A 72089-nucleotide genomic window follows, 5' to 3' on the forward strand; every position below is an offset into this window, starting at 1 on the left:
GAAACTGAAATAGCTGGACTATAGCGTTCCGTGTTAAGAAAAAGATGCGGATAACAAAAGAAGGTATCCAAACCAAACCAATTTTATGTACCAATAAAAAATTGACCATAATTAATAATTGTTTAAGATATAACATCCAAATTTCCTTAATTTCTATAAGAGGTCAACAAAATTTTTCCTGTGGGATTTTGAACAATTTAGTGTTATATTATAAGTATGTAAAAAAAATTGGGTGGTAGAAGGGAGTAAAAAAAGCACTATTTCCAAATAAATCGAGGGTACAGCGTGTTTTGTTTGGGAGCTACCCTCAAAAAAGTGGTGAAATTTACATTTCTTCTTTAATTTTTTTCTCAGCAACTGTAGGAGTTACTAGACTGATGACACGTTTTTGAATAGGTTTTGGGGTATGCCCATTCCAATTTTTTAAAAAATTTCCTACCACGAAAGTCGCACCCCTAAATAGCGAAACGAAAAGAAGTTCTGATGTCCACGAAATTTAGTATCTGGGGGTTTTTGAACTTGAAAAACACTAATCTGAAATTAGTTTTTAAACATTCAAAAAAAAATTTCCTGCAATTCTTGGCCGGACAAACGAAAATTTGTTAGGTACATACCACGATCAGCTGATACGTTGCGCCCTTCTCTTTCACAGGGAATAATAATACGCAGATTTCTCTCTTCTCGCGCGCTTCTTAGAATTGCGACAGCTGTACCGTTCCGTGTGAAGAAAATGTGTACGCATCGATGTAAGAGAGTGCTCTCTCCATGTGATAGAAGAAGACAGAAATATGAATGACATTTTTAATAAGAGTAGTCCTGATTTTTTTAGGCAACCCATTTGCAATGTGTTTGTTTGCATACTAAGGTTGTTAAGCATTTATAAGGTTTTAGAAGGAGTTGTAATTCCCAAACCCCCCTTTCCATGAATACGCCCCAGATATTTTAAACATCTAATTTTGTTTTGTTTTTTTTAATTCATCACCGACCACTTGATTATAATATAAAAACCGTTGATATAACTGGTATATTTTTAAACTTATGATACTCTCGTTGAAAAGAGGATTAAAAGATGTATTAAGTAGTTTAAAAATCCAATATGGCGCCTATTTAACTTTATCAAGTTGATAAAGGTTCCTCAAAAGTAGCCATCTTGAATTTTTTTTACATCAATTCTAAATTAAGCGTAACAAAGACAGTACCTAACTTTTATATAAAACTTTTTTTTATATCTCTTATACTTTCGATGATGTAAAGACATTCAAAGAAATGACCAATTTGAGTTTTTTTGAATTTACGTTGAACCTATTCGACATTTTGATCTTCCACCGGCAAATTTGAAATAAACATCTAAAATTGCAAAACATTTACCATTTAACCAATATTCTGTCTTTAATAATAAGAAAGTTACCCATGCAATCTCACGGGATTTGGGATATATGCGAATTGGAATATCTCGGATATTCTGAGAATAAACTTGAAAGTATATTCTCCATTTATTCTGAATATTCTTAGAACATGATGCATATATACCACTCGGGATATCCTGAGAATAAACTGAGAATATTCTCAGTTTATTCTGAATATTCTTTGTATATGTATATAATATAAGGTATGTATAGGTATGTTATTTCGGATATTCTGAACATAAACTTGGAAGAACGGTGTTCTTGGAACATGCTCTACACTTGACCCATATAACTACTCCACATATGCAATTCGGAAATATGAATATTCATACCCACATAGCATTCGATATCTTATGTATATACCTTTTAAATCCAAAATGTACTGGGATGGGAATATCTTGTGCATCTTATATACTATGTACATTCATTATGAACATATGTATTTTATGTCCAGTATGGATATTCTATAAATATACATTTGGGATGTACCTAATATGGATGTTTAGGCACACAAAACATAAAATATATGTATCTTAAATCTAAAATATACCAAGAGTATGACACACATGTATGTATCTTTTGTGTATATTAAAAGCACACCTGATCATATACATCGCCCTGATATTCTATGTATGTGCATGGAATGTGCAGTATGTATATACGTTTTGGATTAGATACACGCGTTTTCTGTATTACCGTTACAGTGGTCACATCTAAATAAAGATCTCCGAAGATGAGATCTGTAAACTGCATATAAAGGGAGTTTTTTACATTACAAGTGCATTTGACGACCTATAATAAAAATAATTTTTATTTCAAAATAAGTGTCTAACGAACTAGTCACCTAAAAGAGACATTTTCGAATTGTAATTAAGGTTTGAGATTGATACGTGATTGTGACAAAACGATATTCCTCGTACATCCATGGAATTTTGTAATAGTACGTCGGGTATATGGCTAGAATGGGGAAAGTACTGCACTTTTTTATTGGAATATGCCACTTTCTGTGGTAATAGTTAATACCAAAAGGCAACTTTTGAGATTGGGAGCCACTCGAAAATCCGTGCAGGAAACCAAAATGCTGGCCGTCAAAATGGCGCCATTAGCCGCAATACATTTTTTTGTATCTCTGCTCCTAATAGTCCAATTTTAATTTTCTTTTTTTTTATTGAAAGCTCTTGTGAGGAGGAAACTTTTTTGCTATATAACATTTATCTCTAAAACTTAAGGATTTAGCACAATTTTAAAAAAGTGTTTTTTTTGCGAATTTGAGTCACATATTCCAATCAAAAAGTTCAGTTTTTTTGGCGTACCCAACGTACTATAACAGAATATTCATTGCGGAATATCCTAGTAATATGCCATCAGCCGAACGTATATATTCATAGAACATTCTATGGATATTTGGAATATTGACATACTTTCTAGCATTTTAAAAGAATATTCTAAGAATATCCGTTGTTATCTGGAAACGTCCAAGGAGCAATGTATCTGGGTGAGAATTATCTGGGCGCGGAGTTTCCGAATGCGAATAGTCGAGGTACTAATCTCAGTCTTCGTGTAGGTTACTTGAAAATGTGAGCAAATAGGAACTGTTTATAAGTAATTTATGGTTAATTACTGGCAATTACCTTCAGGTAAATTACTCACCACAGTTTTATTGTTTTAAACGCGTTACTAATGACCTAACAATCAGATACCATCCACTCAGTTCTGATGATCTATGTACCTATCCGTTTTTGGCAATATCAAGATTTATTAACGAATGAGTTTATGATTTTGGACTTTCTGTCCGTCCGTCTGTGGACACGATAACTCACTAACGGTTTCGAATTTTCTAATTCTGTTTTTAGCAATAGGTTGACAATGGCCAAGGGACTAGTTGATTGAATGTTGGTCAATATTTGTCAACCGGAAGTAACTTTGTCGCTCGTTGTCTAATGTCTATATTGGTGCAGTTTTTTTATAGCTGAAGATACATAATATTTCTATGGTGAAGTTAAAGGAGTATTATTAACTTGCAATGGTAATAATCCAAAAATTCACCACAGTAGTGAAGTGCTCAAGTTCCCTCAATCTGTTGCTCAAAGTAAGAAGAAATCTTCATTATATTTAGTTAGTATTGGACTCCCTTGGGTAATTAATCAATAAAACGGACTGAATGAACCGGTTACATTTTTATAACGACAAAAATGTTTCGTGTAATTTAATTTCTAATTAACATTTGAATTCGGAAAAGTGTAATTTCCACCATCGTAACGAACTTAAATCCTTTCCACTTAAAAAATAACGAAATAATTGATATCACAATTGAAATTGAACATTTCTTAGTTTCTGAAATGTCTCATTATCCAACTTCGAAATTTGGGCGTTAAATAATTAATACGACACAGCGAAAGTACAACAACTGACGCATCAGACAATAATAAAAAATTCACCGGGCGGCATTAATATTTTAAAATGCTACATTCAGCGTAGATTACTAATAATAAGGGGGTGACCCCAGCACTAGATTCAAACTTGTTGCATTGTCGCGAGGGGTGAGTTCAGCTGTGCAATGGGCACCTGGTGAATCAACAGCTGACCGGACATCTGTGTGGATTACAGACCGCAATATCAAAACATCGAGCTTGCAGTACTTTTTTTTTCCACAAACTCGTCCGTTCGGTAGTGCGCGCACTTTACCAATTTCGCAATTAAAACGCGTCTGCTCTGCGTACATGCATTAACGAACTAACTGCACGCACACGATTTGTATAAATGTTAATTCAGATTCGTAAAGCACACAGCCACCGAAGCGGTTCTTTCAAAAGCTGCTTGATTATTTAATTCGCCATCTGCTCGTTACACACCCCGGTAACAACAGCTGTCTAACACACTCATGTATATCACACACCTCCGGTGCGGTACTAATGCGAAGGGTATTTTTCATAATTCAACATATTTTAATGATGGGACAAAGTATTCTTTTCGGCTTCGTTCAGACCCAACCCAAATATGGATTTCGTACCTCCTTCGTAAAATATGCATATCGGATGGGGTTCTGCTTTACCGTTTCGCTAGAGTTGTTCTCTACCCACGCTTGACCGCGTATGACATTTGCAACAAGTAGAGAGTATTGACGTAACCTTGTAACCTACCTGCTTTGCCCTACTTCGTTTTCATGATTTTTTCAATGAATAACTTCCTTGGGCGGCTCAGTTTGGAGGTAACCGAGATTTGTGCTGCCCAAGCCTTTGTTTATCCTTTGCTTGCGTGAGCAAATTCCTGTTCTGTCCACTTCGGGTTATGAAATTATTCAGTGTCAGCTTATTGCATTGGGGTGCCCAAGCTCATGATGTTTTTAATAATACTAAAAACCATTCTTTCAAATATTGTATTTGAGCATAATCTTGCCACTTGAAGGAATTTTGTTTACTAGATCTCCCTGAAAAAGGGTTGGATCTGTGCAATGACAACAAAATTTTACATGTTTCATTGTTTGTCAGGAGCCCATTTTGAAAAGATGTGTTTAACATTTTTAGTTGAAGAGTTCCATCAGTACAAAGCTCACTAAGATTTCTTTTGCAAAACAGTTCAAAACGCTATGATCATTCAGAAAGCGTTCATACGATTTCATAGGGAATACATAAGGAGTGTCACAATGTAGTAGGTAGTTTTTGGCCTACTTTTCCAAGAAACTCCCACTGATCCTGACATGAGAATCTTTTTTGTTCTTATTTGTTCAATTTGAAAAAGCAAAACCTCGAACCTCGAACTGTGGAATACGAGTATATGAATAATCGAAGTCAGCACTAATGTAAGATTAGTCTACAAATAACTTCGATACATTAAAAAAATGAGAAAACGCATTTGCAACCACCAATTTTTTAAAAAACGGCCTTATTATTTCAGGGTCTCACCTAATTTTAACGATGTCTAAATACGCTCAAGGAATACCCCCTAACTTGATACTGTACTGCTTTTTTCAATTTTTCCTATATTGCACGGTTTTTGAGTTGTATTTTTTAAACTTGACACTATAAGTGGCTTTTATGTAGGAGTTTTTATCTCAGTGGCACTAAAAAATACATAAGGAGAGATCGCAAAACGTTTCAGTAGGTTATACGTTATTATTTTTCGCATTAAATAAATAGAAAAAATTATTGCGATTAAATTAAAACGGAACTATTCTGAACGTAGAAGTAAACTGTTACCCCAAACAACTTGCCCCTCACCACCCCAGCACGAAATTTGAAATTCATTGGAAAGCTCCTAAAAGTTTTTTAATTAGTACCAATATCATAATTTGAAAAAAACAGATATAGCTTATTTAACAAAAAAGTGTAGATACTTTATTATATTAGGATCAACTCCTTACATTGGTTCCTTTGATAATATTGTTTTATACAAACGTTTTTTAATTTAAATTGTTGAATAATGTGCCCTTTTCAGAATAACTATACTGAGTCAGGTAAAAAAGTGATTTGGCGCAGTTTTTTAAATAGAGAATGCACTGTAAATTTTAATCTACAAGGATAGCATATTACATTCTCTTTTCAAAAACATAACACAAAAAATTAAAACAAGATTCAAAAAGATTAAAAAAATTTTAAAATTTAAACAATTTTTTGAATTTTTTTTATTCACAAGAATTTTTTTACTTTTTTAATTTTTTTTAACTTTTTTTGATTTGGTTTGAATCATCTGAATTCTTTTTAATATCATCCATGCGGTACGTTATCTGTATGAAGTTTCAGAAAATAAATTACCTTCGGTGTCGCATTTTTATTAGTTGACAGTTTTTCTCGTGTAATTGCTAGGCAACAGATTTTCATTACCTTTATTTATTAGTTGTTATTTATTATTTATTATTATCCCTCTCTTGTTTTGGACCCTCAACAGGCATGCGCCCAATTACAGAGTGACCCGCATAATGCTTTTTAGCGCATTTCCACAAAAATAAAAAAAAATGCGCTATTGTGGCCACTTTGTCCGTCCGTCCGTCCGTCCGTCCGTCCGTCCGCGACGCTACTAGTTCTTTATCTTAAGAGCTATTGTTCTACTTTTTTCGCTATTTGGTTCGTTATGGTGTCGAGTCTTGTACCAAGGAAGGAATTTTTTCTGTACCGCTTACAAAAAAAGTTATTGTAAAAAAAACAAAAAACCGTTTTTTACATGTTCCATAATTTTACACTTTTGCCGTTTATTAACGATCCTAGAGATCGTTTATATAATTTTGCATTGCTATCTGTCGCCTGCCGGTTGGTCTCTCCGTCTGTTCCTTTGTCTGTCTGTCCATCTATCTGTCCGTGTGAACGATAACTTTGTTTAGAAATGTTCGATCGCTTTTACATCTCCGTTAGTTATGAACTGAATTGCATGAAATTCAATATGGGCATAGATTTAGCCATATAATACGCAATGCCAAAAGTTGAATCGAATCGATTCAAAATTCACAGTGCCCTTTTCGCATCTCGACCATTTATAAACCGAATTGCAAACTTTTTTACTTATAAAAGTATTTGAATGAAATTTGATACATAGGCACTTGGAATAAAGGAAAATCAAACGCCAATTTCAAAATTTGGTTTTGCGCATGCGCAGTGCCAACTTTTTTATTTATGGAAGAATTTAAACGAAATTTGATACATAGGCACTTGGGATAAAGGAAAATCAAACGCCAATTTCAAAATTTGGTTTTGCGCATGCGCAGTGCCAACTTTTTTATTTATGGAAGAATTTAAACGAAATTTGATACATAGGCACTTGGGATAAAGGAAAATCAAACGCCAATTTCAAAATTTGGTTTTGCGCATGCGCAGTGCCAACTTTTTTATTTATGGAAGAATTTAAACGAAATTTGATACATAGGCACTTGGGATAAAGGAAAATCAAACGCCAATTTCAAAATTTGGTTTTGCGCATGCGCAGTGCCAACTTTTTTATTTATGGAAGAATTTAAATGAAATGTGATACATAGGCACTTGGAATAAAGGAAAATCTAGCGCCAGTTTCAAAATTTTATTTTGCGCATGCGCCGTGCCAACTTTTTTATCTATGGAACTATTTAAGTGAAATTTGATACTTAGGCGCTTGGAACAAAGGAAAATCTTAGTTTATTAGTTAGTTATAGTAAATTAGTTTTAAAATTTAGGTTTGCGCATGCGCAGTTCCAACTTTCTTATTTAGAAAAGCATTGAAATGAAATTCTTCTCATAAACTGAAATTGAAGTAGCACGTCAACAATGGATTGCCCATGTGCAACGCTATCTTTCATATTTGTGGCCGGATTTTTACGATTTTAACAGAAGTTGCATCTTACAAATGGGAAATGAATGCAAGTGGAAATGCGCTTTATGTAAATCGTTTACGATTACTTTTTAACTTGTTCAGTGTGCATCTTCTTGTTGGTTTTTTGATATATTTAATCAAAAAGCTACATCAAAATTCCACATTAAAATGAAGTTACGTGTTAAATTTTAAAAGAAAATGATCGTGATTAGCGCGTTTTCACTTTTCTTTTGTGGTTACTGATTCCTAACTTCTATCGCCTGACTTTAAACAAAACGGGAGTTATAACAACCCCTTTTTTATAAATTCACTTGAACCGTTGAGTGAGAAATAGTAAAGAGGCGCAAATATAATAATATAATGACCATAAATATTCCCCATCTCATTCATCGAAGCTTCCTGCACTCTCTCGTCCACAGTAGAAGGGATTCACACCCCTTCTAGGGTGGTAGACGTGTGACTATGACAAATAAAACCTCGATTGGTACCGAAAACACTGTTTGTGTTTGGAGAAAAAAGCGGCCAGTTTTTCGTCAAAAACACGACAAATATCGTTCCACAACCACCGTATTCGCCTGATTTAGTTCCGTGCGACTTCTGGCTATTTGCTAAGCTCAAAAGACAGCTTTGGGGACGTTTTGAGTCAATTGATGGTACCTCAACAGTCGAACAGAAGACCATTTCGGAAGATGACTATTTGAGATGCTTCGAGAACTGGAAAAAAACGCTGGCGTAAGTGCATTGCATTGGAGGGGGAGTACTTTAAAGGCAATGAAATATATTTAGAAGAATAAATAGAGGTTTTTCATTTTTATAAGGCAATTTCGGGTAGTTTTTGGACACAGTAGTAGGTACATTTTCTGTATCCCGCCTGAAAATAAGGGGAAGTCCCTTTGGCTCAAGAATCTACATTAGTCCGGTACTGAACATACGTTCAAGTACTTAGAGCTGAGACTGACTGGTGTGTAACTAGACGATTGGTATGACTTTTTCCCATTTTTCAAGATAGGGACGACTATGGATTGTTTCCAAGTTGCCGGATGTTCTCCATTAAGCCAAGTATAGAGTTGAATGCATCAAGAAGCTCCGATTTGTATGACTCTATTGGATACCCACAGATGGAATCGAAGAAGATCCCATTATAATTCTCATATTTTAATTGTATCCTACAGTCTTTTGTATCTAGAAGATGTAATTGATTTGAGTCGATAATGTCTTCAATGGTTTTTCTAAATGGGTTAGTTAGCATTGAATTCTCCATTACCATAAGTGGGGAGAGTAAGTGGTCTATTATCCCCTGCACATCATATAAGGCAAATAAGTGCATATCAGCGTTTAGAGAAAGTTCATCAAATTGAACATCATTCCTAACGATTATGGCAGCTCTCCAGGATAGAATATCAAATCAATCCGGTTATCGTACTGGGCACAGTACGGCCACTGCGTTGGCCAATGTAACAGATACTGCAAAACGTTGACGATGGGGATCTCTCGGTCCTTATTTTGATCGATTTCTCGATCATAAATTTCTATTGGCCAAGCTAAGAGCAGTATAACCTTTTTTCACGAATAAATGACTTGTCGAAAGCAAAGGCGGTAACTGTTCAAGGTTATCTATTCGATTCATTGGTTTTAGAACGCGGGGTTCCACGGGGCTCTATTTTGGGGCCATTACTGTACCTAATTTATACCGCAGATTAGTACATTGTCTAAGAACTGGTGTTCCCCATTCGTATGCTTAATTGCTTATATGACATACAAATTTTGTATAGACTCATCTTATCAGAAATACCGGTAGCAGAAAAAAAAATAAATTCTGGTCTTAAGAACTTTGTAGTAATGATATTACAGCAACAATTATTGAGTATATTTGTAGTGTGGTACGGTATACAATTACACTACGGCGCGAATAGGTTAATTAATAATGCTCATTTAGTATTTATTATTTTACTTATTTTATATTTAGGCCAGTCAAAATCGACACAAAAAATCGCTAAATTCGCAAAACATGATGTATCTCTGATTTTTTGGTATGTTGTTTGGACCCATTAGAGTAGTGTATACTGAAGTTTGCAACTCTCTAAAAGTTGTGGAAAAAGTGTAGTATACGAAAAACCGCGAAATTTTCGGAATTTTTGGAGTGTTTGCGTTATATTTCCTTAACTATGCATTTTTCGACTTTAGTCAATGTATACGTTTTTGAAGAGTATTAAATGTGTAACAATTTGCGCCCAACCCGAGCTCTGTAAGTCAATTAGTTACCGAATTACGGCACTTTGAAGATAGTCATTTTTTTCCAAAAAGTGAACATTTGAGTTTTACATCTTCTTTAGATCGAAATTGCGGCTAAACTATTGATCCTACGAGTAGAAATTATAAAATAGACGTTGTAGATAATTTAATTAGCTTTAAGTTAAGCGTAAAGTGGGGTCTGCAGGTCTCGTAGTTCTCTCTAAATCTCAAAAAAACCGATATAAGGTAAACTTGTATTTTTCCAGAAATGTTCCACAAACTTTTTATCTTTTGTTTTTTTGGTGTGGAAATAAAAAAGCGATGTGTCAAATCACTTTTTTTGCTGCATAGAGTCAATTTTAAATATCCAACAATTTCATAGATTTAATTTAAGGCACAAATCAAAGTTGAGTAAGTCGTAGGAAGGTGCCGCAATAATAGCATTGTACATACCTAATACGAGCCCTAACACAAAAATGTTCGGACACTCAAAATATTGTAACTTAAAATCATTGTATGTTATTTTATTATTTTTTTCTTACTATAGTTATAAATTAAACATATCTAGTAACTGCTACAAATGTCAAATAACACAAAACACCATAAAATTAGAATTTAAAGTGACACAAAAATGTTCGGACACCATTCCTTAATAATGAGTTACATCCCCTTTGGCTTTAATAACAACCTGGATTCGTGCAGGCATGGTCGTCACAAGAGCTTTACATTACGATGCCAAAGGTACCCCAAATCTCTTGTAACTTTTCACTCAAAGAAGCAATATTGCGTTGCGGATGAATACACAAACGTTGCTTCATTTTATGTCACACTGTCTCAATGACATTGAAATCTGGACTGCATGAGGGCACCTCTAAAACACTATTATTATGGTCTTGTAACCATTTCTTAGTCGTTTTTTGCTGTGACATGATGCTCCGTCTTGTTAAAAAAGAAAGTCTGTATCAGGTGAAAATGTCGCAAGTGAAGGCCATCAACTTTGTTCTGAAATTGCTTGATAGTTCTGAGCATAAACATTACCATTTGTAAAGTGCGATTGTCCCAGCCCATTTGCAGACATACCTACTACCCCACACCGTTACACCACTGGGGAATTTTACAGACCACTTTAAGCAATCTTTGTGATATGCTTTGTTTTCCGTTCTGATGACTCTTTCTCGATTATCGCCTACACTGATATCAAATCGAGATTCATCACTAAAAATGACTTTTTTCGAGTCTTGGTAAGACCACGCATAATTTATGACAGCTTCGCGACAAGTATGCTAACAATAACATAAGGATCATCTTTATGAGCCAAAAACATGCTCACTAACAGGGCTGTTTATTACTCAGTTAAGATACCTATACCTATATATAGATTAAAATTAGTGAGCCTTAAAAATACTTTTTTAAAGAGGCGAAAGAAAAACATCTTTAAAACAGAAAAACAATAAAGAAGAGGTTGGCTGGGGCTCGGGAACGTTATTACACCGCGCGCGCTAAAGTATTTACAGATTTTCAGACTTCATGATGAATTGTTAATGCCATGTTTCGTATCGTTAATCGTATATGAAACCCTCTCTCGTTCCCTCGCTTTCTTAGTTTCTTCCTGAGCACACAGTATTTGTTCCTCCGTTGTGAGTAATTCGTGTTTCAATTTGTACGTTTTTGGAACACCAAGTATCGTGTTGTGAATAGGTTCCAACAATGCCAGTACCTCCCGGCTCTTGTTTTATATGTCGATATCCACTTGAGGACGAATCAGTGATAGTTGTTCAAAAACGTGGTATCCACTCACTCGTTGCCATCAGTGTAAAACGTGGTCTCCAGGACAATGCTCAGGCCACCGAATGGGGTTGGGAATTGAACTCGGCTGGACTCATTCCCATTACCAGACGGTAACCCCCTGCCCTCCCAGACCTCCTGAAACTGCTTTCTTGCAAATGCAAAAAGGGATGCAGAGGTGGCTGCACTTGCCTGAAAGCAGGTATGGAATGCGATTTTACCTTATATCGGTTTTTTTGAGATTTAGAGAGAACTACGAGACCTGCAGACCCCACTTTACGCTTAACTTAAAGCTAATTAAATTATCTACAACTGTCTATTTTATAAGTTCTACTCGTAGGATCAATAGTTTAGCCGCAATTTCGATCTAAAGAAGGTGTAAAACTCAAATGTTCACTTTTTGGAAAAAAATGACTATCTTCAAAGTGCCGTAATTCGGTAACTAATTGACCTACAGAGCTCGGGTTAGGCGCAAATTATTATACATTTAATACTCTTCAAAAACGTATATAGTGACTTTCGTCGAAAAATGTATAGTTAAGGAAATATAACGCAAACACGGCAAAAAGTCCTAAAATGTCGCGGTTTTTCGTATACTACACTTTTTCCACAACTTTTAGAGAGTTGCAAACTTGAGTATACACTACTCTAATGGATCCAAACAACATACCAAAAAATCAGAGATACATCATGTTTTGTTGATTTATTGTCGATTTTGACTGGCCTATACATATATTTTGAAATATAAATGAAATAAGTAGTCACTAAGTTACAATAAACTAAACAAATATAGAAAAAGAGTTCCTGAGTATGGCTGTAGCATGTGCAAAACCCAATTTTAAACATGATATTAGATTTGCTTTTATTTAAAGTGTATATGTATGAAATTTCATTTAATTGCTTCCATAAATAAGAAAGTTGACACTGCACATCCTACACAAAACCAAGTTTGGAAAATGGTGCTACATTTTTGCTTTTATTCCAAGTGGCTATGTATCAAATTTCATTTAAATATCTTCATAAATAAAAAAAGTTTGCAATTCGGTTTATAAATGGTCGAGATGCGAAAAGGGCACTGTGAATGTTGATAGATTAGGCTCAATTTTTGGAATTGCGTTTTATATGGCTAAAGCTATACGCATATTGAATTTCATGCAATTCGGTTCATAACTCACGGAGATGTCAAAAGGGTCTTCCTTATTTTTTGGGCTTTATTGCCAATTCACGAACTCCGATCTACTAATTTGATAAAGAATCCATCTACTAAATTTTATCGTAATCGGTCCATTCCTTATCGAGATATCGTGTTAACGGATGAACAGACGGACAGACACCGCAAAATTAAAACTCGCTAGGAGCTCGTTAATAATGTACCTAAATGTACTTAACAGTACAGTAATAAACAGCGTAAAGCAGATCTAAAATAGCAGGCAGCAGCAGAGCGCCGTGACCCTACGGGGTCATTTATAATAATCTTGTTTTATGTGGCATCTGTGCAAAGTGGGAACCGAATCGGCCCAAGCGTTTGGCAGTTAGCGTGGTCACGGACGGACAGATGAACACCTTCGACTCCACTGTAAAGCTTCCATCGCTTTGCTCTGCCGCTTAATAAGTCAATAATTTAACGAATGCTTTCACTCCTTCGGGGTGTAAGGTTCAGGTTCTAGTACAGTACTGTACCTGCTATAGTTCCCGAGGAATAATATTAAAGTAGAATCGATACTTTTGGGACTGTAGCTACTAAAAGATATATTTTGGTCCGTCGGCTTATTTGAATAACGCTTGTTTTATTACCATCTACCTTCCATTTTTTTGCTTACTTATTTGGTACACCATATATTTATTTTTAAGGAAGAGGGAACGTTAGAGCACGTGGCATGCTGAGTAAAATCATACACCAACATTTTATTTAGAAACGACTGTATAGCATATTTTTTTCCAAAACACATAGATACTTCGAAAACCACTTCTGAAAATCTGTCACTAACTCCTGGTTTTTTTTAAACTGCATAATCTTAATTTCAATAAATCTAAATTTTGTTTCTGAAACGGGGAAAAAAAATGAACAAGAAGTCAAGAACTATACTTTGATGCCCTTTCCAGTTTAATCCCTTTTTGGGTAATTTGCTGAAGATGCTAATTTACGAATTAAAAATTCGCCATCGTTCATCTTGTTAATCTCCGACGCGCCAGCGGCATTAAAAAATAACTTTAGTTTCTACTAATACTGTTTTGTCCGCCTATTGGGATGCTGGAAGACAAACACAGCACTATCTCTTTAGCACGCTCTTGTCTTCAAACTCCTGCGTGCTTCAGGAGCTTAAAATATTAAATGTTGAATGCTGCTGGACAGTTCGGGAAATTAACGGTATCATGTTTCGGCAAACTAGGTTACTATGTAATTGAAGACTTAATAAGTGCAAAAATGATATTTAATTATAAAGTACCGGTTAAAACAAAAGCGAGATTACAGTTCCATTGAATCTCAATCCTCATTACCAAAGGGAGAATAATTTCTTACACTGACTAGCCCGGTTATACGTACGAAATTGATTTTTAATAAAACCAAGTGATCTGGCAAGAGACCTTATTGACCTACTAAGCAGCGCGTGTTCAGAAACTAAGGGACGAGATTTCACCTACCTTTACGCTTCTCCATTAATTAGCGACTTTTCCTCTCGTCGAAGGGTGGCGTCGTAGATGTAAAAGAAAAGAACATATAATATGAGAGATTTTCTAATGCTATTTATTATGAAAATATAATACAAAACTTACTATGTATAATATTACATAATAATAATCGGAATAATAATAATAATTGTGGTCAGTTACTGGACTGCAAATAGTGTACAGGTTTTGCAAGCTTTGCGCTTTCCAAAGTTCTGAGTTTTTACAACTGTCGGATATAAATATCTCCAAAGCTTTGGCAAGGCTGCTACTCGAAGCGTGCTATCACGCTAGAGCGCTATTTCGTTGAATTTATGTTAAGTTCGTCTAAATTCCTCTATCTAGCACTAGATAAATAGAGTATATTACGGTATTGCTTTGATTATATTTATTATAAATAGATGTATAACTATTGCTGTCGCTATTGCTATCATAATAAGTAATAGGCAGGCATTCTATGTATAGTACTATACAAGGGGACGGCGTTTGTGTTTCGTTTAATTTTCTTTTATTGACTTATCCTTTAATTGAATTCGTTTCGCGTATATTTTTTTCAAATCAAACGCCATCTCCGTTGCGCTCTCCGATCGATGTCTCTAGATCTTACAGGCTATTTATTATTACTTAAATATTCGTTTATCTATATTGCTATAGTTCCTCGGGTGAAGGGTTTATCCCTTGACCCGCTACTGTGCTTATTGCTTTTGAATACCCGGCATCCTGAGAGCAAAGCTCGCGGTGCCGCAGAAACCTACACCCTTTTTGAATCGCGCCTACAACCTGCTGCGGCATTCGCGCGCTCGCCCCCGGAAAAATTGCCAGAAATATTAATATAAACTATTATGTATATGAAATAAATAACCCCTACTCCTAACTTGTTCTCATCCCTACCGTGCAGCTATTCTATGCTACATTTGTGGCATTCAACAAGAGTTCGAGGTCGTTCGATGTACTTATAATTCGTTGTATTCTTTTGCCGATAGTCGTTGCAAATTGACTAAGGCACCCGGCAAACTCTTGTTAGATCGGTGGCATCTAAGCTAAAATATTGGCTAATGACTAGATGCACACTCGCCTATTTCAACGCTCGAGCCTATTGCACATGCCCCATCTATAAATTTATCTATAAAAACTCCGTCAAAAGTTCGATTAACTCTAGAATTCTCATGCATTTCTAATTTGTATATTATTTTATAATTTTTGTGTATATTTGCAAAAATACTGTCGAAACTATACTTTGTATTCCATTTCTTTTTAATTACACTATACAATTTTGAATATAGTGTCTAAGCATACACCTAACCTACTAAAAATTTTCAACAACCAAAAAATAATTGACTATATAAAGAGACTAGGACGTCTGCGTGACCGGGACTAGAAAAAATCTTGACTAGACTAAAATGCGTTAGTACCTCATCGGCCTTACTCTAAAGTTAACACTAGTGGAATTATTTGCATAACTTCGTTGTTTGTGAAACGTTGCTTTGTTCGCAATGAACATTTGGAATGTCGCGTTTTTAATTAACTTAAAAGAAGACTAGAAAGAGAGAGTGCCGATTAAATCTGGCCGGCGGCGTTACGATATTTACAATGGTTAGTTAGTTTCCCGTGTGGTGTTCTAAAGGTAGCGTTTCTTACAACTATGGCCTAATTTAATGGACGTGTTGCGATGTGTTATCTTACTAGGAGGGATATTTACAAGGGGTTCCAGTTCGCGCAGAATAAATCATAGCTAATCTAGGCGGCGTGACGAGGTTTGGAACGTTGCCGGGACGTGCCACGGCTGCCAACTACAAGACTGACTAGGAGGAAATGAAACGCTCAACCGGCGTGTACTCTTATCGGAAGAGGACCTTCGACTACCCTAGAACCACCACCCTCATCGTGCTCGTTGCCAGATTCGTCTTTGAGACACGCGGATTCCAAATGCTTATTGAGGTACGATTTTAATGCGAACGACTTGTGGCAACGCGGACATTCGAAATTCTTATCGGCCGAATGCGTCTGCATGTGAGCTCGCAAATTTGAACGGTCGGCGAAGGCCTTACCGCAATGGGCGCATCCGTAGGGTTTCTCGCCGGTATGAGAACGCAAATGTCCTTGCAACAGCCACGGCCTGGAAAACTGTTTACCGCACACACCACATTTATGCTGCAATTTATGGGTGAGGACGTGCATCGCCAAAGCGGGCATGCTTACGTACGCCTTCCCGCAGGTTATGCACTTTTTGGCCGCCTGCGAATCGAGACTTCTGTGCGTCTGTTTGTGACGCGATAAATTGCTCGAGGTGGCGTACTGCTTACCGCATTCGCAACAAGTGTACTTTTGCTTGTCGGAATTCACGATCGGTTTACTAAGTCCGACCGGGTCCTCTATGCCGATGCGTTTCTTCGAGCGTCCGTCGCTCACGAAGAACGCCTCGTAGGTGTAGGCGACCGTTTTGTTCGTTTGAAAGTCCATCTTTGTCGGCGATGGGGTCGAACGCATCTCGCTGGAGACTTGGACGTCCATTCGTTCTGCGAGCGGGTGCTCGACGATTTGCATGGGCTGTGGTGGAGGCGGTAGAAATACCGTGGTCGATGCACTTAGGTCGAGTATGGCGTGGGCGGCGTGCAGGTCCTCTTCGGCGGGCACACGCGGCGGCGGTGGCCTGTCGTCTAACGAATAAGGCCGGTAGATGTCTTTTTTCTTGGGTGGAAGCGAAAGGGCGGCCCCCGTACTTGTGAAACACATCGCGAGCGATTTTCGGCCACGCGGTGGAATTGGCGAAATGTTATATTCGGCACGTAGATCTTGGCTTTCGGTTACCGTTCTTAACGTTGCGTATGATGGCTGGTGAGTTTGTACGTTAATTGGATGATCGTTGCGTTGTATAAACGTAGTTGTGTAGCTTGTAGGAGAGAGTTCCTGAAGATAGCCTGAAAAAGACCACCCGCTTACTATTAAAGCAGAACTAAATTGACTTAGATTAAAATCTGATATGCCAGAAGCGCAACAAGCTGGCGATCACAACGCTTGTTGAATATTTAGGATAGATTTTTTGCGCGGACTACACAAACTCAACAAGTATCTAAAGCTGCATCTCAAAATAAGCGGAAATTTAGAACTGAATATTTAATCAACGCGAAAAGGAAACCGCCGTAACCTTTTGTGGGTTACTAATTCGATCGGTGCACTTTGGCGAAAGGTCACAACATTTCGAGCGCCTTTGTAATTTTTGAATCGAAATTGGAAGTAAATTTCTAATGAACTAACTCGCAAATATTCCGGCCTTCTAAGAATAACCACTCGACTACGAGTTGCCCTAAGTAGCAACTGCTGCAAACAATATTCATCCCCCTTTTATTGTATCTAGTGGCTATTATTCGCAAATGTGTGACTGAAATAAATTCGGAAGCGCTTAAAATGGTATTCGGTAGAGCTTAAAGTTCGAAAATCAAGGTATTAAGACAGATAATATGCATAGCGGTGGAAGTGTAGCAGCTGCAGGATCCCTTTTAATTAAATCGTCTACGTTTCGCCATCTGACGCAGGAGACGTCACGTTTGAAACTCTTAAGCGGTAATCGTCGCCCGAAATTTGATTAAGTTTTAGCCGATACGTTATAAGTAAGCGATTTTGTATCCTCACCGTTATAAAGAAGAGTGGTACCGTGCGGCGAAGTGGGTGGCGGGCTCGGTGCTGTTGCTCCGGCCGTAGGACTCGAAGGTCCCCAGCATGAGCCGGCGGAAGAATCGCCAACTACGTCGATTTCCTCTTCCTCTTCTTCCGGCGGATCGGACCGGTCTGGCCACGGATAGGCCTTCCACTTCTTAGCCATAAGGCAGCGTGGCATGGTGCTATCGCGACCCACAACCACGTCGGCGACACCTTGGCGGTCTCCAAAAATCAAACTCCACAATCATCCGGAGCGTTACAACATTCACAGTAAAGCCCGCATCCCACTACCGCACGTGCACTCGAAGAACAAGAAGGACGAGCAGTAAGAAGACAGGACAGGAGAAGACAGGCACCGAAAGAGCGAAATCAACAAACTAAACTAAACGGACCCCTCGTGGCTTTAAAGACCACCCTTACCCTCGCGACGCTTTTATATTCCGTCGACTGTGGTGGGGGCGAAAGCTTTGGGGCTGCTGAAACCCTTCTACCCCCGCCGTAACATGCGCGCCCCTCGGGCCGCGCATCGATTGCAGCCTGCAGAACACCACGATGCGACTGAAGGGGTAGAAAACTAGGCCTCACCCTGCGCTCCAACACGTGGCCTACCATTAGGACGCGTGCCGCGAGATCATTACCCGTACTCAAACACCGAACTTGAAGGGGGGCCACGTGCGCTACCTGGCCGTCGACCACCTGATAGCGCCCGCAGCTGGCCCGCCGTCACCACACAAGGAAATCCACTTCCCCGTGTCGGGTTGCAGCTTCCGTTTCTACCGAATGTATCCTCCAGAAAGTAATTTATATGCAACTGCTACTATAGGGTGGCCACACGCCGCAATCTTACATTCATTTGTTGTCATTGTCGTGCTATTTACATAAAAGCTCCCCGTTATATCTATATTATCCGCGTTTAAAATAAAAAATTCACCCAATCGTGGAAACCGTACTCTTAGTGGCGTAAACCACGCACAAGCCATGTATACCTATGACATAAATTATGCTTCTAATTGCCGCAATTATTCCCATTACGTGTACTTAGATTGTTTTTAGCTGTCCCAATAATCGATAGGTTACCAAACTTCAACTCATGTATTTAATTACTTATAACGTTAGACGAGAGTACTTTTATGAGTTGTGTGTCTGAATTATGTAGTTCGTTTACCTACGCAGCTGTTACGTGTTTTAGGCGTTTTCGAATGAAATTTGTGTGAGTAAATACAAAAACTTTTAATTTAGCATAATTCATTTCTTGCCTTCTGCTCCCCAGTTTTAAACAATGGCATAAATAATATAATACAATTTTGTCTCGGTTTTTTCCGTGTAACTACCCCAATTTTTTCACCTCATTATTTTTATTTGAAATAAGTTACCAACTAAAGTTGTTGAATGGAAATTGTATGTGTAGTGCAAAAAAACAGGGGTGGAAAATGCTTTACTTAATATTTTATTGACATCGATACCTTATACTAGTTATTGTTGTAATTATACATATTAATAAGTAACACCTGATTGCACGATTTTTCACTGTATTTGTTGAAAGTGAAAAGGTTACACAAAAAACAGCTAACGAATGCAGATTCAAATAAACCGATACAACGAAATATCGAAGGATCCTCAGTATTACAATCACTTTTAACGACAATTTATTTTAATCTTACAAAATACATTTTATAGTTAACAAAAATGCATCAAATTCATGTCTTGGGCTTTGAGATAATGCTCTTGGTTTTTTTCCCAACGATCTTGGTGCATAAATAACGATTTTGACATGTTTTGATCAAAATCCATGTGGTCCATAAAAATAGATCAAATTCATGTTTAGATCATTGAGATAATGCTCTTGATCTTTTTCCCAACGATCTTGGTGCATAAATAACGATTTTGACATGTTTTGATCAAAATCCACGTTTTCGCCAAAAATTCATCAAATTCATGTCTTGGGCATTGAGATAATGCGCCTAGTCTTTTTCCCAATGATCTTGGTGCATAAATAACGATTTTGACATGTTTTGATCAAAATCCACGTGGTCGCCAAAAATGCATAAAATTCATGTCTTGGGACATTGAGATAATGCGCTTAGTCTTTTTCCCAACGCTCTTGGTGCATAAATAACGATTTTGACATGTTTTGATCAAAATCCACGTGGTCGCCAAAAATGCATCAAATTCATGTCTTGGGCATTGAGATAATGCGCGTAGTCTTTTTCCCAACGATCTTGGTGCATAATTAACGATTTTGACATATTTTGATCAAAATCCATGTGGCCTCAGAAAAATAATTTAACATTTTTGAATCACACACATGCGGTTATCAAACGTGCACGTTATCAACTCTTTCAGCATCAAGATAATGCGTTTGAAAGCTTTTACAAATTCATGTGTAAAGAATAATTTTGGGTACATTTTGCTCTAAAACTTTTGACCGAGACCACAGAGAAGAGTTATATTGAATTGTTACACATCTAAGAGTCATAGGGAATAATCTAGCGCAGGTTCGAACTCGATACATGACCTAGGGAATGAAATATGTTAATTTTTATTATATTGAGTTCGCAGTTTTTCCTGTTCCCGATTCACTCGAAGTCGTGTAACTTTTGTTCCTGTTGAACCAGCTTCCTGAAAATCAATAGCGTCCGTTCTTAATGTCCAACGTACCCGGATACCAAATTTCAACACAATCGGCCACTTTTAAAAAGAGTTAGAGCGCACACGGACGGACGGACGGACGGACGGACGACAATACAAAACTATAAAGGATCTGAGGATCCTTAATAATAATATTATACATAAATTGAAACATTGTATTTTATAATTTGTAACGTGGTTAAGGACATCAAATAAATCAAAAGAGACAAAACAAACCAAAAAAAGGAAACTAATAGCCCTAACCACGGCGGCGGCTGCTCACGGAGAGACTAGGTATGTTTGTGTGAGATTATCTTTCAGGCGCTACTAGTTTTGAAAATCAAAGGGTACATTATACCTCTAACAAATTATGCTCAAAATTGAGAGAATAATTGAAATATCGAATAATATACAAGGTGTTCCATTTAAAAAATGCAATATTGGTGTGCCACGCCTTGATGACCAACCCTGTATAATTAAAATTACTACTGCATAGTAAAGAACCTCAAATCTTCTGTATAACACTTTTTTTGATACATTGTATATTTTCCCCGATAAACCACCGTTTCCAGAGTTATCAGCGACCCTGTATGTAATCAGTAATAATGACACTGAATTGTACATGATTCAAATAGGATTGTGCTGGTAAAATTTCGAAAATAGACGTGGGGAACACGATATAGTACCTGCACTCTAACCTAGGGAACTAACTTGAATCCTACCCCCACGTTAAAATTTTTACAGTTATGGAATAAACAATAATGACAATCATTATTTATTGCACTTGGTGCGTATTGGATTGTGCCGTTCAAATTTTCCAGGTTAGTCTTACGGTATCCCATACCTCCTGCACTCGAACGTCGGTGGTCACCTTGACTCTCAACCTCCACGTTTTATAAATCACTTTTCTATGGTCGCCTTCTTGTTTGTTTGTGTGTGCGCGTGTGCGTGTCAGTCACTCATATTGTGCTCGCTCAAGATAGCTCGGGAACACTCGTAGATTCATCCTCCTGTAGCATCTACAGCCACGAACGAGAAATAAAATGGATATATTTTGTTATCAAATCCTTTTTGCAATTTTAGTGACAGAATGTAAAATACTAAACTGGCAAAAATAAAAAAATTTAAAAAAACTTAAAAAAACACTATTCTTGAACAGAACACAATCTGAACTTAAAAGCCAAAAATAAAATTTTCGTTGAAAAAGTGTTGCGATCTTTCAATATTAATATTGTACTTTTTTAACGATAATTTTATTTTTGACTTTTTCGTTCAGATTTTGTATTTTGTTGACAAATTATGTTTTAGCGTTTTTAATTTTTTACAGTAATAATGGTAATACATTGTGTTGGATGCTTATTGAATTTGTTCCTTTCCTCTTTCAATATTGTTAATTTGTTTTGGCGCCTCTATTCTTTCTTTAAATATTCCAGCTATCATAGTATAAACTATATCATTGTCGTCAAACAAACTATTATAAACTAGTGCATCTACTCACAGAGCAATTTACCCTGCAATTTACAGACCAATCAGTAAGTAGAAACTTTTCAAAAGGGTAAAAAACTCGGTAAAAAGCGTCAATCGTAGGGTTTTAAAACTTCGCGTAAAGTTTATATTTGGTTTTATAACTAGGAACTTTCTTGAGGCCTTTGTTTGTTGTATTTATGGTTTATGGTTGTATTTATACCAGTGGCGTACTCTTTTGAATTATTCTATTATTTTTTTAAATAAATAATTTCAAAATTTTCTATTTTTCTTATATAATTTTTTCGTTTCCATCCTTTATTCGTATTTCTTTTCTTCCTCTTATCCTTTGCCTACCCTACAAATTAATACACACGCACCCCGCTTTCTGTGTTGCATCTTTGGTTGTCTTTGTATCTCTATCGTTTGTTTTACTGATTTTGCGGCCTGTCTTTTTTTTATTTCCGTTTCCGTTACTTTTTGATTTTTCCCCAAACTTGGTCCTTGATTACGTTTTTTTTTTATTTTCTGGAAGTCATTCGATTATCGCCCAACGTGCGTGCATGAGGTGCGGAATAGTTATTTACCTAAGAAGTTTGGTAAGATAATTTTCCCGCATGAGTACTTTGTTTTAGTGCGAATGCGGAAATGTTTTTTCCAAATGAGTTAGGTACACTATTTTTTGTAGCGAATTACGTAGAAAAGGTCAAAATTAATAAAATATTGTATATTATATGTATATGTAATTACAGACTACTATACCACTACTGTATAATCGCACTGGACACATTCAAAACTTGGGAAATCTGGTTAATAAGTTTGTTGTGAATTAATGAGCGCAACTTCTGGTCGCCTAATTGCCCCGTTCGCACTTAATACCCTTAGAAGTTTGAAAAGAGTGATTTTATTGGTCGCGTAATTGAACAGATTGTATTTAATATCCCCAAGAAGACGTGTGTGAACAGACATGATCTCAAATTTGCGTAAGGACACTCGTTACATTTTAAATCCTTCGAAGATTTATGTCTTTAACAGGTGCTTTCTGAAAGTGGATATACCTATGCGATTCCTTGCATAATAGCGTTGGTCACATTTTAAGACTTTTTAACCATAAATTGTACTTTTTCCTGAGCTTCCACTTCTGAAAAATTATTTGATTACTTATGTTATAAGTGCTTGTTTATATATTTACTTCTAACTTAGGTACGCTTGTTTCCGTTTAATCTCATTGCATACCCTCAACGGTTTAATTGATTTTACAGCAATTGTTGGCTGACCACGACATGACATACGACGTTCGTATTAATCGGAACTCAATAGGTACCACCAACTGAAGAACGCACATAACCTCTTCTCTACAGCGGAAATTAATAAACACCGCAGTGCGGGAATATCGTTTTTCCGTCCATCGAGGATACTTGGGAACATTATCTTTCCATACAATGAGTACAAAAAAGTTTTACTAATTTTCCATTCAACTCATTTGGGATTCAGCCCGCTTTCGGGATGAATAAAGCGCCAACAGATAATTCTTTTGTTAGTTGATTAATGCCGGAAGGGCCTCGCTCTAGTTGCAATCTGCTTTTATACCTGATGGTAAGGTACTTAATTGGCCAACCCCTTCACAAGGAAGCGGTGGTGTCCAATAACATTCGCGTTTCTAACTCGATGATAACTTAAGTGAGATGGCAAAGATGCTGACTAGGTACTAATGTTCCCAAATTACTTAATTGTAGTAGCATATAACAGTGAAAGGGAAAAATACTTATCAACTAAGACGCTAAAGAGTTGCGAAGTTGTCTCTTATGAGGATCGATCCTTGGTATTCGATCTCCTTCATGAGCCGGTGACCAATTTCACAGCATGTTCGCTTGTTATCAGCAGATGGAAAGATCAGTCAAAGGCGTCGTCAACCACGATGGTGAGCTTAACCCAAGGTTACGAAACTTGTATTTCGAACAGAATCGTATGTAATGTAAAACGTATGCGGAACGTAAGCTGGAACTAAAACCCTAAAAGAAATCAAAGGTAACTCCCCTTCGTTAATGACATAAAAATAAGAGGGATAATCCAGCAACAATTGTCATTAGAAATTGCATAAACGCACTAAATGCACATGGCTGTACTTACCTACGATAAGAAGGAAGGTATATCCTCGAGTATTATAGGTAAATCCCGTCAAAACTAATTACTAATTACTTATTATGAATCCAATCGCCAAAGATCCATATATGCGGAAGATTGCAATTCGAATTCCATGCGTTCTACCTTACGCTTTCAGCTGCTTACGGTTTAAGAAGGAAAAGAAATGGACACCCACCACTCAAAACAAGAAAATGCGCCCACATATTGCTTTTTCAACAATCGATGGAGCCATCGTTTTCAAAAGTTACGGAGATTTTTCAACAAGTAACAAACCGTACACAATAATAATGCTTTGTAATGGAGAAAATAAACCGTTATATTTTCTAGAATATGTATTGACGTGTAATTTACCTAATCGCTGACCGAACTCTTCTTTAAACCTCCATCACCCAGAAGGTATGTTTTGTCTCGTTTCGTATTATATGTGTTCATCTTCCTTTCAGGGCCTTATTTTTTGTGTTTTTTGGTGTATTGGTGACCATCGACTCGTGTTGTAGTTTCTGGACCACCACCAGCTTCAAGGAGAAGAAATCGAAACCAATCGAGTCATCGTTTTCGTTCCCCCTTTTAATTGGTCCTTTCGATACGTGTTACCTATTGTCCTTACCTTTTTGTACTCATTTCTTCCATCCTTTCTACCTTTATTTTTACCTCCTACCCCAGCAATAAGCTGGAAGTACTGATAGTATAGTGTAACGAACATTCCGGAAATCTCGATATACATCGAGGCGCCATGAAAAATTAGTTATCGACGATAAAGAACAAAGGCGGATGTGACGTAATCTTTCCGAGAAATATGAAGTATTTGTTCGTTAACATTATAGAAAAACAAATCGAATTTTCTGCCTCTGTCATGGAAACTAAAATTTCCTGACATAAAGTAGGCATGAAGATGAAGGTTTCATGACGATTTTGGGTAAAAGAGCATGTGTACGTAATGGTAGAAATGAACTGTTACATTCTTTATGCCAGACGCCTTTATTTTTACAAGAATATAAATTTCAATTGCATATGCAGATATGCAGATAGGTATCCCAGAAAAATACGATCAACTATCATCAATTATTGTTTTTAACTTTGAATGGACTGTTTAGTAATTCTAAACTTTAGTTTCTCCCTGCATGGAAGTGCACAATACATCCTGAGGGGATCGAGTTATTTCCCATTCGTAATTAAAGTTTATTTACAAACTTCTACTTATCCGATAGTCGTCACTAATTGCCGAAATTGGCTCGATGCCTTTCGACAGATCTACCCGTTTCAAGTAATAGTCCCATTTCTCTCATCGTAAATAAAATACCATATTTGCGAGAAAAAAGTCTGTCGCAATTGTAAGGTAAATCCGAATTAAATTCAAATTATGCTCGGATAGTAATTATTTTTTAATTTAAATATAATACTAAAACAATCATTTTATAAAATTTCATCTGAATAATGAAAACAAATTATTTTCAGGAATATCGACGAGGGTAAACAATAATATCATTCCTACGTAAACAATTAACAAACTTGTTTGTTTTTTCATTGGTTGAATTCAGATGGTTCGGCGGGCTGCCGTTATTGAAATTTTAATGAAGCCATAGGTTTTCATTTGCTTGTATATCTCGGTTTGGTGTAAATACTGAGCTTACTTATTTTTCTAAGGGGGCATAATATTATGTATGGATGCTTGCTTGTTGAATGGCCGTGTTCAGTTCTATTCTGTAATAACAGAAAGTTTCTTCGACTGTCACACTCTCTTCGGAAATATACTAATACTTTTCTTTGGTGAGACCGACGAAATTGTTGGTGGAATAAAAGTCGATCAAAATCTATTTTTATTGTACTCAGTTTGGCGTAGCGGTTTAAGGCACGGACTCTAATCTCACCGGTCGTGAGTTCGAACCCCACAACTAATTGCCAGTTTTTAGTTGTACAGAACATCTCCTGACTACCATGCTTTCTTTGAAAGGCATGTAAAGCTGGCGATCCTGGTAGTTATACCACGACGGTCTACGGATATAACTAGGTAACGGTTGGATGAATGAATTTTTTTACATATTAATTATAGGTACTGCCAATGACTTGACGGTGTCTCATTTTAAATTTTTTTCTCTAATTATAAGATTATATTATTATCTTATTTAAGATTTCTTATAATTAGAGAAAAAAATTAAAAAAGAACCAATGTCCTAGTGATTGGCAATACCTATCATTAGTCTGTAAAAAAATCAGCGGGGGCAAATCTAGTAGTATAATAAATTCTAATTTAAAAAAATTTTTTTTGGTTCAATGCATACAGTGGTTATTAGAGATGGAACGGAAGCTCTCACTCTCAAACCGTTTGAGATAAAGACATGACAATTAAAACGCTTCCATTTGAAATTATTTCACATATTTTGAAGTTTAAAAAGAATGTTTTTTATACAGGGTGTTTGAGTGCGACCGCCATCTTGAATTTTTTTAAATGGCAACATAGGTCAACCAATTTTTTCTCTTTCTTACTACCTTAACCATGTTTGGTGTTAAATTCTAGGTTATAGTGACCTTTCGCAGTGCTACAAGACTTCGATTACAATAATGTGTAACAGAAACTGCGGGAAGTTTAATTTTTTATGATGGTGTCTCTTTCATTAGAGAAATCGAAAGATGAAAGTTACATCGGTTTGAACCCCTAACGTAAATCTAACGTTACAGTTTAAATATTAAACCTATTTCCGCAAAGCAGATGACACAAAGGTAGATACCGTTCCTTTACCTGGATTAAATATCGGTATATAGCACGTGCGCTACGGTGAATGAAAAAAAAGCGCTCGCAGCTGTACAAGGTGAAAGTAACTGTAAGCAAACAACCCTAAAGGAACCCATCGTTTGTACTTGTTGATTTAACTGCGTTAAATATATCAATAGCGTTCCCTGGCAGACATTATATTAATGAGCCACGCTGTTATGTGATATACGTGCTAAAAGTGTGCAAAAGTTGAAAGGTAAAGCGAAATAGCTTTGAATAATAGGCACGCGCTGGTACCTGTTAATAAGAAAAGTTTTAACATCATTACCGACGATTTAGGGTGTAATAAAGTATGGTTGCGTATTCGAGTTTTAAAAGAAAAATATCGATTTGAAATTTTATTAGTGCTGACGGGAAATAATTGCAAACCTGTCTATAAACAATTCATTTTTTACGGCGGTATTCCATAACATCTTTTTTATTATATCTGAATCACAATCTCCGTTTTAAACACTCAAATACGTGCGAAAATAGTATATAAAGAAACAAGTTTTATAAGTGGCGCGTTTAACGCACGAGTTCAAGTTTAGAAAACGAGCCGCTTGCGGCGAGTTTTCTAATGAACGAGTGCGATGGGGCGTCTCATGAACCAAGTTTCTTATACTATTTTTTCTATTGAGAAGATATTTTCGAGAAATTTTTATCAAAATGATGTTATAGTAACTTTTTGTAACTAGGGAATTTTGATATAGAAGTTGTATTAGTGCAGGTTGTATTAAGTTGGCAGTACGACGTCCCAAAAATTTTCTTATTTAGATACAATCTCATCAATTTTGTTTTAATTAATAAACTTCAGAAATTAGTACATTAACAGCTGTGGAACAATTCATAAAGGCAAAATACAGTCCTTCGTCCTTTTATATAAGTTATGTGAAATTCAGTCGTGTCACTGTCGATTAACGACAAAGCTAACAGCTAACAGATTTCGCCCGTATGACACTACTTCTATTTATATTGGCGACTGACATAAAAAGAAAAACAAAGGTTTCTTTTCGCGATTTGCCATTAACGGTCACTAACGGATGGGTACTTAGTGGGTTGTTGTTACGTGATAGGTGTCACTCATTAGGACGGGTTCGGCTTCGGATTGTCACTTCCTCTTAGGAGCATAACGATACTACATAAATCAGGCTCACGATGTTAATAACGCAGAACGAGTGCTAAAAGCAATAAGCTGCTTCTTTAAAATATTGTTTAATGTGTTCCGAAGGTATCCTCGTTGTCATCCTTTCCCCATTCGAAATCTCCTTTATCACCTGCAGGTCTTTTTTGGAAGATAGGTACACTATTCGTACTAGTAATCATTGGTCACAGATTGCACGTAGATGTTGAATGTGCTACAAAAAGAGACATTAATCATTAATGTCAAAATGTACCTGAAAGCCCCACATTTTTGATATCTCGGCTACATACCGTAATATTTAATTCCCTTTTGAGTTTTGAGAGAAAGTAATTAAGTGGTTTTTTCATATTGTTCTTCTTGTAATTTGATTAACACTTTATCAGCCTTACATGTCTCGCTTTTAATCAAATAGAAAGGGAATCTTGTCTTTCTGTATATCAAAACATAACCCTAATTTGTAAATAAATACAATCGAATGTCAAATAGGGTAGTGAATTTAGGTTTTCCTCTTTAATACCAACTTAAAAGCGGTGCGTTAATAGGTCTCATTAACGCACTGTTTTGAGCGGAAAACAGTGCGTTAATGAGAACATTTAAAAATGAAATAGCTTTAAAGTTGCTAAGTAATGATACTTCAAGTATGACTTTTGAAACAGTCATCTGGGTGAAATAAAAAATCCTCTTAGGTCGCCTTCTGTAAATGCAGAACGTTTCTTTGGCTTGTACCTATCCTTTGGTTGAAGCTTTCACTAACGCGCGTAATTTAGGTTATGCTTCCAAATCTGTTCCACCTTTTAATCGCAACATTGTTTGAAGTTTTGAATGAATGCACTAAAAGATAGAAAATTTAAATACCTTTGACATTTCCTTCATATATGCCAGCATTATCGATGCATTTAAGACTTTATTCGTAAGTAACTTCCTATTCATCCATGGAAACAACTTTTCATATTATTTATAATAGGCTTTACTGGATTTGGATTTTACACCTACCAAGTTTTCTTTAGATTTTACAACAAGCGATTTAATGGACGGAGTATTATCTTTTTCATGAAGTCAATTTCGGTTGTTATTTTTGCTTGTAGGTGGAACTGAACCTTCCAATGGCATGCTTTGGGTACAGTCAGTTTAATCCATTTTGTTATTGTTTAGTATAATTGGAAAAAAATACTAAGTAAGCACATGCACCAAAAGAAAATTTCAAAGACGTCTCTCACAGTGAGACCGATTTAATTTAATAAAGTTTATCATTGAAAATATCGACAGTTTTAGTTACAATTTCGCCACTTGATTCGGGATTACTAAATCCCGCATGATTTTAATACTGACGATAAAACTGCAAATCGAAATATTTCTTTAACGCGGAAAACGTTATGTCTAGGCTTAGGCGACAAATTAGCAGACGCATCTGAAACTACAGGGATCGAATTATAAACATTCTGCGGGGTCTTAAAAATATTATTCAGAAATTCGCTCTTTGGACATGCATTGTCTAGAGTACATGAAACGAAATCCTCTCCATTGTAAGAACTATACGGGGTACTCCAACTGCACTACTTCCTACCAAACCATGATTTTATAAAAAGAAGCTTACACCATTTAATCGAAAATTACATTTGCGCTGATTGTTGAAATAAATGCCAAATCAGTGTGAACTATTCTGGGATAATTTAAAATTTAGCCAAAATCTTCCTGTAACCTTCAGCTTCATGCCTACTTTCTGTCAGGAAATTGTTTCCATGACAGAGGCAGAGCAGACTATGTTTCCTTCCGCTTGTTTCTTTACCGGCCGCACTTCTGACATTGCTAACTGTCTATAATGAGTCATGTCATCACTGATAGATTGACATTAATCAAAAGTTCAATATAAAAATTGAAATTTTATATTAAAATGCGATTTCGGGAAAAATTTAATACAAAACTCATCAGTAAAATGACATTACCTAACTTGGAAATTAAAGTACTCGGTCCCAAAGGGGCCTCGCACTTGCTAGTATGTGTCATTTTCTTGACTTTTATGTAAATAACTATTACACAATGAATAATGGGAAACAAGCGATAGTTTGGTGAAAACTGACAGAAAATAACACCTGTTTGAATGAAAATTGCTAAGAAAATTGCGTTTGAACTAACGATTAAATATATGTACCAGAAATGTCAAGTTTTCTCTGACATTTGTCAATTCTTTTAATAAAGGAGTGCGCCTCCCTAAGATGTTATGGGAAATATGGCACATGCACAAATATATTTGACTATGGGATAACACCAGTTTGCCAAAACTAACGCATTGATATAATTAGTGCTGAATGATTGCATTATATACCCCTATTTTCACTTCGATCAGTGGCGTAACTTTTTTAGAGGCCCTTTGTCAAAAATATTTGGGGGCTTTTTCCTTATATCAGCAATTTTTAAATGATATTAATCTGTATGTAGAAATTAGTGCATTTTGCAATTCATTGGTTCACAGGTCCATTGTAAAATTTAGCGCCACTGTGTTCAGTCAAAATCCAGTTAATTTTGTTCGAAATTTAATTATTAAGGTTTGTGTAATATTTGTGCCACAACAAAAGGTAATAATGTCCTTAATTTTAATTGTAACTCTTCGTTCTATTGACTTGAATCACACTTCAGCTATTTGTAACTAGGGGTAGGTAACCCTTGAATTTGTTTTATATCTAATTGTTTCACTTTAAATATTATTCATATTGACATTTGTTTAATATTGGTCAGTTCCTTCGATGTTTAAGCTCGTTTAGTTTGATTAGCGACTTCAATTCTTTGTGTATGAGTTTGCCTTTTTTTAATGTCTTTAATTGTATCGTCCGTGCAGAGCTAAATGCTGGAGCGGCATTAATCGCGAAATACAACTTCAGCTTAAGGTTACCGTATCCAGGACCTCCAGATACCTTCTGGATTGGAGAAGGTCCCGCTAATTAACAAATTATTTCATTTATTACGTAAAAGATTTCGGAATGTTATTTTTCACAAATTGGAACGGAGTAGAGTTGCTTTTAAATCTATTTGAGTTGGCGACTTTGGAGCATATCAAATTTTGTGTTAGATTAAGGCCAGATTTAAATTATTCAAATTCAAGGGTTACTTCCTCGGATTGTTAATTTTTGTAGATATTGCTCCAGATTTTTTACTTATATTTACCCTCCGTGAACAATGATTCAGAATTTTCTTCGGACTGTAATTGTAAACTGTAAAAAAAGCAGGTGCATGGACCTTCGTAAATAAAACATTAGCCAGCATTACGCTTTTTTACGTTTTATCTTTTCTATTAGAATCGGAAAATTTGTAAAGAATTAATAGAAGCATACGATTGAAGGAATTTTTTTCACAATGTTGTATAAACGAATTACGTACCTTTGAGGCATTGTAGTTACGCCACTGACTTCAATGCAAAATACCCAATTGTGCGCAGGCATTTAATTTGAGCTTTTATAGTTATAGTGATCGGAGTCATGATAGAAGTGATAATGATTAATGAAACAATCATTAGTATAAAAGTTTACAATTAAGTTCAAAACACTTGATGCATTTCGACAACCTGTTATTATAATCCCATTGTGTTTGAATAAATTACTCTTCGGTCAATTGTTTCAACATTGAACGTAAAGTAAAGTTTTAATTGAAGTATTAATAATTGGAAATATCTAATTATGTGTCGAGCGAAGTATGCATTATACATCGGGTCATCGAATAATGAGAGAGAAATTTTAGGAAGGCATTAATTAAGAGTATGCGTCTTCTAGTGGTCCCAGGAATACATAATAAAAGCCACGTTAAAGTTAGGAAACTTTTAAAATGGTCAAAGTTAGAGAAAGATTTTCTAAATTATGATAGCGGTATATCTTATGAAATAAGGGACGTGACACCGATAGGAAGCTCGACGTCCATCGTCTCTGCAGGGTGTTAGGACGCAATCCAGCTAATGTACCCTATCGGGCGTCAGTCGCCATACACACGGATAGATAACGTTTATCTGTAACCCCTCTACAACGACCTCGCACATATCAACCGATCGAAACCACAACGTAAACTACCACCGCCACCACCGCCGCCTTCAACTACTGCATGCGCTATCTGCAATATGAACTGATTTTGCATACAAATTGATTCAATTCTTGTTGCGGTTTTGACTTTTAGGAATACTTACATACATCAACAGCTAGCTTGTTGAATTTCAAATTGGAGTACGTACCTTACCTATCGAACGCGCGACTTCCTTTATTATTTACTAACGTAAGTCCTTTTTCAATCTCGCTGAACAAATATTAAAAATTGATTTTTATGTAGGGCCATTTTCTCGCACTTTATTGTGCATTAAATTTATTTTTTATAACACTCAATAAAAGTTACTACCATATCTGAATCGATACCCAATGTATACCACCTATACGGTGGCGTTTCGAAACGATCGCACGCGATTTTTATTGCTATCGTAGGCTGTTTGCAGAAAGGGACGCAGGCGGCATTTCTGCGTTGACAATAATTAACCATTTTCACGGGTTTTTCTCAACAAAAGGTACGAGGAGCAATTTGGCGCGCAATTAAATTTCGGATCTTGGAAAGGAAGGCATGGACACTCCGTTACATTTCAAGTGGTCTTCCGATAGTCTCAAAATATTTTTTTTCTATTTCGGTGTCACAATGATGATTTTGTACAACTGTTTTCGGCCGAAAACAGTTGTACAAAGACAGTGATTATAGTCGTTTTTTTTTGGTAACTCATCTCTTAAGTTGGCAGTTACTAGTTAGTTCAAGTAGGTACTTCGTTGGGTACTTCCATGTTTGAACTTCAAAATGTCAGTCTTACTACGCTGCCAACCTAAAACTTAACGGCATAAAAAGTGTTCCCAACATAAAACATGTTAGTTCTAATGTTCCCTATACTTTCTGATAATGATTTTTTTAAATTAAATTAAAGCACCGAAATAGAAAAAATAGTATGAAAAACGCGTGTTACAATGCGTTATTGTAATACTCCTACCTTGCGGGCACTCGTGGCTACGCTTCGTGTCGCCACTCGTGCCACAAGATAGTCGTATTACAATAGGTCGCATTGTAACACTTGTCTTTCAATATACTATTTTATTGCCTTTATACTCGTAACGTGTTCTAAATAAACTATATTTGTATTGTTTAAACGTTGGAATTATACAACTTACCATGGCGCAGGCGGTAGTGTAATGAGTTACTTTTTAAAATAAATTGAGGGTACGTGATGCTTAGGGAATGCAATACCGGGATTACGGGATCCCGAAATACCGGGATCCCGCAGCATTTTTGCGAGATTAATCCCGCACATAAATGGAGCGGGATCCCGCGGGATTTGTGAGACTGAGGAATTTGTCGACCAAGGGGACGACAATTTTTTTGAGGGCCTCAAAAAAAGGCAGTGTATAACCTTCCTTTTTTACCAAAAATCGACTGTACCTAAATTTCTCGGGAAAACACTATTTCTTATTAATTTTGGTGCGTAGAATTCAAAACAATTCGTACTTTTTCGATCAGACTTCTCAATCAAAAGTTATAGACTAGAAACCAATTTCGAAAGAAAATTCAAAGGGCTGTAACTTTTGAACTAGTAGCCCAATCTTGGAACTGTTTGAAATTATGGATTCTACAGGCCACATTCTATAAGAAAATTTTTTTTCCGGGTCGATCTGAGACAATTTTTTTTCGGGCCTCAAAAAAAGGCAGTGTATAACCTTCCTTTTTTACCAAAAATCGACTGCACCAAAATTTCTCGGGAAAACACTTTTTCTTATTAATTTTGGTGCGTAGAATCCAAAACAATTCGTACTTTTTCGATCAGACTTCTCAATCAAAAGTTATAGACTAGAAACCAATTTCGAAAGAAAATTCAAAGGGCTGTAACTTTTGAACTAGTAGCCCAATCTTGGAACTGTTTGAAATTATGGATTCTACAGGCCACATTCTATAAGAAAATTTTTTTCCGGGTCGATCTGAGACAATTTTTTTTCGGGGCTCAAAAAAAGGCAGTGTATAACCTTCCTTTTTTACCAAAAATCGACTGCACCAAAATTTCTCGGGAAAACACTTTTTCTTATTAATTTTGGTGCGTAGAATCCAAAACAATTCGTACTTTTTCGATCAGACTTCTCAATCAAAAGTTATAGACTAGAAATGCAATACCGGGATCCCGAAATACCGGGAGCATTTTTGCGAGATTAATCCCGCACATAAATGGAGCGGGATCCCGCGGGATTTGCGGGACTGAGGAATTTGTCGACCAAGGGGACGACTCTGTTTACTTTGTTAATGAAACTGATAACGGCGAATTATTTTTTAAATAATTGTTAAACTTTTTTCGTTAAAAATGTACTATGATTTTTGAGGCACTTTAGAAGACTTTTTGTGCTTTACAGGTAAGGTTTTTTTGAGTTCTAAGTTAGGCCGAAGGTACTTTTTTGTTAAATATTGTGATAATTAGCGATTTATTTTAATACAGAAGTTAAACGCACAGAATTGCTTCTTTGCCAATTTATTTAAAGTTTTGCGAGATCCTGCAAATACCGGGATCCCGCGGGATTAACATCTAACAATCCCGCAAATACCGGGATTGAGATTTTGCTGCGGGATTGCATTCCCTAGTGATGCTAATAAGCGGTACGATCATAAAATTGATAGAAATGGATAGAGGGCACCTTAATAATACGTTTTCAATTAAAAAATTTGCGAAAGAAGCCCTAAATTTTCCACAATCTTAATTAAAAGTTCACTTCATTTTCTGAAAATCTGGTGTTATTTTACGTATATTTCACGTCATTCTTTTAAGTTGGCGAAACTGAAAAATTTTGTGTGACCGCTTTCTTTTTTCTTTGCCTTTTTCATTTATAAACTAAGGGGAAAGCTAATTTTTGTAGGAGTTTTATGTTAATTTCTTCGTCTACTAAATTGAAATATGCTGAGTGTATATTAACAGATTGTAATAAAAGTAGTATAACGGGTATAATATACAATACAATTTTAGGTTTTGTTGGACTTAAACACCAAATAAGCGACACTTCCATGGCACTTGTGGATACACCACTTTTTGAAGCGTACCCCTTGAATGTATTAGGGAAGAAGAATGTCGTAGAGAAGGTTACATTACTGCATCTGGCAAAGATCGACTTCTCTATATTGATCACCGAGAGGGGAAACCCGGGCACTTCCTGCATGTTTCATATACCAATTCGTTCGTATCGACTGCCGATTAACTTTGAACGCCTTTTCTGTATAAATCGCTGCTTAGCATCCGCCCCCTTATACACGGTCGAGAGGGGAAGGAATATCCCTCGCACCTTCCATGGACCGCCTTTGTGTTACCGATCACCGATTAACTTGGAACGCCTTTTCCTCATGAATCGCTGCTTAACATCCACCGCCTTGTACAGTCGAGAGGAATATCTCATGTGGAGAACTACTTACTGCTATTATGGTATAATTAAAAACAGATATATCATGGAATCATGGAAAAATAATATAACCTCTTCAGAAATTGGCACTCAAGAATGTTAAGAACACCACTACCAACTGAAAAACAATCATGAAATTTGGAGTAATATAATCTCACTTTCGACGAAATGAATAGAACTTTAATTAAGATTATGAAAAATTTAGGGCTTCTTCCGCAGATTTTTTTATTGAACACGCTTAGTTAAAGTGTCCTCTATCCATTTTTATTAATTTCATGATCTTAACTGGGGGGCTTATTAGCGTCACGTAGCCCAGTACGCACTTCCCTACAGAAAAACATCTACAAATAAACCATCTCCTCATCATAAATCTTCAAGCAACTGTCTCGACTGTGATCAGTACCATCCAAGACAACTTGGAGATTGCTCAGCTAAACACTTTCCCTGTAAGTACAGCAGTAAAGTTTGACACTTTATAAATCTCTCTTTCTCTGATAAAAATACGAACTCAAAACCAGTTGACAGTATTTTTGTCCATTTTAACGCTTTTAACTCAGAAACCCTTGGTCCAATAATGGTGGAAGTTAAAATCGGTAAAAAAAATCATAGGAAGTTTACCGCCCAGCCTGACACGGCGGTACAGGAAACGGACGGACGGACGCACTCGAGGCCCACCAGACGAAAATCTCGCACCTGGACGAGGTCGGCGGTAGCTACGTGTCGGTCTCGGCAGCCTCGCAGGTAGTCTCAATCAGAGATGTTAATTCCAGGAATTATGTGGACAGGTCCGGCAAATGGCGGCGGTCACTTCGGTAACCCTAAAACAAAATTACAGCCCTACCGGCAAATTTCCTTGAGAAATTAATGCAGCTGTAGAAAACAAATTGAAATGAAAAAAATGACGTTAAAAATTCGAAAGCAAAACAGCAAACTAAACGGAAAAAGATTTGATACGGTAGGGTTGCATAAGATCCCCACAAAATCAACCGTTTACATTATGAAGAAATCCGAATTTTGTGGAGATGGAACATGGAAAATCCAACTCGTCGCGTATTCAATGCGAAATCGAGACGAATCAATTCGATTTTTAATTAATTACTCCTGTTCATTCTAAAATTCCCGAACATATGGCAATCGCTTCGTTAATTAAGCGCGAACAATTTGACACCAAGATCGGCGCTCTTTGGTAACTGACTTAATTAGTGAATGTTAATTATACATACTCAAAAGGTTGCATTGGCGCTCATGAGCTCATTACATTAATTAACTTTATGTTAATTGCAAGTTTTAGGATCCAGAGCCGGCTAGCGCTTATCTAATTTTTGCAGTCACGCTGCGCCACCAACTGATATCGATCAAAACGGCTCTGAAACGAAAAAATATTAATTGTCCCTCATCAAAAAAATTGTGGAAGCCTGTAATCAATGCGCAGAATTGGCAACATATCCAATGTTCGTGAGCCGCTTTGCCAAGAAATAATCCCCACTAGATGTTTCAAAATAACCAGTGCAGATATGTTTAGCATATGTTCTAAATCGTTCATGGTGTACGCCGATCGAATTCTTCTCCCGAACTGCTATACCAATAAAACTTCGAACTGACAACGATCCTATATATCGTTCTCGAAAATTTCAATCTTTCCTATTGGATCGCGGAGTAACTTGGACTCCATCATCATAGTATTACGCTCAATCTAATGGTCACGCCGAGTGCAACGTTAAGATAATCAAAAATTTATTACTGAAATGCCCAAATCAAAACACTTGCAGCAAAAAATCCCTTGACGGCCTTCTCGAACTTCGAAATACACCAAGAGCGAATGGGCAGTCACCAGCGCAGTGGCTTTTCAGCAAGCGAATGAGGGGTATGGTTCCTACTCACCTTATGGCGTTTAAACAACTATTTGAGTCGAGAAAAGCACTCGAAACTCTTCCGTCGTATAGAAACTATGCAAAACATGCTTACAACCGATCTGCTCGTCTTTTACCTCCTCTCAGCCCAGGCGATACTGTTCGTGTCCAAGACCATATTACCAAAGGCTGGATTAAAAAAGCTACAGCCCAACAGAAAGATCCTATATTCTTAAATGACCTTCAGGAAAATAAAAAAAGAAGAAACCGGATAGAGGCCACCGGTGAAACGAGAGAACAACGTGACTTGAGAGTTGTCAGATAAATAATTAATTGCATCGTGTTGTAAATAAACTATATTTGTATTGTTTAAACGTTGGATTTCTGCCTTAAAGTGTTTGATGTCGAATTGCTCGCAGACAACGTTTTTAGGGTCTTTAAGTATCACCTAAAGGGAGTTTTTCCACTATCAAATAGCCAATATTACATCTGTAATTACAACGAACCCAATGTCATCTAAATCAAAGACGTAAATTTCATGAAGTAACATCAGTTGGATACTGTGTTGGTGCGTCATTTAGTAAAAATCGCTGTTAAGACCGGATTATGGAATGCAATACCGGGATCGAGGAATCCCGAAATACCGGGATCATGCAGCATTTTTGCGGGATTAATCCCGGACATAATCCCGCGGGATTGAGGAATTAGTCGACCAAGGGGACGACTCTGTTTACTTTGTTAATGAAATGAATAATAATAATAAATGAATGTGCTTTACAGGTGAGGTTTTTTTGAGTTCTAAGTCAGGCCAAGGCACTTTTTTGTTAAATATTGTAATATTATCAATTTATCTTAATACAGAAGTTAACCGCATAAAATTGCTTATTTGCCAATTTATTTAAAATTTTGCGGGATCCCGCAAATACCGGAATCCTGCGGGATTATCATCTAACGATCCCGCAAATGCCGGGATTGAGATTTTGCTGCGGGATTGCATTCCCTAGACCGGATATTTTAGATTATTAACACTTTAAGGTAATTAAGGTTTCATTAATTTAATTGTTTAAATCGATCGCTTGTATTGTTAATTCAGCCTTATTGATTGATTTTGTTTAATAAATTTGTTTCATTTGTAAATGTATGTTGTCTTTAATCGAGCCCAAATTACGACCTAGACAAGAGTTCTCATGCTAAATAATATGCAGGTATTTGGTATCAGGCTTTAGAATTGTGGAGTTGATCAAGGCTGAGTTTTCTCAAATTCAAAAAAATTAAAGCCTTATCGAGATTTTTCGTGGTAGCGCTTGCTGGAGGTGCTATAATAGTTATTAAGGTATCAAGGGCGTTATGAACTAAATAACGCCCCAGGTCAACAGTGTAGAACCCGAGGGCCTTTGGCCCGAGGGTTATACGTTGACCGTGGGCGTTGTGTTCATAACGCCCGTGGTGCCTTCAACGTTTTATGTCATACTTGATGATTTTCCAAGAATTGGCGGTGCCAGATGATTAAAAGAGAAGATAATGAGAATCATCAAAATTAAGTTATCCATGGTCGTAACCGAGGGCGTAACTATGGAGATAGATATTATATTTGTCAAAGTCAAACATTCTAAAAACTGTCTGAAAAATGGCAGACGAAGCGTCTCATTTACCGGTACACGTTCTTGCGCGAGCCGCAAAAGCGAATGAAGCCATAGTGCCACAAAAATCGAAATCCTCTTATGAAAAAGAGTACGCTATTTTTGCAAAATGGATGGTGAGTAATTCTGTGGAGACAATAAACGAAACCGTTATATTGGGTTACTTCCAAGAGTCGGTATGTTTAAGTCTATGGTTTAAGTAATTTTATTAGTCATTAAACGGAAAGGTGATTTACACTCAGAGTCATTTTCTCCCAATTCGCTTTGGACGAAATGGTCAATGCTATACGTAAAGAGTTAATGGTAAAGAAGAAGATTAAGAGTTTCGAAAAATTTGTGCATCTAAAAGGGTATTTAAAACAAGTTCAGGAAAGCTATCGTCCAAAAAAATCAAAAATCCTTACTTGCGAACAGATAGTCGCCTTCCTTACAGAAGCACCTGATCCGCAGTATCTGATCTACAAAGAGGAAAGAAAATGTATGGGTCTGGGCCAAGCTGGTGCGGTGTTCTCTGGACAGTCCCAGAATTGTTCTTTTTTACTTCAAAATAACAGTAGGATAATGCGACATCAACACAGTTCGTTTTATTCAGTTGTTGAAAATAAAAAGTGTGTAGGTACAGATTCATTATTCCATATTTATAGGATTTACAGAAATAACGCCCTTGGGCGTTATAGAAATAACGCCCGTTGCTACGCATAATTGGGGTTGTCATGGTGGAGTGCATTATTTGTCATTTAATGTATCTTGATTTAGGATTATTATAACTGAATAATAATCAAGTATTACATAAAAATTATAATTGTTTCGTATAACAAAATTTGATAGTAGGTACCTATTTAATTGAGCTTGTGGGTGGTTTAGTGACGTTTACCATTACACATACCAGTATTTTATTAAATAAGTGTTGTAATGTACAAAGCGAAGAAAAAACATCCAGTAACTATAACAGAGAAGCTCGTGCAGATGAAGATATATCAATAATGCATTCTATGTGAAGTATTAATTTTGGAATACGTCTCTAAGTGCTTCATCATAAAGTACCTAATGCACTCAAATTCTCTTCGGACGGAAGTCACCAACGTTTAATAACGCTCTTACATCAAAATGAGCCGTTAATACTTAGTAATATGTTACTGTCGTCATCTATCAAAAATTATCGAACGGCTTTCGATTAACGTTTTTTTTATTAGTACCGAAAGCTTAAAAGAGTGTGTGGAGTTATTACTTAACCGGCAGAAAATCTGCAACGTAACGTTGTAAAAGTCGAAGTTCTATACAAGTACAGTGTTAAACTTGTTTCGGGCGTTTGGGTAAAAGTCGGTATTGAATGTAAACTTTTATAAAGCGCCTGTTGAAGTCTGCAATTATGAGTATTCATTCAAAAATACATTACACCCAGTAGTCAAGAGCATTGTAAGATTGTGAGAAGTTTTTGTGAATTTCACGCGACGCTCGTATTCTGGTTACGTGTCCTGAATAAACTGGAAGACGCCCCAGGGACAAAACGGTAGAAAATTTTACACTTTGACATGGCATGTTTGAACGCTGTCATTACGCAGAGGGCGCAGCTCGAGAAAAGTTTGATTTGAAATCGAGATGATTCGAAATCCATCACCTAATGGTCGCCACCCGTTACCCGTCGTCCTGTCAAGATGCTGAATGAAAAATGACGCAAAGATTGCTTCACGCGAGATACTTTTACAATTTTCCTTTAAAAACGCTTACCGAAAATCGAAGCCGAACTCTTAACGGCACTTTTCTAAATTCTAAAAGTGCTAATATGACGGATCAACATGTTTTTCTTCGCGGAAACTTTTGCATATTTCCTCATTTACATTTTTCAACTTGTAAACGGAAAATTTAAAGTGCAAGTTTTCCTCTTTTAATTAAGTTTACTATTTAAAACTAGCTAACGCTTTTTTTTATTCGCGATCGTTAACATCCATTTCCATGAAAATTCGTTGTACTACAACTCGACCTGATTACGAAAGTGCGCTCGCGAAGGAAGAAAAAAGCAAGCAATCAGTAGAACATGTAAACATGTCTTTTATAAATAACCCTTCAATGAATCGCTGCTTTTTTACTTTTTATTTTCTCTTTTGTGACGTTACGCATGAATGTATTTTGAAAAATCACTCCGACCTTAATGTTCATTTTTATTAGTTATATTATTTTGAACACAAAGCTTTAGTATGGTACCGTTTATAGCAAGTAACTGTGCGCACTACAATCTGTCTACGATTATACTCAGAATTATTTTTTTTATTTTGCCTTTATTTTTGAGTGGGCGGCGTTTCGGCCAAGGCTGCTCTACCAACCCAACCCACTATACATTTACAAATATCCATGTCCGAACCCGGATTCGAACCAGGGACCCTTAGCACCACAGTTCAGTTAAAACTGAACTGTGGTGCTAAGGGTGCGCTGAACATAGTACATAGCAAAGCCGTGCATATTCTCAGTGAAATATTGTCCAACGAACCCTTGAAACAAATAAATGCTTTAAATTAGAAACCTGTTGGCCTTTATATCGAAGGTAACGATTTACTTTCTCCATTACGTCGCATTATTACAGTTCACGGTGCTATTACTTGTCGGAGAACCCCCGTAACGTCTAAAGCGGTGTGACAGAAGGCTCCACCTATCGATGCTATTTATTATACGCAAAATTTGACGCGCAGGAATTAACTTCCTTTCATTTTCTCACGTGTAATTATTCTTCGGCACGCTGAGTTAAAGCAGCTACACGTTCCTTATAGTGGATTGTATATTAAATTAGACGCTTTTCTATCTCAGACGATTCCCCTGTATTTTTCGAAGATTGAGTTACGTCTCGTTTATGAGGATATAATTGAGAAATTTGACACCCGCCGTTTTGATTGTCTTTTTAGACTTCTGCAATTTGGAGGTTGAGCTGACGTAAATAAATTAATTCACCATCGTTACTTTCTGACCACCCTCTCATGGATAAGTTGGGATTGGTATTTAGAGATGTGTGTTTTATGTAATACTTTTCCGGTACCCCCGCTGAAAATACCAGTCCCAGTTCAAGGGTTGTTCTTGTCCATCGTAATTGGGAGCTGTGCCTGTTTGCTTTTATTAGTAAGATAACGACATCTTGGCGAGCAGCCATTCTATTTTGTTGTAAAAGGTATCGTTAATCACCTCTTCAAGGGACAATACTCGAATAGTAACTGTGACTATTAACGTCATTGTTTGTTTGCAATTCATTAGTGTTGATCGGACGATGAATGGTCGATTTTTGATCATGATACCAAAGCTTGGTGTACGTTGTCGTCCTTCCGAAGTGGTGTACTAATTAATTATCGTATTCGATATTGAATGATAGAATACAACTCTGTACCTCAGAGGTAAATTATACTAAGTCACAAATTCAAAAGTTTACAGAAAACCACATTATAAGAAGCACAAAGGAATAATTTGACCTTATTAACCTATACATTTGATTACTTTCATCATGAAGAACCATGTTACTTATAACTAGTAAGTTTACATATGTACGGTCGAATTTTTTTAATTTTATCAAAAATTTTTGTTTTACGGGACTTAGTACTGTTTACCTCTTATGAATTGTTTCGAATGATGGACTTACTATTGTTATGTGTAAAGCAATTTTAATAATTTCTGCACGAAAAGGGGAAGCAAGCATGTTTCATCATGTACACGGCGTGGAGAATTTTTTTCCTGTATGAAATCACAACTCAGATTAGAAAAAAAATCTATTTATTCGATAAACAACTTATAATTCAATAATTTTATTGAAATTAAAAAATATATCAATGCTGTTCAACTATTCATCTTCTTCGTTGTTGTAAGAAAGAAATGGTCATCATTTTGTAGAAAATTTCCTCCATAAACGATAAGAAGCAAGTATAAATTTTTTGAGGATTAAAGCAGATTTTTAATAAGACACTTGAATTGAAAAATGACAGCCATAAATGGGATATAAAAATAATAAATAAACAAGTATAAATTGTGCACAACCCTTGTGCAGATAAAGCGCATTTTTGTTTAACCGATATAGCTTAGTAAATGGTTGGGTTATAAAGGGAGGAGGCTCTTTACATACAAACATTTAAAGACCGCCTGGCAAAAATTATCCGAGACTCCATTCTGCAGATTTTGCCTATGAGAGTACGTTCCTCCGACAAACCGTTTTCGAGATATTCGCTCTTAAAGTTTTGACATCACCAATGGATATATTTCTTGCAGATGTTCCAATCGCCCTTTGTGAGTCCCCTCTTCCGATAATCCGTCCTGGAGATATACGGGAATATATCCGAACACGATAAAAAGTCGAGGGTCGATGGTTGATAGAAATTAATTCCTTTCGTTGTGAGACTTTTCATTAGGGCACCATGAAGGATAAAACCAGTTCCACTCCCATCTCAGGACATAATTGATGGGGGGGGGCGGCAGAAGTGGATCCAGACGGACGGACGGATAGACGAACAAAACGCAAACAATAGCACATTTTTTTTATTCTTAAAAAATGCGCTAAAAAACCTGAAACATATTCCTTATAATGTACTAAGTCCATCAAAACAATACAACTATTGATACTAAGTCCACTTATTACAGTTTACCTCGCAATGTTACTGCGACTTAGTACTGTTTAAAATTCGCTAACTCTGTTGTTTATCATCAAACAATACTAAATCCATATATTTCGTGTAGAACAATGAAACTTATGTGACTTAGTACAAAAAAGCAATTTTTGGGGAAAAATGGACTTAGTACAGTTTACCTCTGAGGTACAGAACTAGAGATCATATTTTCCCCTACAGTGTCACGCAGGTTAGATGCGTGGATTTCCTTTCTCTTTTGATTCGTTTTAGGTGATAGTTGCGTCGTGGAGAACCTTCGACTGCACATTTACTCAGAGGTGAGATTTTTTCTTTTTCTTATCATTGCACTTGTGTTTTCTTTATCGAAATAATTATTTAGCGTTGCCATATTATATTGGGAAGCATTTGTGTATTCTGCCTTGCAATTTATATGCGATCATTGTTGAATTGGGGGATTTTAATTGGATGTTTAATTTGCTAAGAGTTTTGAGTCAAATTTTCATTATGTGACATGATTTTTGTATTTGTTTACGTTTTTGAATTCTGAAGATAATTTTGTTTGATATTCTTCAGAATAAACCAGTATATCTTCCCACTTTTATACAGGGAAAGTAAACTATTTAATGAACCTGGGTGGTGCTCATTCCCATGTTAAGTGGCACGGAAATTCCACCACAAATAATTTTTTATCGGACAATAAGTAACTATCTAAATTTCGACAGCCTACAATTTCTAATAATATTTAAAATTCAAACGGCTCTGCCCTTTAACTCAAAATCTATCACCTTTTCAAAAAGTCAAGAAAAATTTACAAAAATTTAATCCTACCATTACAGTACCCCCTTCTGTTTTTAAAACTAAGAAAACTTCAAATTTGAAAAGCAATAGAAGAAACGACAGCTTTCACTAAAAAGAAACTAAAGACTCCTTAACGAAATCAGAGGTCCTAATCAAAAACTACTAAACCCATTCAAAAATCTCGAATCTAACAATGGCAACTTCAAAAAACCCAATTAACTATCTGACGGATAGAATTACTCAAAATGAGAAGCTACGTAAGAACCCGACTCGCAATAAAGTAAGGGTTGCTCTTGGTTGAACCCCCACGACTCTTGAATCTGTCAGTTTACGCGAGATTTACATTTTGTTAAAAAAAATGGGGATAGCATGAAATTTATACCATTAATCCTTAATTAAGACTCCTGTAGGAAATCCTGAATTAATTGAAATTTCCACTAAGAGAAGGCGGTAGCTTTGGTGCATGGATTCAGGAATAAAAGTTATCACCAGTTTTCCCACCAGTTACTCCCACTTTCTCCTAAAGTGATATATAAACCAGAACACATCTACGTTGTGGCGGTGCTTGCGTTAACTGTTTTTGGAGTAACGAATGAGGAGACACAAGGTCGTGTCAGCGACTTTTATTGACAGAACTGTCACGCTATTTAAACATTGACAACCCTAGATGTCAAATGCAACTGTAACACGAATGGGGGCAATTCTACGGGTGACCAATAGGACCTTTCTATATGTCAAAGGGATACTTACGCTATGGAAAACAGTAGGTGTTGGAGTCATACGCTGGAGACAATAAACGCTGCAACTGCGGACTGCCATCTGGTAAACTGATAGGGCAATTAATATTGCATCTGTCAATTTACCACACGGTTCAGGTCAAGGGTGTGTTTGGTTTGTAACCACAGATGCGATCTGTACCACAGATGAGATCGGCATAAGTCAATGCATTGAACGTAAAATGAGAAATGATTACACCATTTACATCGCAACATCTGGTGGTCGTTAAAAATAAAATTTACAGAATTCTACACGGTGACGTGTTGGTAATGTTCCATGATGGAGTACTTGACAAATTCTCCGACTAGTTTCATAGATGGCACCACGATATAGCTGATGAAATGCACGATTTGAAGAGACACCCCCCTAATGCTGGATACTTTCAAACCTTTATTTATAGATTTGTGCGATAGATAGAGAACTACAGTGTCTATTTCGAATCTCATCTCAGGTCGTTCATTTTGTATGTACGAGTATACAGGCTGTTTCACGCGCACCGTTACCTAAAAGCATTCAAATTAATATAATAACCTAATAATATAATTTAAATCAGAAAATTTGCATACCAATATAGTTTTTTATGATTTATCGAAGGATTTCATTTTTATTGCATTTTCGAAATGTGCATGAAAATCTACGTCGGTTGATACCCCATTTCCCTATACCCAGCATTAAAAGTTTTCAAGTTATTCAAAAAATTTTAAAATTTTTGACGTTTCACTGCTTTTGGCTTGAATTTAAAAGTCTTCAAAAATCAACAATACTGACGTGATGCTACATGCGAATGATTTAAATTTTGATTGCCCTTCTACAGGGTGTTTTAAAATTAATGGTCAAGTTTCATAACTTCGAACCTTAAAAAATTGATTTTTTCAAATGAAACCTGCTTTATTTTTTGCACTTTCAAATGTCGAAAAAAATTCTACATCGATCAATTATTACATTCCCTATACCTACCTGTTATGGTTTTCATTTTGAAGCAGTAAGTGGTGCGGTACATCAAACTCAGCTCGAAGGCATTATTACCTGATATCTTTAGGTATTTAGAAATTGCTTATTTAAATTTTGTCGTTTGTTTACTAAGATGGGTTTAATTGTCTGGCCAGCAGGGATATTATTTTTGAGCTTACTTAGGAATCAGGTGTTTGTCCTTTTAGAGGGAGTGTAAGAATTTGAATGATATTTTTGTAGTTTTTCAAATTTCCCTTACGATTGGATTATTGATGAGATTATCAGTGAAAAAGAATCAATTGAATTCTTTCATATTCTTAACCTTTAAGTTATCCTGGGAAGCAAGTACGGGAGGTAGATCCAAATGTACTAAAACCTGAAGAAGAGAAGACGACGTCTGTAAGAAGACTTTAATACATCGAATCACACCACGAACTTGAGAAAAAGAGGGGAACCATTACCGCCCAAAAGTGAGGATTTAATATTGCACTGCATCTAACGAGACTTGCACTAAATCGTGGCCAATCTGCAAAGTCTCGGATGCTTCAGTACAATCTTGTAAACTGCATTCGCTGGAAATCTCGAACCCGGAAGTTTCCATAATTAAATTACCGATCAATGAATGCAATTTAAGTCCCGATAAACACTAGCTGCAGGCGTTGAGTAATTTCACTCAACGCTGCAGGTTTATGTGAACTTATGCAGTTGTTGCTTTATCGTCGCAATTAGCACGCCTTTTTCTTTTTTCTTTTTTCTCGTACACTAATAACCCTGCAAATTACAATTTGGCTTGTTAACCTGCTAAACACTGCGGGTGAAAGGTTAATTTAAACGCAATTTTAAGTGCAGCGTGCAAAGATGCAATCAGCTTAATGAATAAATCGCACTGCCTACACGCACATGGTTCTCTTCACCTGACGAATAAACTTCTTCAGTAACACCTACATCAGCTGTCATTAATAAATTAGAGAAAGTGTGGTAGAATAAGAAACAAGCACGAAATAATAAACCTTTTTAAACATCGATTTTGATTCATATCGAGCGTTCATAAATATTTCAGAAATAAATTTGCATGCCTTTTATTATTCATTATAAGCATATCGGACGGTTTTATGAATAAGTCAGACACAAATTGGGAGAAATGAAAAACTACAAGAAAGGAATTGCATAATTTCACTATTGTAATTGACAAAAGCGTTTCTATAATTAAAACGTTATTGTTGTTATGTAAGTCAGTTCTTTTGTATTAGAAACAATGTTTATGAAAGTTTCGAGTGTTCTTTGTTTAAATTCATTAACTTGAATGTAATTGTTTTGATAATTGAAGCTTTGAAGTTGGAGAGCCGTATTTTAAGACAGGAGTATTACTGTAACTGGCAGATTTATAATAAGGTGGAAAATGTTACAACTGAAATTGCGATTGATAAATTGTTTACTTGTGCGCTGAATAAATAAGTTAAATAAAAAATATGACATCTGAATAAAATTGTATTCTTTAACTGGCGTCCATCATGGAAGTACTGCGCTCCTGTATCGTATTTGCATTTACCTATTTCGCCGATAGTGAACTTTCATGAATCATTTATACGTAGGTACGCGAGCTTGCATACAATGTTACTGCACTGATTGTGCTGCTTTTTACAAGACAAAAAAGTATTCATTGAGTATGATGACCTAATTCCCCAATGAACAAACTTATTTGTGAAAATTACCATATTTATTTGAGGTACCTTGCAATTAGCAGGGTGAGGGTGGTATCAAATTAAAGCCTGTTTAATTCCGAATTGATCGATTGGTACGAGATTTTTTAAATTTTTCACCACCATTTTAAAGTGTGAAATCCAAAAGGTACCTACTCCTTGTTTGTGAGTTTCTGCGCTACAGTTTAATGAAGACAACATCACCCCATGGAATCCCCTTCAACTTTAGTACGTTGTAAATTGAACATTTCTTAACTAGTCCTCAAATTTGCATTTAGGAAATTTAATATTTGTGAACGCTATAGACCCGTATCATCGAAATTTTTTAATAGGCTCTACAGTGTAAAATGATATAGGTACCTATGTACACTAAACACAAAGTGAATCCAGTATAAGGTCGATGCAATGGCAGAGAGATGTAAAACTGCAGCTCAGTTTAAATCTCCTAGTACGGAGTTTTTTTTTACGAAAATCACGATCGCGTGCACTTATTTCAAAACGTAGGGCAAACTGAAAAACATACAAGATCAATTGCAAAAGACTAAATTTACAGAAAAGTTCCGGTATCTTCAACTGTTTATCAATAATAATCATTTAAATATTTGCAGGTTTTTCCCCATTACAGTTGAGTGCTCAAATTGCATTAAATCTGTGATGGATTTTAGCTTTCTAAAATAGTTTTGTACCGGAGCAGCGGAAGTGATAAACCATGAACTTTTTCAGAAAACCTCGACGACGACATAAGCCGTTCAGGTGTTATCCACATCCAAAGATAGATATTGCAGATATCAACACCGAATAAATTCACTTTTGAAATATTATTGTTGCTAATAGACTCAACACTTTTGTAGGAAATTAAGTGCTCTACAGTTTACGTTACATTTTTTTTAACTATTTCTGAAGGTATGCGTTTTAAAATTAATGAGCGCGATCGTGATTTTCGTAAGAAAACTCCTTAAGACTCCACTAAATGTGATAGGGTGAGTCGAGGTTATCTTTGTCTCTTCCTTAAATTGCATCGCAGCACCTTTTTTAAAGCCCAACAGTTGATATGTAACGGGTTAGGGGGGTGAGAGGGGAGGGGGCAAACTGATTGCTTATAATTTATCCAAATATAAGATGCATTACTAGCTCACTTGAATTGAAATATCCAAACTGGCTTCGGTCGGGATTTTTAATGCCGTTTGACCCATAGAAAACTGATTCCAACCAACTTCTCTTGACACAAGAAATACTCAATTTGGTAGATAATAAAATTCAAAAATTAATTAAGGAATCGAATATATTGAATAAAAAATAATTGAGCTTCCTTCTTTCTCAGTGGTAGAGCGTTGGGCTACAAAACCGGAGGTCGGGTGATCGAACCGGGACTGAAGTAGGAATTTTTCATCCTTGGCAGAGATGGGAATTTCCTTAGATCAGTTTCGAACATTCTGCCGCCTATTTCGAATGAGGTTTTCCTGCAATTTTCCTAATTCGTAAGGGAAATACCGGAGTAGTATAGAACGACTTAACACTTTCTGCAGGAGCACCTCTAAAATGCATTATGCGAGTCACTCTGTAATTGGGCGTAATCCTGTTGAGGGCCTAGAAGAAGAGGGACAATAAATAAATAAATAAATAAATAAATAAATAAATAAATAAATAAATAAATAAATAAATAAATAAATAAATAAATAAATAAATAAATAAATAAATAAATAAATAAATAAATAAATAAATAAATAAATAAATAAATAAATATACCAGAATTCTAACCCCTTCTCACGACTTGTGGTAATATATTTCAAATACACATACCAAATACCAGATTCTGTGGATTTGATTTCACAGATAATTTGATTTCAATGTTATAAGGATCATGACATATTGGAAAATTATTAATCTTACTCCTTAGGCTCTAACAAAAATTTGTACTTAAATAGAGTTAAGTTCATGAACTAAAACTCTAACATGGGGACACTAACTAATCCAAAACTAAAGAACTTTTCCCAGTTTTCTGATAAAATGCCCATAAAAAAGTCGCTTGAAATTCTTTACGCATTCACCGTAATATTTTACAGTTTTCTTTACGACAAATTATAAGAAATTTACAATACATCAATAGATCAGTGGATGAGTTCCGACTTGCGATGCCCACCAAGGTTAATAGCTTCGGAGAGCATATCGCAATTTTATTTGCACGATTATTTTATGATTTTATATCGCAACCAATTCGTTCACCAAAAAAACCGACCCGTCTTTCTTTGACTTTATTGTCATTACAAGCCATCAGAGAAATTAAGTTACCCTAAATGAGGTTCTTCTGTGAATATTTCACGATACGAAACCAGATTCACTTCGTGTGTGAATTATTTCTCGAATCTCCGCTAACACAAATAGATACTACCATTGTATTTATAATACAATGATACTACCTCCACGATTACCAATGTGAATTGCTCTTCCAACACAGTACGCAGAGCCCCAAAAGCATTGATCTAAATCTCAATTGGCTTAAGGAATCGGTATGCGATAGCCATGGTTAAAAAAACGTGTCAAAAATCAGTGTATGAACGGATTTTTTTGAAATTTCAAGTGCAGGTGCAGTGCAGTGCAGTTCAGGTGAAAAATAAATTAAATGCACATTAAAAACTAGATTGCGCATCCCACATACTAAACAGCACAAGAAAATTACATACATTTCTTATTTGGGACCCGCCTCTTCAAAAAATTTGAGCCGACCATATTTCTTATAAAAGTAAACTGAAATCAAGTGTCAAAAAACGGATCGCGCATACGTAGCACATAAGCTTCTAATTTCTGAACCATTTTTCCTGAAATTTTAATATTGACCTTATATCGGGCGATCAAAAATGAGAGACTGGCGAGTCGCCTTTGGAACTTCAAGTTAAGTACGATTTCCCATGTAAACAAAAATTCACAGGTACACGTAAAAAGCAATTGTGTATGTACAGTTCCGACTTTGTTGCAGGCCGATTTCTTCGAAATTTTGCGCTATTCGTTTACGACTTGCTTGTTACGAATTATTCCGACTGTTCAAAATCTTCTAATCCATTGGACACTTCCGATGTTTAAGATTCTCGAATTTTCACCGATTCTTTGGACACTTTCTTGAGATTCTTATTCTGCTGCGTGTTTTAAAATTATACTATTTTTAAATTTTTTTATTCTGTTCTTTCAAGTTCTTTAAATATCCCACTGCTTCTTCAGAACAATCAAATTCTTAGCATGTTTCAATTGTTCGTTTTGGTTGCTTCGGGTGCTTGGAATTCATGAACTCATTACATCCATCAAATCGTTCAGATTCTTCATATTCTTTGGATCAGTTAAGGTCGTTCTTGCTACGAATTTATCCGATTCTTTAGTTTCTTCCAACATCGAATGCATTCAGGCTTTTGGGATTCGATTTGTTAGATTTTCAGATTCATATAGGATTGTTACTTAGATGCTTAGGACTCCCTTTTTACCGAATTTTTTCGACTCTTTAAATTCTTTAGATCCATCGGGTTCTTAGGAATCCTTTGAGCTCCTATTTTTTTTCAAATTCTTTGATTTCTCGGATCCCATAAATCCAAGGTAGATATAATTATTAACGAAATTGTAGAAATGGTATAAAATAAACCTATGGATTCGGGTGGCGAGAGGAGTGGGGGCACACTGTGTCATATAATAGCTTAGCTGCTAATTAATGATCCATTTACTTGTTCCCAGTGAATCACCTCTTCGTGTTGCACGTGTTTTCATCTGTTGGCACTTAATTGGCAATTCAAGAAACCCAAAAAAAAACATACATGAGGTGCCTCTTTTTTTATTAACACCGTGCTCAACACAGAAACAGAAATTGATATACGATTATGTAATTGTTTAACAACGTGTTACCAATTACATCCTGGGTAATTAGAAGTGCTAGTGTGCCTTCTATTTTTTACGACACATCCCCAAATTAAAAAATTGAATGGTTGGCATTTACAGTGATTAAGAAATACTAATTGCTCTGAATATTTTGGTTTGATTGTGCAATGCAACCGCATCGTGCAACTATATAGTATCTTCATCCAGTAAGAAATCTAATTTTATATATTATCGATGTCCTTACAGACTGGTAATTACACACTTTTCGGATTATGAAACAGAATTTTAATAGCCGATAGATACTGAAAACACATATTCGAGATTAGAAATTCCGGTTTGTGTTGTCGCACGTAGTTCACTCAGTTGTCTGCGAAGTGTCCGGCATATTGTGCGTATGTGGTCATTCTGTTTGATAAGGTATGTTTCTTCATTTAATACAAACATCTTACGCATTTGCATAGCTAATAATAAGTGGTAGGTGTAATTAGCCCGTCACGTGGGTCGTGCTTGAAGATTTTGCGGCACATTTTTACTCGTTTTTGTTTTTTAAACAGTAATAAATCGCAGTTTTGAGAAAGGCAATATTTATCAAAGTGTGACCCATAGTTGTTGTTATTCGAATGGTAATCGCCAGTTAAACAGTTTGTAGGTCTTGTTTTCGCTAAATATATAGTTCTTGTACTTATTTCCTATGATTGTCTTTACTAAGGAAAGGAAAAAATCCCTCAAAGTTTTTTTGGTAGCGTGGTGCATTGCATGTAATTGTAATTGGAGGATGTTCCTTACTATTTGAATCTTGCACCTTGGGCTTTAAAGTTCACAGCTAAGTTTTTGAACCTTACGGTTCGAATCATTATCGTTAATTCAAAAAGTTTGAATTAGGGGTATACCTAGTCAGTTTGCTCTTTGCAGACATAAGCTGTAAATTTACACCTCTACTTGAGAACTCGATGGAGTTGCAAAATCTCTATGGAAATTGTCAGTTTTATGTGAACTGGAAATTTGTGTTCATTACGTAAAGTTAATCTTTTCGTTTTTGTTCAGTACAGACACAAACTAAGGTAGTTACATAAACGTTGAGATGATGCTTTTTGTGAATATGCCAACCTTTTGGCAGTATCAGTAGCGGGTTTGTAAAAAAACATGTTGTCAAATTACACTCTTTATCTACGAGTAGATATTACCAGTTACATCTGTGAATACACAGACAGATCCGTAAATTCCAAGATAGAACTTGCAAATTTTAAAGTTTGAAGAATTTCTCATAAAATTACAGTTAAATCTTCAAGCATCCCTAAGGCACAGATTAATTTAATCTGTGCCTAAGGTTAGGACCTTGAATCCTGAATAGAATGCTAAATAGTAAATAGCAAAATTTAAGGTTTGAGTTTGGTATACATAGTATAAGTACACAAGTACATACACGGTGTCGCATTTTTCGAGTGCCACTATGGGGATCTCGCTTACCTTAAGAGATAGAAAGTTGGTTAAATGGGAGCAAAGTTGTGAATTTCCTTGCTGAATAACCATCTGAAAAGAAATTTAAAATATCATCAATAGTTCTGAAAATATCACAAAAAAACGAAACTTTCTGATTTTCGTTTTTAATTTTTTCATGATAAACTAGTCGTGCTAGACATTTCTAATTAACACATTATTCGAACACTTTTCAATGGAGATTTCGAATGTGACATCTCGGTTTAAATAACTTTTAAGATGACAGAGAAACACGTGGCAACTTTAGTTTTTCTTATGGGCGCCATTTTTAATTTTGACATTTTAAGATTACGTCTTTTTTTCTCTTTACGACGATATATCACACATGGTGGTTCAGTATCACATTTTTCCTAAAATACAATTTTTAATTTTTTGGGAAGAGTGCTTTGGAAAAACAAAACGTTCTTTTATTGTGAACAAAAGTTTGACAGTTTGATGCATATGTCCGGTTGCAACGTTGGCATCAGGGAACTAGATGTGTTTTCGATTTTCATATGAACAGAATTGAACCTTCGTTTTGCAAGAAAATTATAATTCAAAATACCTACATAAGAATAAATAATATTTTAGCAATAAAACTGGCACAAACGTAAATGACACTGGTTGAAATAGGTCAACATTTTGTTCACAACAAAAGAACGTTTTGTTTTTGCGTAGCACTCTTCGCATAAAATGAAAATTGTATTTTTAGAAAAAAAGTGATACTGAACCACCATGTGCGATATATCGTTGTAAAGAGAAAAAAAGACCTAATCTCAAAATGTTAAAATCCAAAACGGTGCCCATAAAAAAAACTAAAGTTGCCACGTGTTTCTCCGTTATCTTCGAAAGTTATTAAAAACGGGATGCCATATTCGAAATCTCCACTAAAAAGTGTCTGAATAATGTGTTAATTAGCACGACCAGTTTATCATGAAAAAATTAAAAACGAAAATCAGAAATTCTCGATTTTTTGCCATATTTTCAAAACTATTGAAGATATTATAAATTTCTTTTTAGATTATTATTCAGCACGAAAATTCGCAACTTTGCCCTAATTTAACCAAGTTTCTATCTTTTAAGATAAGCGAGATCCCCACAGTGGCACTCGAAAAATGGACACCGTGTATACGTCGATTTAGGCATTCCTACACGACCATTTTTTGGTGACGCATTTATTTTCAGGTAATTTCGATTATAAAATGCCCATAACTCTTTTTAGGTGATATGAAAAAAAAAACTGTTGGACACTTTTGGTCTTAAGTCCCAAAATTGCATGACTAAATTATTGCGCTTCGACAAAAATTGCAGTTGGCCTTCAAAAATCAATTTTGGATTCGTTATTTTGATGTTAAAATATTTCCAAATACCAAATTGCGAACAAAATTTTTTCATCGCTCTCGTTCATATGCACTTTTCTGTTTCCTTAAGAAAAAATGAAAAAGTAATCGGATTTATGCATTAGATGTCGCTGTCAACTATTTAATGCTAAAGTCACTAGATATAGAAAGTACCGCAATCACCCGCCATTTTTGGGCAAATTTGCTGCCAACTTAAAAAAATTGACAAATAAAATCTGAATAGCTGTAATTTTTTACAACCTAACTTCATAGTACTGTCATGTTTTATAAAAATATATACAGATATGTCCAAACAGGTGGAACAATCCCTAACATTACTTACTAGAATCTGGTAACTTCCGCCATTTTTGGGCAAAAATCATGTGTTCTCTCTCTAACACACGAGCCCAATGGATTGCGGTACTGTCTATTTTTAGTGACTTTATTTAAAGCGTTGAAGCTTTGAATATATAAAATACCTATAGCTATAAACAGATGAAAAGCGGTCCAAAATTTGAGATTTTTATTGTGTGTATGTAGTGAAATCAGCGACATCACAGCATACGCGTTCCAGCGGAGTTTCACTGTCAAATTTCATGACCGCCGATTAGAATCTTACGTATACGTTTGTACTTATGAGAATGGGGTGGAAAACACCAGTTTGCTACGCCCAGCAGCTGTCAAAACTAATAAATTTTATTTTATAGCACACGTTAAAATTACATTTTAATAGGACTGCGCGTGTCAATGATAAGCGCTGATACTGCAGGTGAGAGAGAAGAGAAAACTAAGAAGGCAAGCTGTCGCCTACGGTTACGTATCTGATTGGTTCTTTCAATTTAATTTTAATGCGATCGCGATCGCTTCGGTTGAAAGAACCAATCAGATGCGTAATTTACGTTAGCTGCTCGCATATTTTGGCAAAATTACAAATAATTGACGTTATCCGGTCGGGCAAATAATTTTGCAAATGCTATAATTTAGGTAAAACAAAGTAATTAACATAAGCGTAACGCTTAACGCATAAATTGTGGAAGCCTTAATTTTAATATTGTCATATTATAATTAAATTACGCCCTTAATTGCTGATGGAACATTCATTTATCTCTAGGAAATTAAACCACACGCAAGTTTTGTGATTATAAAAGCTACATGTAAACTGTTATATATTCAATTCATTTAATCAATTATAAATGAAAAGTAATTTCCTTGCAGTACTGTAAAATTTGAACTTCATTAACAATTCGCCAATATCCTAATTTTTACTAATCATACTCTAGCATCGAGTTTTAATCACTGACACTGAAATTCTACGCATTCTTTAAAACAATTGTCTGGATTTAAGAATAACTATCAAAGATCCATACATTATTTACCTCCTGAACGGGTCGACCGTTTTTTGACAGTATTATGGAGGCCGTATCCGTCTACGAGACCCTCGTTCAAACCAAAGTATTACTAATACCGAGCATTTAAAAATACTTCGATTACGAATTTCATGGAGAACTAGATTGGGATGGAAATATCCGAAAAACCTTGGTTATTTGAAGTATTTTAGCTATGGCGCGTTAAGAAAGAAAGTAAGGTGTCATATGCTGTAATAATATACAGGGTACCCCATACAAAAAAGTCGCATTTTTGTTTATTGTCGAAAAAATGTGATGTTGTTTTTTTTAATAATTACAAAATTGGATTCAGTAGACAAAAATTTTGGTCATTTAACCGTCATTCTAACTCTACAACTAAGAATGTTAGCAATAGTGCCGGCTTAATTTGCGACAGACTGTATACTACATTTCCTTATTTCCTTAGAGTTTTTCGCACCTTCCACTTAGGATGCGCCTTCTTGGGGGTAGAAACTTGCAATATATTTGCTAAATTAGAAAATGTACACCAAAAAACCCCGAGCTTTGGTTCTTTGGAAAATAATGAAGAAGAAGAAAATGAGTTTCAGTCTTTTAAGTACGTTCTCCCAATCGATACAGAGGTTGAATGTGTTCAACACAATATTTTCTTTATAACCTTTTTATGGAATTCAAAATTATCAAAAGTTTGCTACCAATCTACGCACTTTGAATGTGTGGTCAATGGCGTACTTCGGCATGGCCGAGGAGGCTTATTTTTTTTAAATGCCAACCGCTACTTTTCATTACCTATTCTTAAAGAGTACATTTTGTTGGACATAGCAGCATATAAAAAGCTTATTACATTGCAGCATAATCAAACTTAAGAGAAAAACTCAAATTAAGGAAAATAGTTTGTTATTAATTTCATAATTTTACTAATGTGATCATCTTTTTTATACGTAATGAAAACTAATGTTGTCATTAAAAAAAATAAGCCCCCCTTGACCGTGCAGAAGTACGCCAAAGATCACAAATTTAGAGTAAGTAGATTAGTGGCAAACTTTTATAATTCCGGATACCATAAATGCTTCTTTAGGAAAACGTTATTTATTTTGACGATATATTGAGGGTTCCAGACAACATTTTCACACTGTATATTGAACCTATGGTTTATTCGGTCTCCCTTCCACCTTTTTTTACGTTCTTAATCGTTACATCCTGTATATCCAGATTCCTTTCGGTATTTAGAGAAAAGTCTAGCAAATTTAAGAGAACCAAAGTGGTTTTTTTTTCAAGGAAATAATTTTTTTCGATGAATTGAATTGATTTAACAGTTAAAACATTATTTATCACTCACGAATACACAATTTATAACAACGCGCATTATTTATTACTTCGGCCTCAAATTGGAACTGTCCTGAAACGCAATTCGCTTTAATCTAGGCGTCAGAGACTGAAAATCTTTGAATAGACAAAGGAATTCTTATTGAAGTTTTTTTTTTGTTTTTAAGCCTTCGTACATGTCTAGAGCAGTAAATATTAAAAATACACATCTAAATTCGATAGAAAGAAAAAAAGTTTCAATAAAAATTGCTGTGTCTTAAAAACCTCTGCCGCCTGGATTACTTTGCTTATATAGTAAACTCTAGTGTTCCCGAGTGGTCGCGAGTCTTCTCGAATGTTCTAGAACAAAACACGTCATATTTCCCGAAAAGATTGCATCACATCCACCTTCGTTCTTTATCGCCAATGATTAATCTTTCATGGCGCCTCGAGCTTTATCGGGATTTCTGGATTATTCGCTAGATTATACTTGTAACGACGTTATTCATGCAAAAACTAAACTTTCCCCACATATTGATTAAAAGTTTAAATTAATACTAGTTATAATCTAATGACTTTATTTGTAATATGTTTTTCTAATCTATACACCTTACCTTTCAGATATTGAAGATGAGGCTAGCATTATTCCTCGCGCAGCTAGTTCTGGCATTCGAAGTGGCGTGGACAGCGTGCACAACAGAAAATCCATATGGGGTTTATAATGTCTACTGCACGAAGATAACATCATTCGATGACGTACCGTTGGAGTTTCGCATACCCTCTGTTTTCGACCTCTTCATTAACGGAAGTACAATATCTTTAAAGCGCACCAAATCCCTCCAGGGAATCGCTAATCTGCATATACATTCTAGCGATATCACATCACTCGAACCCGAATTTTTCGACAGCGCGTCCAGTCTCAGAGAGCTAAAGATTGAGAACTGCACAGTGAGTAATATCCAACCGTTTCCCGTAGCGAAGTTGTCTTTTCTACGCGTCTACAATTCTAAAATAGGCGCGACACCGAATAAGCTACTTCACAACTTGAAAGACTTGGTTCTCTTCACCACCTCCGGAAACGCTTGGCCAAGCCTGACAAACTTCCCAGACAATTTTTTCAAAGACTTACCTCTATCTGTGATTACCTTGGAGAATGCCGACATCTACAGTCTGCAGGGGCTATCTTTCAAAACTCTGAAGAAGTTGCACTACCTAGAACTACAAAACAACCAATTGTCTTCGCTACCGGCAAACCTATTTCAGGACCTCAGCGAATTGGTAAATTTAAATTTAAGCCACAACGATTTTAGAAAATTCGACGAAAAGGCGTTCAAGGGTTTGCCCGTTTTGAAAACGCTCTCTCTTGCCCATAATAAACTAGGCGACGCGAGTAAAACATGGTTCACCCCACTCAGATCACTTCTAGCGTTAGATCTGAGCTACAACAACATTTGGAAATGCGACCTTATTTTGAAAAATTTGACGATTCTAAACCTGTCCTATAACAACTTTAGTAAAATTGCCAGTGAAGCTTTCGTCGGACTACCAAAGCTCTCCGAACTCGATCTATCTCACAATTCCATCCAGAATCTAAGCTTACAGGCTTTCAAAGGTTTAACTGAGCTTAGAGTGTTAAAGTTGGGGCACAATAAATTGCAGGTGATCGACGGCCGAGTGTTTGGTCACTTTCGGAGCTTAAATGTATTAAGTATGGAGTACAATCAGATCACAAACGTAAGCCAAGCTGGTTTTGACAGTCTGAAGACGCTTTGGAATCTAGATTTGACTGGCAACAAGTTGACTAGGCTTGGAAACATTTTTCACAAGATCTCTACGTTGGAAGAGTTACATTTGTCAAACACCAGCCTTGTTAGTTTAGACTCGGGCAGTTTTCAAGGACTGACCCGCCTACAAAAGCTAGATTTATCCCAAAACAGCCTAAGAAGTATTCCTGGAGGTGTTTTCCAAAATCTCGACTCCCTCGAGGAATTAAACTTATCCAAAGTCGGATTCACGAAGCTGGACGCCGCAACCTTCGGTAAACTCGACATGTTGTTGCGCTTAAACTTGGAAGGGAACGCGTTGGAAGAGTTACCTTTGGGAATTTTTGACGGTGTCAAATTGGAAAGTCTCTCCCTTAAGGGGAACCTGATCAAGAATATTAGTAGGAACGTGTTGGAAAGACAAACCAAGTTAAAGGAAATTAACTTTGAAAATACGCCGATTTATGATCTTAATGCGACCGATGTTTTACCCAATCTGAGGTATCTTCTGCTTAATGGCACCAAATATGAGAGTCATGGGGTTGTTGATTTGAAAAGTCGTCAATTTCATAAAACTAGTCGCGGAATTTGGGAGTCGACGTGTTCTTTTCCATATTGTTAATAGATCTTAGTGTTTTTTTCCAACGAATATTAAAGGATTTTGTATAAATAAATTTTTAGCATATAAGTTTATTTTTTTCTTATTTCAAGAGCTTATGGACAGTCACAAAAAAATAAAAACGAATATGCCTTTTTTTCGAATATCTTCGGAGCTTATGGAAATTTCACAGTTTTTAAAACATGATTTTACCAATCCCTAAAATACGTAACCGTTTTCTAATTTAACCAACTGTGTATCTCTTATGGTTTCCGATTTCCGCGTGATGTTAATTCTTATCCTGGACACACTGTATAGTAATAGTTTTAAACCTTGCGTTACCCTTTTAATTCGAACGTATTTTACTCATTACCTTCACGTAATTGTTGAAATTACTGCCGCAATTGCATTATTCTATTTACACTCCAACTAAATACACACGCTCTCGATTATTCGAGTATCACTGCAATAAATCAAAACCTCTACGGTAAATTACAGGTGGTCCAAATAACTACACTGACAACTCCACGTTAATTTTTTGGCACAATATAAAACCACCCTACGGTAATTCACGGTTGACTTAACTTTTTCGACCGCTCAACGCACACGCTAATTCTCTCGGGGTTAACGGATGTTACAAATTTACTTCTTTTCCTTCTTTCCGTTAACGTTTCTATATCGTAATTAAATTGAGGGTGGTTATTGTTATGTAATTATATTAATATGCCTCGGCTGCTCGTCGGTTAATAAGCCTCTTCTGGCCTCAAAAGGGTAAATAATAACTCAATAACCTATATCAAAGTTTGAAATGATTCTTATATTTTTAAAATATCGCCGTAAGAGAACAGGTTTTAGTGACAGGGGTTGAGGCGAAACAATTCTGTAAGGCATTCGCAAGAACATACTTCGGATTGATAGGAAATATTAATCTTAATTTTATAGCATACGGTAAAATGACGTTTTAATAGGTTTGATTGAGTACGCTAAATCGCTCTTCAACCGTGAGGGAAAATAAAGCGATTACTTGAACCGCAAGGGTAGATAAAATGAAACAGATGATTGTGCATTCTAATGAGGTCTGTCATTCTTATTTAAAATGTCACGCTCAGCACAATATAAAAATGACGGTTTCTATGGAAACGATTTATTTATTTATTTTCTCTCTCTTGTTTTGACCCTCAACAGGCTTTCGTCCAATTACAGAGTGGCCCGAATAATGCCTTTTTAAAGTTGCCCCTGCAGAAGGTCTTAAGTTGTTCTATACCACTCCGATATTTACGTTCGAAGGAAAACTGCAGGAAAATCTAATTCGGAGTAGTCGGCAGAATGCTCGTAACTGATGTTAGAAAATTCCTATCTCTGCCACAGATAAAAAGTGTTACCTCAACCCAGGTTCGGACACCCGAAGGAACAGTGACATAAACAAACCCTCCGTTGAAAGTCAGATACCCTTAAGTTCAAGAACAAACTCAAATGATAAACGGAAAAATTAGAGTGCACAGGGTTTGGAATTTGTTCTTTTTTACTTTTGTGTACTAACAACAACTCGATTTACGTCTTAGAGAATTTGACGCACTCGAGGTAAATAAAAGCTCTATTATTCTGCAAATTTCCATACAACGAGGGGTAATTGCACCAAAAGGAGTCTCAAGGGTTCTACCGTATCACCCCAAAACGATCCAATTTCCAATTTTTCTTGGAGGGAGCCTTCTTCAAGAAAGGGCCGTATCTAAAGAAAACGATATCGTTAATTTGCTTTAATACTTTTTGGGGTACATGACACTAATAAGCCCCCAAGTATAATCATGAAATTAATAAAAATGACTACAGTGCACTTTAATGAAGCATTTTCAACAACAAAAATTTCGGGAGAAGCTCTAAATTTTGCACAATCTTAATTAATAGTCCAAACCTGGGGTTATGTTATTTAATTTCGTCATTCTTAAGGTGGCGAATCTGAAAAATATGATACGGTTACACACAAAATAACCAACACTTCCATGTGGATTCCCTTTAATAAAACCCCTTTTGGAAGCGCATACAGTCTAAACTTGAACGCCTTAGAAAAGAAAAACGTCATTGTGCATCTGGCAAGGGTCGCCTTTGTTCACTAGGGAAAACCCGGGGCACCTCTCGCATCTTCCATAGACCAACTCTTCCCTATCGAACGCCTTTTTTAGCGCATTTCCACAAAAATAAAAAAAAATGCGCTATTGTGGCCACTTTGTCCGTCCGTCCGTCCGCTCGTTTTGCGACGCTACTAGTTCTTTATCTTAAGAGCTACTGTTCTACTTTTTTCGCTATTTGGTTCGTTATGGTGTCGAGTCTTGTACCAAGGAAGGAATTTTTTCTGTACCGCTTACAAAAAAAGTTATTGTAAAAAAACAAAAAACCGTTTTTTACATGTTCCATAATTTTACACTTTTGCCGTTTATTAACGATCCTAGAGATCGTTTATAATTTTGCATTGCTATCTGTCGCCTGCCGGTTGGTCTGTCCGTCTGTTCCTTTGTCTGTCTGTCCATCTATCTGTCCGTGTGAACGATAACTTTGTTTAGAAATGTTCGATCGCTTTTACATCTCCGTTAGTTATGAACTGAATTGCATGAAATTCAATATGGGCATAGATTTAGCCATATAATACGCAATGCCAAAAGTTGAATTGAATCGATTCAAAATTCACAGTGCCCTTTTCGCATCTCGACCATTTATAAACCGAATTGCAAACTTTTTTTACTTATAAAAGTATTTGAATGAAATTTGATACATAGGCACTTGGAATAAAGGAAAATCAAACGCCAGTTTCAAAATTTGGCTTTGCGCATGCGCAGTGCCAACTTTTTTATCTATGGAACCATTTAAGTGAAATTTGATACTTAGGCGCTTGGAACAAAGGAAAATCTAACATTAGTTTTAAAATTAGGTTTGCGCATGCGCAGTTCCAACTTTCTTATTTAGAAAAGCATTGAAATGAAATTCTTCTCATAAACTGAAATTGAAGTAGCACGTCAAAAATGGATTGCCCATGTGCAACGCTATCTTTCATATTTGTGGCCGGATTTTTACGATTTTAACAGAAGTTGCATCTTACAAAGGGGAAATGAATGCAAGTGGAAATGCGCTTTTGTAAATCGTTTACGATTACTTTTTAACTTGTTGTACTAACCGCTGCTTAGCATCGATCGCCATGTACACTAGAGGGGGGAAGGAATATCACTCGCATCTTCCATAGATCGCCTCTTTGCTAGCGACCACCGACTAACTTTTATTTTTATTTTATTTATTTATTTATTATACCTCTCTTGCTCTGGTCCCTCAACAGGCTTGCGCCCAATTACAGAGTGACCCGCATAGTGCTTTTTATTAATTTCTATAAGAATTTGCAGTGGATGCTTAGTTGACGTAACCATAATATCCTTAACGCAACCGATCCGTGGAAACTAATTGCATAGAACTGATTTGTATTGCGTTATAATTAGATCCATGCAAAGGAATTTGGTTATTCTTTCATTTAGTTGGAAATTTATATTTCATTGAAGTGATTCTTGCATTTATAGGAAGCAAATCAATATTTGTATTCAGAAATGTAAAGGCGAAGTCGTATTTATTCGTCTGTAATCAAACCAGCCTGTCAAGTTTTGATTTTCAGATCTAACAAGAGGCCAAACTTCCGCAAAGTAAGGGATATTTCAATTTTATTACAGAGCAAGCCGTGAGTAAATTTAATTGTAATAGCAAAAAAATTTCACAGTTTTTGAAGCCAGAAAAAAATTCTCTACCTAAAAGTAAAAATGACTTCCATAGAAAAAACCAAGTGGGTGACTGGAGACGAAACGTCAAATTTAAATTTTAAAAGTAGCATCTTGTAGATGGAAAAAAGTAACCCTAATAATGTGTCTTTTATTTCGAAATATCTTTTTAAATAACTTCGGTAAAAAATAAAAACGATTTCGCAAAATTTCATTTTTCTGGATATCGGGATCTTTTCAGTTTCAAAACTCAATGTTGTTAAGCAACAAAATATGCAACTTTACCAAATTTAAACTACCTCCCGATCTGGTACAGTTCCCGAGATCCCCATGGTGGCCCTAGAATTTGAATCCGCCTGTACGTAAATTAGTCACTTTATAACAATTTCATAACTAATAATAAAAGGTAGAAAATATCTATGACACAGTACAAAATGAGCACAAAATTGCCATTTCCTCTTTGAAAAAATCAACTTTTTAAGACTTGACCATTAATTTTAAAACACCCTGTAGAAAGGCGATCAAAATTTAAATCAGAAAAGCAGTCAAACGTTAAAAATTTTGAAAAAGCTTGAATAACTTGAAAACCTTTGATGCTGGCTATAGGGAAATGTGGTATCAAACAACATAGATTTTAATGTACATTTCGATATAGGGCGTTCTATTTAAAATAAGAAAGTTGCTATCCACTTCCGGTACAATCGGAAGTGAAATGACCATGATAATATTTTCTTTCGATAGATCATGTAAAACTATGTTGGTATGCAAATTTGCTGATTTAAATTATTAATGAGAATCTGAATACTTTTATAACTCTCGCCAGGAAAGATTGCCGATCATAGCACACCTTGTGTCGATTTACAATCTAAGTTTTTCTTAAGATGCGAGCGACTTCCGGAATAGGATTGTGCCAATATTAAACGAAAAGTCTTTTTGTTCAACATTGACACGATACTATCCCGGAAATCGCTCACATCTTTAGAAAAACATAGATTGTAGACCGGGATCAAGTGTTCTGTGACCGGCAATCTTTTCTGGCGAGTGGTTTAGGTAACGGTTTGCGTGAAACAGCCTATATAATATATATAACCCTACACAATTTCTCAACTCTAGTTATATATCCTTGAATATGGACCTATAGTTTGGGTTAAATTTGTAGAATTAAGTAGCTGAATTTTTTAATACTACCCCTTTCTCTTTATATTTCCTATGAGCAGTAGTAAACTGGAGGTTCATCTTCTGATATAAGGTTTCGGCACCGCGCGTGTGCCTTAGTAATTAATTAGAAACCATGAAAACCATTATCTTAACAAAAAGGGGCATAACACAGTTTATCACTAAGAAAATTATGACGTCATTGCGAGGTGTACTGTCTCAACTCAAATCTGATATTATTTTCCTTTACAGATGGGCAAGTTCAATCAAATTTAATCTTTTAGAGATAATACCTTCTCTTTACTAAAGGCGTTATCTTTCCACGGTATTATTAAAACGCCAAACATAGGTAATCAAGTGGTTTTTTGTTGTGGTGGTATTTCCGGTGGAGTGTTGGAGTCATATTATTGGTTTTTTTATAATCACATACAGCAACCAAAATACAAACAATTGTTATCTATAATTTTCATACAATAACATATTTCTAAAAACCGTGTTTTAGATATTATATTGCATTCATCATTGGACGAATCGCTATAAGATAAACTGCAAACCATGAAAGAATCGGAAAGCGCTAAATTACATTGCACAAGCCCAACCAATGAGTTAAATTGTCTGCGTAACACGCTACCCCTGACAGGAAAATGGACCACTTCTTGCTCGTGTTATACAAAAGTGAATACCTGCGGCGTTGAGTAAGTAATATCTAGTGGAAGACGGTCTGGTATAGATAAAATGTAGGAAACGAATTTCATTACGAGCCACAACGAACGCTACAACGCTAAAATTAAGATGTTTATGAGATTTGATGAGACGTTTCGAAAATGTATGTACGTACACCGAAAATGTAATAACATGACTGCAACTCGAGTTTGATAATGCAGATGGTCTTTGGGGAATCTCGAAACCGGGAAAGCGGCGGAGGTGGTATATATTATACGTATATAAGCCCGAGCCCTCCCAAACTCTAATACTAATTTAATTTTCACCTTACTCGTGCCCCATATTAACTTTATTGAATTAACATAACATCTCCTGGAGGGTCCATGGTCATCAACCTAATCAAATTAGTTTCTTCATCGTTACAAAATCAATTTCTAGCCACGTTTCAATTTTAGCAAACTTCCAGTCCGCATAAATTTATTTGTTATCGTGATTACAATTTTATTAATGCCTCGCGAAGTTTCCTGCTCTCCGGTTTTTTTTTATTATTGTAATGACTAAATGAAAAATTGCTGTTCGTCTAACTTTTAATGTTTCATAAAGTTGGGCAGCAATCTAGTTAATTAAAGGATTTGCTTGTAATGATGATGGATCGTTCTAAAATTAATAAGCGTATTTAAGACTTAAAATATGTTTATACCTATTGCCTTCACTTTAACTTTATGGCATTAAGGCTTTCATTCTTAGGGCCCTTAATACTTAAATGGCTTGAATTCCTGATGAAATTAATCGTACGTTACCGTAATTTAAATTGGCCTTTTGGATTATTTGATCCTAAAGGGCGACGGTGGGCACGCCGTTTTACAAGTATGGTGTATTAGTAATTTAATTGTGACACAAATTTACAAGAAAAGTTTGCGTTTGAGAGCCTTACACATTATGCTTGTCTCCTAAATTGCACTCTAAAGCAATAAGTTGGTTAGTGCTATGCACTGATGCTGGCATTGATTTATTATTAAGGATCCTCCGATCTTTTATATAGTTTTGTAGTGTTGTGCGTCCGTCCGTCCGTTTACGCTGTAACTCTTTTTAAAAGTGACCGATATTTGTTAAAATTTGGTGTACGGTTACGTTCAAGAACAGGAATAATAGTTATAGGACTATTATCTGGCTAAAGCTATGCCCATATTGAATTTCATGCAATTCAGTTCATAACTAACGGACCGGACGGACAGACGGACAGACATCGCAAAATTATAAACTCGCTAGGAGCTCGTTAATAAAAGCAAAACTAACACCAGGTTCAAAATTTGGTTTTATACATGCTATGGCCATACCCAGGAGCTCGATTTCTATATTTGTATGCACGTTTATTATTTAGTTACTTTTTAGCGGAATAAGTTGACAGATGCGGAATTTTTTTACAGCGTTGCCAAACTTTATTTCGTTATTTGTTGACAGTTCAGTTCGTTTTTTGCGTTCGTTTTCGGATATTGTTGTTGTGGTTGTGATTATTGTTCATTTTCGCGCTTAGTGCAAACAATATATTCTTTTCAGAACAAAATTGCCGTTATATTGCGGCAGAATTAAATTTAAACATTTAAACGATTAGCAGAATTTCGCAAACTGTTAAACAAAACGAATCATATACATCGCCACCAAAAAACATTACCGAAATAATAAAGTTACAGACACACATTCATTGAGTATTACGTCTATCCGTGGTCTAATGTATGACATGCATGCAAATACATAGTAAGATGTAAATTGTGGTAATGTTATTTGTTTACTTAACTATTTGTTTGAAGAGGAACAAGTTGTCTATCCTAATCTTAAAGCGAAAGACATGTTTGAAGGTGGTAAAACATCCTTATATGAATTGTTGTAAGAAATCGGTTTTAAGTGAAAGAGTCTTATTTTTTTTTATTTTAACAAAATTGAATATTACGTATGAAAAGTAGTTGGAAAGCTATCTTTCACCTTATTACTATTATACCAGATTCTGTTTGTTATCATTCTATGTAAGTAAATGTTTTTGCCTTGAACCTTGAACTTCGCTATTCTTTAATTCCCCTACAGCAAGGGTGTTACGGTCTCTTAAAACAACGTAAAATCAGTTCATCGGTCAAGATTGCAAGCAAACATTAACTTGATATTTATATTTTCTGGTGGCATGTGTAACTATTCATAACTTCCGAAACATTGACATTATGCCTCATTATAAACAAAATGCTCAAGGTACTACAGATTAAATAAATTGGATTTTCCTTGAACCAGTTGCAGCACAAGAGGATGGTTTCATTGGTTATATATTTTTTAAAATAAAATATTGATAAACATAGAGGTAAATTTTTCATCTGTTGCAGAGATGGGAATTTCGCTTAGATCTTAAATAAATAAATAGCGCAACTATACAGTCGGACACCCTTAATTAACGAAAGGTAATTAATTGTCAGAGCGCAATCTACAATCACTATGTTTGACCGGGTAATAGGAATGTGATGCTTAGTCTCAGGAAAACCATTCTAAGACGAGTTACGTTTCTGGTTCAGTTTCCGTTTATACAGGCTGATTCAAATTTGAGGGCCACCATGGGGATTTCGGGAACTGTAAGAGATAGGTAGGTAGTTTAAATTTGGTTGCGTATTTTGATGCTTAACAAAATAAAGTTTTAAAACTGAAAAAATTTTGACTACTTCAAAAGATATCCGGAAAACAAATCGATTTTATTTTTTACTGAAGGTATTTAAAAAATTTTGTCAAAATAAATAACACATTATTGTGGCCACTTTTTCCCTCTTGTAACTTGATACTTGATTTATAATTTATATTTAATTTAATAAAGAAACCGCTTTATTCGAGGCATTGACCTGCACTGGCATAAAATGTACAAAATAAATAGCTTATCTATGCAATACAATATTTTCAATATAAACATAATTTTACTATACGTCCTAACACAAGGTGCAAGTTTTATATTTTAAATCCGACGTTTCGTCTCCGGTTAACCATCCTCAACTTTGTTTTTTCTTACTGAAGTAATTTTTAGCGCATTTTTTAAGAATTAAAAAAAATATTGTTTGCGCTTTGTCCGTCCGTCCGGACCCACTTCCACCGTTTTGAACTACTTCTAGGGGAATGGTCCTCTAGAGGCCTGTAGTCCTGGGAGTGGAACTAGTTTTATCCTTCATGGTACTCTAATGAAAGGCCTCAACGAAAGGAATTAATTTCTACCAACCATAACCCTCCTCCTCGACCTCTTATCGTGATCGGGTATATTCCCTTATACCTCAAGAACGGATTGTTGGAAGAGGGTACTCACAAAGGGCGATTGATGATGTCAAAACAAAAGCTATTTCGGTTTAAAAAAATGCGCTTTATCTGCAGAGTTGTGCACAATTTATACTTGTTACTTTTTGTGTCATTTGATAAAGAATTTTTTTCTGATTTCAAAAATGTAATCATAATTTTTTTAATGTTAAAAATTTTCTTTTTTTACTAGAAAACTTTGTCTTGGGTAGTGTACGTACGTAGTTTCTTGCGTTTTTATGAATTAATAGCGCTATTTCTTATTAAAAGATAGTGTTGTTTACATTCTTTATCAAATGACAAAAAGTAAGAATTACTTCCATAATAAAAAAGAAAGTTGGTGATTGTTGACTGGAGATGAAACGTCAAACTTAAAATTTAAAAGTTGCATCTTATAGATAGAGGGAAAGAAGTGGCCATAATAATGTGTCATTTATTTCGAAATGTCTTTTTAAATAACTTCAGTTTCAAAACTGCATTTTGTTAAGCATCAAAATACACAACTTTGCCAAATTTAAACTACCTACCTATCTCTTACAGTTCCCGGGATCCCCCTGGTGCCCCTCGAATTTGAATCGGCCTGTATAGTTCTTGGAAGGAAGTGGGAATGTAATGGTGAAAGTAATTATGATGGTGGGAATGTCTCCAAATTACCCCCCTTTCTTAATAGAAATTTAGATTAATTCCAGATGGCTACATGAGTCAAATTACGAATTAATCCCATTAAATTTCACATCACTACAACACTGAGGATCTTCGATATTCCGTTGTATCGATTTATTATTAATTGCACATTGTGAGAATTAGCTCAGGTTTTGCGGAGTATTGATCTCAATTCCAAGACGAGACCTTAGAACTGACATGGGGTAACGGTTTATTTTCTCCACTACGAAGCAGGCAATATTTACTTGTTGAAAGATCCTCGTAACTTTTGAATAAATGGCTCCATCTTTTGTTGGAATTCGAACCACACACTTCGCTGCGTCGTGATTTTTGGTTGCCGACCTTCATCTTCCTCTTTCTTCTGTGAGCTGTAAAAAAGTGCACTTTGCTTGAAGGAACAACTGAGGAGTTAGTTGGGAACGCATGGAATTTTAATTGCCATGATCCATATTTTATTAATCTCATTTTATTGGGGATTCTGTGAACGGATTCGCTTTTAACTCCGTAGGAGGATATAATTGCGTTTTTTTCTTCTTTATCGCAAGTACCGCCATTTGCATTTCGTTTACTTGAAGTGTGCTTATTCTTTAGGTTCGGCTGTCATCTGTTATACAATTTTCCATTGACGATCTATAATTAGCCCTCTTATTTAGGATTCAGAGGCTTGTGCATTCTATGACATCAGCAAAGTGTTGGGTTGAGGCTGTGATAACAGTTGCGGGGGTGATTAACCGAACAGAGCCGTCTCTAGAACCAATGATTTCGCCATACGAACCTTGTTACAAAAAGAAACCTCCGATCAGCCGTCTTAAAGTATTCGGCACTGAATTCTTTGTTCACGTACCAAAGGAGAAAAGTAAAGTTTGACCTGTTCTCCATTTTGGGTAACTAGCAGGCATAAGGCACCATAGGTACAGTGAAAACGCAAAGTCTAAGAGTAGATTTCTATCGTACAGAATCAGATCAGATCCACAAAGGAAAACCGACATTAAAAAAATTACAAAATAAATATAGTAACCTCTTCCGACCTATCAAAGTGAAATGCTTTATTTCTTATAACCGGCTACAAAATGTACATTGTTTAAATGTTAAAATATTACATACGTCATAAAGTTTATACTTCTCTACACTCGAGAATAAAATAAGGACACCAAGAATCCCAATAATCTTCATTAATCTTCAGAAATGTGTGATTCTTGAATCGTATAACCTTCCTGTCTCCGTACCTCGTATTCTTCAGTAGCAAATACCTTAAGTTGCCCATTACCTCCACAAACTCCAATTGCTCGACGTTCGTATCGCTCAAATCGAGCTCCTCCATTTCGGTTTGATTAGCAAAAACCTCTCCAGCTAACCGTTTCACTTTATTCCCCTTCAACGATAAATAATTCAGTCTCATATTCGCGAATATTCCGACCGGTAGCTCCGTAAATTTATTATATTCCAAATTGAGCACCTTAAGCTGCTGCAACTCGGAAAGTGCATTAACATGGAACTTTTTCACGGTAGTATTTCCCAAGTTTAATGTATTTAAACCCTTTGCCTCCGCGAAAGTGCCTTGCGTAATTTTCGGCAGTTTATTGCCGGATAAGTTTAAACTTTTCAAGTTTTCGAGGCCGGCAAACATGGACGGTTGGATTGTTGTTAAACGCGTGTTGTGTAGATCGAGCACTTGAAGGGAGCGCAGTTGATGAAGCGGTGCTGGCGTTGGTAACGCGCCGAGGTTGTTATTTGACAAATTAAGCGATTGTAAATGTTGAAGGTGGTCAAGCCCAATTGCCGATAAGTTGGTTATCTTATTGCTGCTCAAGATGAGTGAGGTCAGGTTTGAGAAATGTTTGAAAATATCGGAAGTTAGTTGGGAAACGTTGTTAGATTCCAAGGTGAGTTCTTCTAATTGGGGCGAGTTCTTAAACGCATCTTTTGTAACGTGAGTTAAACCGTTATTGGAGAGATCGAGAAGTTTCAGATTAGGAACGTCCAGAAGAGCGTCATCTTCTAAGATAGTTAGTTGATTATGAGAGAGTTGCAGCGATTTGAGAGTAGGAACGTTTAGAAGTAGGCTTTTTATTCTGTTAGAATTTAAATCTAGGGTGGTTATTGAGGGAAGCTCAACAAACCAATCACTTTCAATACGCACCAAGTAGTTGTTCGACAAAATTAACTCGTTGAGGTTTCTTAGACCACTGAAAGCAGCCCTGTCGACGCTTCGGAGATGATTTCCATTGAGATTTAGTACTCTTAGTCTTTCAAGATCTTGAAATACGTTTGCGGGCAATACTGTTATACTGTTGTTGTCCAATTTCAGCTCCTCCAAGTTTCTCAGTGTGGCAAAGCTGTAAGGGTTAATGCTCGTAATACCATTACCGCTTAGGTGCAAATGCGTTAGAGGAACATCACGAAACATGTACTCGGATAGATCGACTGCTGAATGTACCAAAACCAATATGTTGAGCCTCCTCAATTCGGCCACAAAGTCTTGCGGTAGCGATGAAATTTGGTTACGTTCCAAGATGAGGCTGTACAATGGTGTCAAATTCGAAAGAGCTTCGACGGTTCCCATTTTACAATCGCGAATTGTGATCCGATTTAATTCTGGAAAATCATCTACGAAATCGCGCTGAATTTCAGAAATCACGCTCTTTGCTATGTCTAATTCTTTGAGACGTTTTCCTAGTAGACTCTGCGATTTTGTTAAGGTGATGCTGCTGTTGCTAATAAAAATCCGGATCATCGTCAAATTAGAGAGAGGGGTTTCTATTTCTTCTAAAGCAGTTATTTGGTCGCAGTAAATGAAGTAGACGCCAAAATTGTTTTCATGGCGACAAGTTGATGAGGCCAATTGTACACTGAGCAGGAAAGGTAAAATGATCAGCAATGGATTGTTCATCTTCGGTACCTAAAAGAGTACAAACAACATTTGCGTGACAATTCTTTTTGTTATGTTCATAAATTGAC

At 36.0% G+C, this 72089-nt stretch overlaps 3 protein-coding genes across 4 annotated transcripts in view; 1 reads left to right on the forward strand and 2 right to left on the reverse strand.

The window, feature by feature from the left end:
• Positions 1–14424: 14424 nt before the first annotated feature.
• On the reverse strand, positions 14425–18439 carry LOC116174968 (protein escargot-like). Its single transcript, XM_031493006.1, has 2 exons — positions 17994–18439; positions 14425–17281 (listed from the first exon to the last, which is right to left on the reverse strand). Exons 1-2 carry the CDS (start codon positions 18196–18198, stop codon positions 16185–16187), a joined length of 1302 nt encoding a protein of 433 aa, XP_031348866.1. The 5' UTR covers positions 18199–18439; the 3' UTR covers positions 14425–16184.
• Positions 18440–19118: 679 nt separating this feature from the next.
• LOC116174851 (toll-like receptor Tollo) lies at positions 19119–59687 on the forward strand. Of its 2 annotated transcripts, none has more exons than XM_031492868.1 (2): positions 19119–19230; positions 57853–59687. In XM_031492868.1, the coding sequence occupies exon 2, from the start codon at positions 57862–57864 to the stop codon at positions 59614–59616; it is 1755 nt and encodes a 584-aa protein (XP_031348728.1). In that variant the 5' UTR covers positions 19119–19230; positions 57853–57861; the 3' UTR covers positions 59617–59687. The 2 variants fall into 2 exon arrangements, with proteins under 2 accessions (XP_031348728.1, XP_031348727.1); XM_031492867.1 differs by lacking the exon at positions 19119–19230 and adding an exon at positions 52030–52163.
• A 10475-nt stretch (positions 59688–70162) lies between these two features.
• The window catches only part of LOC116174183 (insulin-like growth factor-binding protein complex acid labile subunit), a 2058-nt gene continuing 131 nt past the window's right edge, over positions 70163–72089 (reverse strand). The window contains exon 2 of the mRNA XM_031492056.1: positions 70163–72030. Within this exon, the coding sequence (XP_031347916.1) occupies positions 70246–72030 (1785 nt within the window). The 3' untranslated portion in view covers positions 70163–70245. The remainder of the gene's footprint in view (positions 72031–72089) is intronic.

Source organism: Photinus pyralis, unplaced genomic scaffold (assembly GCF_008802855.1).
Source record: "Photinus pyralis isolate 1611_PpyrPB1 unplaced genomic scaffold, Ppyr1.3 Ppyr1.4_LG6, whole genome shotgun sequence".
Taxonomy (NCBI): Eukaryota; Metazoa; Arthropoda; class Insecta; order Coleoptera; family Lampyridae; genus Photinus; species Photinus pyralis.

Excerpts from the sequence above, each read along its gene's own strand:
- LOC116174968 (XM_031493006.1), bottom strand. The coding sequence starts at position 18,198 with ATGCCACGCTGCCTTATGGCTAAGAAGTGGAAGGCCTATCCGTGGCCA. Across the intron at positions 17,282-17,993 it reads TACCACTCTTCTTTATAACG|GCTATCTTCAGGAACTCTCT; the intron begins GTGAGGATACAA and ends GGTCTTTTTCAG.
- LOC116174851 (XM_031492868.1), top strand. The coding sequence starts at position 57,862 with ATGAGGCTAGCATTATTCCTCGCGCAGCTAGTTCTGGCATTCGAAGTG.